Genomic DNA, 72,089 nt, shown 5'->3' with positions numbered 1-72,089 from the left:
AAGTACAGCAAGTCCACCGGCCAAAGACCTATCCCAACTGCAGAGACGGCCAATTCCTGCAGATTGGAACCCCATTCCATTTATTCCCAGTTTAAAAGACAATGCTTTCAATGTTGTTAGGGACTACGTGCATATATTCCCATCATGGGAAGATTATTGTGAAGACAAACACCATTTTCACATATTCCTATCCAACTTACGTGTAAGTGCTATTATTCATGGCTATTATTTTCCTGTTTTCTGCTGATTGAACACATCAATGATTTACATTACATTGTTGTAACTAGGCGAGGGTCAATCTAGATAGTCATGACGAGCAAAGCTTGCTTGTGCTTTTCAAGGAAGCATTGCAGCAGTATCGGTGTTACCTGAGGAAATCACACTTTAATGGCAAGTCTATAAACGAATTTCTAGTGAAGTCTCCTGTGCTAAATTTAGAAGGCATTGAATGGAAAAACCTTGTTATGCACTGATCTCGTTCCCAGGATGAGGTACTATCTATGAAATCACATGACAATTTGAACTTCTACTTTTCCACATGTGCCTTACGGATCTTTTTTGCAGGAAATCTGCTTGAAGAAGAATTCCGATTTGACAAGAATGACAGGATATCTTAAATATGTTGCCCGCTGCTTTGCTCTTGTTAGTACCTGTTGTCCTGTATCACTGTACTTGCATACATACCTAGTTCATTATGTGACAGCAGTATGCATGATAGCTTGCTTACCAATTGTTCGCTCCAAATTATCTGATCTGTATGAATGGTTACATTAGTGTAGAATATATCCAATGCCAATGTTTTTAGCTCTGCATTGTTCTTGTAAGTACATGTTGTCCTTTATCAGTGTACTTATAATGACAGGTAGTTGTTCATATACCATCACTCTGCAGCTTATTTTCCTTTGCCCTCCATTTTCTACACATCGGATCTATATTTACTCTTACCATAAGGTTGGTACTGAAGAAGTTTAGTTGTGCATTGCTCTTGGCTGTACCTTTTGCCTGTATCGCTGCACTTACATTTATAGCTACTTGGTTATGTAGCATCACTCTTCATCTTATCTTAAATATTCTCCATTTTTTTGTATATTATCACATCTATATTTACTCTTAACAAAATGTAGATTGAAGGCAATGCTTTTGAAGAAGATTATGTGGTAAACTTCTTGAATTGCCCCCCCCCCATCAGCATGGACAAGGTCTTTATAGAGCCTGTCTTCACCAATAATGTAAGTTTTCCATCTCAAGCCTTCAAACTTTGTTGTATATATTTGGTTAGGCATGACTGCAACAGCTGTTTATTTTTGGTGTTTGCATCAAATTGCTTGTTTAAAGTTTATTATATGTAGTTCATAAACAAAAGTTCATCCTTTCTCAATTTAAGTTTTCAGTTGTACAACCAAGTTCCTTCTTCATACCATGTAAATTAAACCATACAGAGCAAGTGATCTTCTTTTGCACTGCATGTATGCTTCTGTTCTTCATCTGTAATCCAGTGGTGTGGTGAACCTACCCACTACAGCACAGTGTCATATTCTGCAATGTCTTAACTATGAAAAATGTCATATCATTCTACTATTATTTAAACTGTCTCTTTATTTGCCAATCTGAAATGGTATAAATTGACAGCACACTAACCATTGATAATTATGAGTTCTTGATCTGTAATCCAGTGGTGTTGTGAACCTGCCAACTCCTTCACAATGTCATTTCCTACCATGTCTTGACCTGAACAATACCATATTATGTTAATGCAAATTTAAACTGTGTCACTTTATTCATCAGTAAGAAATGTGATGAATTGTCAGCATTGATACTTTATGTGCAAAACCTGTCATCTGTCTACTTGTTTATCTTTCAGAGTGAGGAAGATATAAGTGTTGAACAAGCGTAGTCTCATCATCTTGCTCAGCTGCTTGCGCTGCAGCTCCCCAGCAGGGCTAACCTTTCTTGAACTCTATTGAAGTGCTGTTGGTTTTGTATATTATTTTGTCGGCGTGTTTATTTGCACTGGTGGCGATCTTTGATGCCCAGTGTATGTAATCCGCTGTCTGCTTGTGCTTTATTATCATAGTGGCAAATTTTGATGCCCAGTGGATGTAATATGCCGTAATTTCTTTATTGTATAGTATAGGTTTTTTCTTATTCACGATGCTGCAGTTATTTTACTGTATACATATCCTGTCTTCGCAGTAAACCGGCCAAACCGTAAAATTACGGGACATAATCGGGCCGTCATGCAATCACGATGTAGGTTGGGCCTGAAACATGTCGATCAGCTCACGGGCCGGCAGCAGCCCGAAATGAACCCCGGCCCATGATTGTGCGAATCAAATCACGGGCTTTTAACAGGCCAAAATTGTCTGGGTCCTTGTTTGGCCCAATCAGATATCGGCTGCGAGCAGGCCGGATGCAAACCGGGCCGTAGTTAGGCCCAACTATATGACGGGCTTTTAACAGGCTGAAATTAATATAGGGCCGAAATGTTAAACGGTCCCTTAACAGGCCGAAACTAATATCAGGCCGAATTACTAAGTGGGCCTTTAGCAAGTGGGCCCAAAAGCATAGTGTCCAGTTGACGGGCCGACTCTGATATGGGCCATAATTGAGCCCAAAGCCTCTTAAAGGGTCAGACCTGATCAGGGCCGTAATTTGGCCCAGAACACGGTAGGCTTTTAATGGGACGGATCTCATATGGGCCACTATTAGGCCCGGAGCGTGGCAGGCCATTAATGGACCGGATCAAATATGGGCCGGCATTTGGCCCAAAACATGGCAGCCAGTTAATGGGTTGGCCTACTAGGGTCCTCAAAATCTTGTGGGCCTACAGCTGGGCCGGCCCATTAATGTCGGCGAAATCTCGTGGGCCTTTAGCTGGGCTGACCCATTATGACCGGCAAGAATCTTGTGGGCCTTTACCTGGGCCGGCCCATTATGGCCCGCAAAATCTTGTGGGCCTTTAGCTGGGCCAGCCCATTATGGTCCGCAAAATTTCGTGGGCCTTTAGCTGGGCCGACCCATTATGGTCCGCAAAATCTTGTGGTCCTCTAGTTGGACCTGCCCATTTAAACTTGTTAGGCCGTGCCACGTGTCGACGTATCATAGGCGCCTTCTGTCCAGTGAGTGGATGACATCTGTCCCGACGATGAGCCGACACATGTTTCCTCTAGCCAATGATGATTTTACACGTGGAAAATCCCCATTGGTCGGGGCTGTTAACGGGTTATCGGATCCAAAACCCGACCCGATAGCTTAACGGTGTTCCGTTACAGTGGATGCCACGTGTCGGTCACTCTTGACGAAAGCACTTCTGTGATGCACGATTTATCGTCATGGAAGTGGACACTTCCGTGATGATAATTTTGGTAATGTCATGGAACACTTCTACGACAGCACAGGTATGACTATCTTGATTCTGTCATAAATTTTTCATGGATGTACATGCATGACAAAAAAGCGACCTACTGTGACAAACACATATCATCACGGAAGTGTATTTTTTTGTAGTGCAATTCTTTGACATTCATCACAAGACAAGACAAACTTACGGGCATCCTTGAAGAGAGTAGGCCAATAAAAACAGGATCGCAATACCTTGTGTGCAGTTCTATCTCCAGCACGGTGTCCTCCATAAGCCTCGGAGTGACACTTGCATAGGATCTGTTCCTGTTCATGCTCAGGTACACAACGTCTAATAACACCATCTACTCCTTCTTTATAAAGATGTGGGTCATCCCAAAAGTAATGTCTCAAATCATAGAAGAACTTTTTCTTTTGCTGGTATGTGAAACTAGGTGGTGTAAATTTAGCAACGATGTAATTAGCATAATCAGCATACCATGGAGCAGTTCGAGAAGCATTTATGACATTTAATTGTTCATCGGGAAAGCTATCATCAATAGGTAGTGGGTCATCAAGAACATTTTCTAATTAACCTAGACAAGTTGTCTGCAACGGGGTTCTCAGCTCCCTTTCTATCAATAATATGCAAACCAAATTCTTGTAGCAAGAGAACCCATCTAATAAGTCTAGGTTTAGCATCTTTCTTTTCCATAAGGTATTTAATAGCAGCATGATCAGTGTGAATAGTTACTTTAGAATCAACAATATATGGTCCGAACTTATCACAAGCAAATACAATTGCTAAGAATTCTTTTTCAGTAGTAGCATAATTTCTTTGGGCATTGTCTAGAGTTTTACTAGCATATTGAATAACATTTAATTTCTTATCAACTCTTTGCCCTAGAACAGCACCTACAGCATAATCACTAGCATCACACATAATTTCAAAGGGTAAATTCCAATCAGGTGGCTACACAATAGGTGCAGAAATCAATGCTTTCTTAAGTATTTCAAATGCTTCTACACAATCATCATCAAAGACAAAAGGAATATCTTTTTGTAATAGATTAGTCAGAGGCCGAGAAATTTTTGAGAAGTCTTTAATGAACCTCCTATAAAAACCGGCGTGACCGAGGAAACTTCTTATACCTTTAATGTCCTTGGGACATGGTATTTTTTCAATAGCATCAACTTTAGCTTTGTCAACTTCAATACCTCTTTCAAAAAATTTATGCCCCAAGACAATACCTTCATTAACCATAAAGTGGCACTTCTCCCAATTCAAGACAAGATTAGTTTCTTCACATCTCTGCAAAACTCGATCAAGGTTACTTAAGCAATCATCAAAAGAGGATCCATAAACAGAGAAATCGTCCATGAAAACCTCACATATCTTTTCACAAAAGTCAGAGAATATAGCCATCATGCATCTTTAAAAGGTAGCAGGTGCATTACATAAACTAGAAGGCATACGTCTATAAGAAAAAGTACCGAAAGGGCAAGTAAAAGTGGTCTTTGATTGATCATCAGCTGATACAGGTATTTGAGAGAAGCCAGAGTAACCATCTAGAAAGCAAAAATGTGTGTGTTTGGGTAATCTTTCTAGCATTTGATCAATAAAAGGTAAGGGGTAATGATGTTTTTAGTAGCCTTATTTAATTTGCGGAAATCAATTACCATCCTATAACCTGTAATAATTCTTTGTGGAATCAATTCATCTTTATCATTAGGAACAACAATAATACCTCCCTTCTTAGGGACACAATGAACATGACTTACCCACTGATTATCAGCAACGGGATAAATTATACCTGCCTCAAGGAGCTTTAATATTTCCTTTCTTACCACTTCTTTCATCTTAGGATTCAGCCATCGTTGATGATCAATAACTGGTTTGGCATCTTCCTCCAAATTTATTTTGTGTTGACATAGAGTGGGACTAATGCCCTTAAGATCATCAAGAGTATATCCAATAGCAGCACGGTGTTTCTTCAGAATTTTCAATAATTTCTCTTCCTCCTTCTCTAAAAGGTTAGCACTAATAATAACAGGATATATTTTATTTTCATCAAGATAACCATATTTGAGAGTATCAGGTAATGGTTTAAGCTCAAACACGGGATCACCCTTGGGTGGAGGAGGATCCCCTAGGATTTCAACAGGCAAATTGTGTTTCAAAATCCATGTTTAAAGAATACTTCATCTATTTCCCTTCTTTCATTCATGAACATATCATTTCCATGGTCTAGCAAATATTGTTCTAATGGATCAGTAGGAGGCACGGCAATAGAAGTAAGACCAATAATTTCATCTTTACTAGGCAATTCTTTATCATGGGGTTGTCTACGAAATTTAGCAAAATTAAACTCATGAGACATATCCCCTAAACCAACAGAAACAATATCCTTATTGCAGTCTATCTTAGAACTAATAGTATTCAAGAAGGGTCTACCAAATATAATGGGACAAAAGCTATCTTGAGGGGAACCAAGAACAAGAAAATCAGCAGGATATTTAGCCTTCCCACACAAGACTTCAACGTCTCTAACAATCCCAATTGGTGAAATAGTATCTCTATTAGCAAGCTTAATGGTAACATCAATACCTTCTATCTCAACTGGTGCAATATCATGCATAATTTCTTTGTATAAGGAAATAAGTATTGCACTGGCACTAGCACCCATATCACACAAGCCATGATAACAATGATCTCCTATTTTAACAGAAATAACAGGCATGCCTACGACAGATCTATGTTTATCTTTAGCACCAGGTTTAGCAATTCTAGCAGTCTCATCACAGAAGTAAATAACCTGCCCATCAATATTGTCAGCCAAGATATCTTTAACCATAGCAACATTAGGTTCAACTTTAACTTGCTCAGGGGGTTTAGGTGTCTTAATATTACTTTTGTTGACCACAGTTGAAGCTTTAGCATGATTGTTTATTCTAACAGGGAAAGGTGGTTTCTCAACATAAGCAGTAGGAACAATAGGATCATTATAAATGATAGTCTTTTCTTCAACTTTAATAGGTGCAACTACTTTTACTTCAATGGGAGGATTATATTTAAACCACTTCTCCTTGGGGAGATCGACATGAGTAGCAAAGGATTCACAGAAAGAAGCTACTATCTCAGAGTCAAGTCCATATTTAGTGCTAAATTTACGAAAAACATCGGCATCCATAAAAGATTTAACACAATCAAACTTAGGTGTTATACCTGACTCCTTATCTTCGTCGAGATCCCAATCTTTAGAATTGCATGTAATTCTCTCCAATAAATTCCATTTGTATTAAATAGTCTTTATCATAAAGGAACCAGTACAAGAAGTATCGAGCATGGAGCGATTGTTGTCAGAAAGCCGAGTATTAAAATGTTGGATAATCATTTCTCTTGAGAGCTCATGATTGGGGCATGAATATAACATTGACTTAAGCCTCCCCAAGCTTGAGCGATGCTTTATCCTTCGCGAGGCCAAAATATATATATATATATATATATATATATATATATATATAATTACGATCACGATGAACAAGATGCATAGGATAAAACTTCTAATGGAATTCCAATTTCAACCGTTTGTAGTCCCATGATCCCATATCGTCACATAGCCTATACCATGTCAATGCATCTCCCTTCAAAGATAAAGGGAAGACCTTCTTTTTGATAACATCATCGGGCATACATGCAAGCTTAAATAATCCACGAACTTCATCCACATAGATTAAGTGTAAGTCGGGATGCAATGTTCCATCTCCTGCAAAAGGATTAGCTAGCAGCTTCTCTATCATACCCGAAGGAATTTCAAAGTAAACATTTTCAGTAGGTTCAGTAGGTTCAGTAGGTCGAGGAGCAACTATTTGCTCTACCGGTCGGGGTGAAGATACCCCGAACAAGCCCCTCAAAGGATTACTTTCCATAGTAACAAGTGACAGTAAATTTCAGCACACTATATAATTTTTTCCTTACCAAATTCCACCTACCAAAGGCGCTTCACTCCCCGGCAACGGCGCCAGAAAAGAGTCTTGACGACCCACAAGTATAGGGGATATATCGTAGTCCTTTCGATAAGTAAGAGTGTCGAACCCAACGAGGAGCAGAAGGAAATGATAAGCGGTTTTCAGTAAGGTATTCTCTGCAAGCACTGAAATTATCGGTAACAGATAGTTTTGTGATAAGGTAATTGGTAACGAGTAGCAAGTAATAAAAGTAAATAAGGTGTAGCAAGATGGCCCAATCCTTTTTGTAGCAAAGGACAAGCCTGGACAAACTCTTATATGATGTAAAGCGCTTCTGAGGACACATGGGAATTATTGTCAAGCTAGTTTTCATCACGATCATATGATTCGCATTCGGTACATTGATAATTTGGTATGTGGTTGGACCGGTGCTTGGGTGCTGTCCTTACTTGGACAAGCATCCCACTTATGATTAACCCCTATTGCAAGCATCCGCAACTACAACAGAAATATTAAGGTAAACCTAACTATAGCATGAAACATATGGATCCAAATCAGCCCCTTACGAAGCAACGCATAAACTAGGGTTTAAGCTTCTGTCACTCTAGCAACCCATCATCTACTTATTACTTCCCAATGCCTCCCTCTAGGCCCAAAAAATGGTGAAGTGTCATGTAGTCGACATTCACATGACACCACTAGAGGGATGACAACATACATCTCATCAAAATATCGAACGAATACCAAATTCACATGACTACTAATAGCAAGACTTCTCCCATGTCCTCAGGAACAAACGTAACTACTCACAAAGCATATTCACGTTCATAATCAGAGGGGTATTAATATGCATAATGGATCTGAACATATGATCTTCCACCAAGTAAACCAACTAGCATTAACTACAAGGAGTAATCAACACTACTAGCAACCCACAAGTACCAATCTGAGGTTTGGATACAAAGATTTGATACAAGAGATGAACTAGGGTTTGAGATGAGATGGTGCTGGTGAAGATGTTGATGGAGATTGACCCCCTCCCGATGAGAGGATCGTTGGTGATGACGATGATGATGATTTCCCCCTCCCGGAGGGAAGTTTCCCCGGCAGAACAGCTCCGCCAGAGCCCTAGATTGGTTCCGCCAAGGTTCCACCTCGTGGCGGCGGAGTCTCGCCCCGAAAGCTTGCTTCTCATTTTTTTCCTAGACGAAAGACTCCATATAGCAGAAGATGGGCATCGGAGGGCCACCAGGGGGCCCACGAGGCAGGGGGCGCGGCCAGAGGGTAGGGCGCTCCCCCCACCCTCGTGGCCAGGGTGTGGCCCCCCTCTGGAACTTCTTGCGCTCAGTATTTTTCATATATTCTGGAAAAGCTTCCGTGAAGTTTCAGGACTTTTGGAGCGGTGCAGAATAGGTATCTAATATTTGCTCCTTTTCCAGCCCAGAATCCCAGCTGCCGGCATTCTCCCTCTTCATGTAGACCTTATAAAATAAGAGAGAATATGCATAAGTATTGTGACATAATGTGTAATAACAGCCCATAATGCAATAAATATCGATATAAAAGCATGATGCAAAATGGGTGTATCAAGGGGAAGGCGGAGAAGTGGCCCATGGCCACGAGCGACACCCATGTCAGCTCCAACTTCCCCCCGGAACCGAGTTCCGCCCCGTTTCGATGGGCCAGAGCATTAGGAGGCATCGGTCGTCGCCAGAAGCCGGAGAGGGAGGGTTGCAAAGCCGTCTCCGCCGCCGCCTGAAGACGCCACCGGGGGATCCACCCGAGCCGAGCGCCGCCACCCAGCAGCGAGGCCCGACTGGGTGGGGGCAGCCCACCACCACCGCTGCCCCCCCCCACCAGAGCACCACGACAAGAGGGCCGACTGCGACCCGGTCAACCGCGACCCGCGGCGCCGGACGCAACGCCGAAGCGCTGCCGGGGGCACCGCCGCCGACGCCACCACCGGCCCGCACCACCACCATGTCACTCGTCGAACGCCACCATCGCCGGCCTGCTTCGGGGCGCCGCCGAGCCGCTGTGCCCGGCATCGAGCGCCACGCCCAGCCGTAGATCTGGCCCGCGCCAAACCCTACGAGCGGGGGATGAAGGAGCCCCGTCGCCGCCGGCGACGGCCGGGCTTTGCCCGGCCGCGCCCCTTGGCGGCGGTGAGGGCGGAGGAGGGAGGAGGAGGGGGTGCGGCGGCCGAGATCGGGAACCCTCCCCGACGCCTCGCGGGTGGCGGCGGGGGAGGGAGGGAGCGTCCGACTCGCTCGCTGCTATTTTATCCCGCAGTGCGGCGCGGCGCGCGTATCCTACAAGAATATTGCACCCAACACAATGTTGTCCATGGTGCTCCTTCACAACAAGAGGACACAGATCATCTGCTCATTCATCCAAGAGCAATGTGGATTTGGCTTGACCAGTCTACTTCCTCCACCCCGCATCCAAGCAACTCTACGTTTGGCCTGAAGTCCTGCTAGCAATGCTATGAAAATTTCGGGACCCTAGAAACGCTGCAATATTCGGGAGCGAAGATCATTGCTCTTCCTTCACTGTTCAAAATATTTGTAATAATTTTGAAATTTAGGCCTATTGGTTTAGAAAGCCGGGTGATAAGGTTGCCGCCCTGGCTTGGTGAGACTAGCTTTTTTCAATAATGCTAAACATACAAAGAGCTACACACAATTACACGCTGATTAGGATTTTTTTTCATATACTAACCAATCACAAACTTGCCCTTTTCTCTGATTTTCAGAGGGATAGGCCACCTCCTCACCTATTAACTAATCAAATTAATTTTTTTTATAAAACCTTGTAACTCGTTTGTACGTATAGCATTACTCTTTACAGCTTGTGGTCATCTTGTAAAAATTTGGCCTCACGGCCATATTCGAGTACTATATATGCATACTTGTGGGATCCTCTCCCTCGGTGATTCTAAAAAGAAGGTAATTTTCTTCGTGAGCGTCCCAAACCTGGTCCCAGGTTCAAATACTGTAGCCAGCGATAGTTCAGACTGTGTGAAAGCACACGCGCAACAAGTTGCAGACTGACAGTGCATGTTGAGCTATGCTAACCTTTTCTGAATTAAAAATTTGTAAAGGACAGAACAAGCAGTTGGCTCTCCTTTGCCAAGATAATTGGTGTGTGCTCTCTACTGTGCAATGATCAATCAGTTCCGCGGTCGATGACAGATTTGGCGAATCTACGCAAGGATTTCTTCCACCTGCACATGATTTCTTTCCTAATTAAATGCTCTCCAGATCATGGTAAGATTTCCGGTGACACTGTACTCGTCTCTTGGTCTTTTCTTTATGCTACGAGTCCATTTCATACCTGCTATATTTTCTGCACCAAGATCTCGTAGCTTATGGCTGTACATCTGACCGGTCCAAAGGAGTCCATAACAGCGGACAAATATTCATGTTCATGTTCATGTTCATGTTCATGTTCAGGTTTTATTCCGGCGACGGAAATGTCCAGGCAACAATGTCACATCTGTCGCAAAAACTAAGACAATTCAAAGCCCATATCCCAGTCAAAAGTAAGAAACAAATGAAAAAGATTCCGCGACAATAACCGTCTCAATCCCAGTCAAACGAGTGGAAAACTTGTGGAATTCCTGACGAACAACTCCAAGGTGGAACCAGTAATACTTCCAAAAGTAATGCAACATTCATGGTACAGTATGCAAAGATCCGGAGAAAGGAGACAGCTGAGCTGATCATCCATCTGCTTCTGTCACGGAAACCGTTTCCCTTCCGCAAATTTTCTCACCGCGAGAAAATGACCAGGATGGCAGCGTTTTACTCTTCCGACAGCAACGCGGACGAAAGGCACTCCTCGAAATCATTGAGTGCGTGCATGCATATGTACGCACATGAGGCAAGGGCATTTTCTTCTAGTGCCGCCTAACTTTACATACTTTTAGGTTTTAGCCTTCTGAAAACCCTTTTTTACTACCGATATATGTCACCATGTGGGGCTCCGGTTACGCGGATAACGGTGCAAACCAAATGAAGAAGACGATTCAAAGTTACATAACACGGTGACATCGACCTCATGACCTCACGCATTCCAGTTGGCATGCCGGTTTTTATCGTCGCCAATCATGTGCATGCATCTAGCAAGCAATCTATCCCCATCGCTTGCCGTAGGAATTGGTATGCATCTGGGTAAGGTAGATGTGCCTCCTTGATTAATTTTATTTCACCACCACCCTGCAATGTTGAACTAGTCAGGGAAACGCCATTATTGAGTGAGCATGCGGCAGTGCTTGATTAATCAAAGACAACCACACATATAGTACTGCCTGGAGATCACATTCATGAATGTAAGATCCGGAACCTCCAACGGCAACATCATACTTTTGTGCCCTTTAGAACAATCCACGGACTATGTTACATGCATCGAAGATCTGCGGCGGATCATAAGCATCTAGGAAAGCAATTGTCGCGATTTGCTTCGATATTTTCGGTACCTACAATTGATACCCGGGTTAGCTAGCTGAGCATGAGCTGCAGCTGCAGGCCGGCCGGTTTATAGTAGTGGTAAAGAAGACAACCTTAATTTGGAGCATCATGTATATCAGGTTTCCCCAAGGGAGAACGAAGATTACGAGACGGGTGAAAACAACAGCAACAGCATTTTCATCTGATGGATACACATATGAACATCAACCTTGACCATGGACCTCTACTTTGTCATGGTCAGGAGGCCTTTGCCGCAAGGCGATGAAACCTGAGGCAGGGCGATCGCGGTTCACAAAATGGGGCGACGGAAGGGGTGGTCCACGTCCACGAGACGGTGGTGGCACAAGTGCACCAAGTTGTTGAGGTCTTGAGGGCGCCAGCAAGTTGTCGTCTGTCAGATGTGTGTGTGTGTGTACATCGTACTCTGGCTCCACGACGCCGTTGACCTAGCGTTGTCCGGTGTGGATGCGAGGAGGCCCCGGGGCTCCGAGGGAACACACGAGTTTTCTCCGGTCAAGCCTAGCTCGTCAGGCTCAGCAGCATTTGCCTCGTCACATGGCCGGGCGTCACTACTGGTTTTTGCTCTCTCTGGGGGGCACCACCCCCCGTCCCTCGGGCTATATATGGAGGCCATTGTGTTTGTCTATGCATTGTGCAGCGACACACACACACAGAGACAGACAGAGAGACAGACATACCTTTGAGCAGATGAGCGCTTGAGCTGTTCTTGTGGGTTAGGGTCCTGTGATCAGGAGAGATGACACCGACGCCGATCGGATGGGTCGGCTTAACCAGGCCATGCATCCGTCTGGCCGGAGTTGGTGTCACCTCGCCTGAACATAGGGCTCACTATCCCTGTCAAAGCACCAGCTTCAGAGGAGAGCACTGCACAGGTGATAATGCAACTGCAGCTGAGCACCGCCTCCTCTTCCTCCTCGCGTTTCCTCTTGCAGGTCAGGTCAGCTGGAGATGCGGCCGTTCTGCCATGTCATGAGGGAAAGCGTGCTGGCAGATGTTGGAGCTCATACACAAGGTTAGTTAGCCATGTAAGAAACCCAAGAATTTGTATCTCTGAAAACATGCCATGCCCACGGTCTTGCTTGCCTGAGGGAAAGTGCCGGTCTAACGATTTGCTATCGCTTTCTACTGCAGGAGAAGGAAGGCGGCCGGGAAACTCAACACCGCTAATTTTGGCTGCTTTTACCCTTCTGTCTGTTTAAGATCACCTTTTTCAGTATCCCAGCAGCAGCATGCACGACGGAGAGCCCATCCGGACCGGGAGCTTTGCTCGTGGGCATGGCTTTGATCGCATGCCAAATCTCGTCCTCGGAGAACGGCCGTTCAAGTGCCATTCGATCAAAGTGCTCGGGGTGGATCTCCTCCCAGGAGAGGGAGAAAGCACGCTCCTCGGAAGATCCAACGATGGTCGATGAGTGGTCGAAGGCCGCCTCCGCAAGGGCAGCCGGCTCGGAGACGGTGTTGTTGTCCATGGAGCCCGGAGATCTGGTTTCTCTGGTGGCGGTGCGCGGCGCGAACACGTGGGAACGCGGAGCTCGCGCTTGAGCCAAGCAAAGCGCGACCGCTGCCTGGCAATGGAGCGATCCAGGGATGCTAGACCGAGGTTGACGGAGGCCGGAAGTCCTGCGCAGCGTCCAACCGAGCGGTGAGCTCACGTGCCACAAGGAGCTGGAGCTAGATAAATGTTATTTTTTAGGTTTATTCCGGTGATGGAGATATCTAGGCAAGAAATAAAAGAAAGATTCAAAAGTGAGAAACAAATGAGGTAAAGTAAAAAAGATTTCACAATAATAACCGTCTCGGTCTTAGTCAAACGAGCTGAAAACTTGTGGAATTCTTGACGAACAGCTCCAAGCTGCCCGTGGTTCCAAAAGTTATGCAACACGCATGGGGAAGTATGCAAGAACTAGAGAAAGGAGACAGCTGATCATCTATCTGCTTCTATCATGGAAACAAATTCTTTTACTGCGCATTTTCTCACTGCACGAAAAATGACCAGGATGATAGCATTTTGCTCCCTTGATAGCAACATTGGACGAAAGGTCCTCCTCACAATCTTTTTCTTTTTTTTGAAACGGAGGCAAAAGTTTTGCCTCTTCTGTTAACTAACTAAGAAGAAGAGAGTTGCCTACTTAATTTACAGGGGGAAATCCGTACAATCATTGAGTGCATGCATATGCACATGATGCAAGGAATGACATTTTCTTGTGTGCCCAACTTTTAGCCTTATTTTCTTTTCGAGATGAGCTTTAGCCTTCTAAAAACTCTTTTTTGTACCAATACATGTCATCATGTGGGGTTCCGATCATGGGGATAATAGTATGAACCAAATAAAGTAGACAATTCAAAGTTTTTTTTTCTCTCGACCATTCACAGTTGCATGCTGACATTTACTTATGACATCACACGTTCCTATTAACATGCTGATTTTTATCATCACCAATGATATGTGCATGCATGTAGCGATCTATCCCAATCGCTTGCGATAAGGAATTGTAGCTAGATGTGCCTCCTTGATTAGTTTTATTTTACCACCCTACAATGTTGAATTGGTCAGGGAAACGCCATTGATTTAGCATGGGGCAGGGCTCAATAATTAATCAAATAGAACCACATATGTAATACTGCCTGGAGATCACATACATGCATGTAAGATACGGAACCCCCACCAGCCACATCATACTTTTGTGTCTTTAAACAATCCACACGCTATATGTTACATGCATACAGGAAAGCAATTGTCCCGATTTGCATCGATATTTTCGGTACCTACAGTTAATACCGGGGTTAGCTAGCTAAACATGAGCTGCAGGCCGGCTGGTTTATTAGCAGTAAAGAACACAAACTTTGGACCATCATATGGAGTAGTATCAGGTTTTCCTCGGGGAGAACGAAGATTATGAGATGAGGGGGAAAGATGGGAATGTTAAAAATACTCCCTCGGACACGTCGGATCCCGCACATAAATTCTAAAGTGTTTGGTCCCGAGCACCCCTGTGCGAAGTACGAGCTCTCAGGATGGAAGCAATGCGTGTTTGGGATGGAAATTTCTATTTTTAGAGCTTGACAATTTTCACCTTTTTTTTCTTGATGCAATATGGCAATTCTCTTCAGTCAGCATGACAATTTTTATTATTTTCTTTTTTAAGGCTGGCAATTATCCATGTTGTAATCATGGCAAATCCTTAAAAACACATGGCAAATACTCTATTGCAGCATGATACTTTTCTGACAATCTTTTATACAACACGGCAATCTTTACTTTAGAAATGACAAATTCTTTTGCAACAGCATGCATCTATTTTCATGGCCATTCTGGAGCGTTCGCTGGAAGTGGGTTTTTTTAGCAAACAAAAACATTTGTCCGCTCTTATTAACTAACTGACAGGGGAACGATCGTTCGCTCGGTTTTACCCCCGGAGGGAACGAACGTCGGATGTGTATTGACGTAAAAAAGGAAAGAATTTTCGTCTGATGGACGCACATGGATCTACTTTGTCAGAGCCAGAAGGCCTTGGCTACAAGGCGATGAAATTTGGGAGGGAGTGAGATCGCAGCTCACAAAATCGGGCAACGGAAGCGCTAGTGCACCAAGTTGTTGAGGGCGCCAGCAAGTGGTCGTCTGTCCTCTTTGTGTGTACATCGTACTCTGCCTCCACGACGCCGTTGACCTGCCGCTGTCCAGTGTGGATGCACGAGTTTTCTTTGGTCAAGGCTCGTCGGACTCGGCAGCATTTGCCTCGTCACATGGCCGGGCGTCACCAGCACCAGCTAGCTAAAATTTTCTTTCTGGGAGGCACCACTCCCTGTTCCTCGGCCTTATATATGGAGGCCATTTGTGTTTGTCTATGCATCGTGCAGCGAGACACACACAGAGACAGAAAAACAGACAGACAGACAGAAATACCTTTGAGCAGCTGATGAGCGCTTGAGTTGTTGTTGCTGTTCGTGTGGGTTAGGGCCCTGTGCTCAGGAGAGATGGCACCGACGCCGATCAGATGGGTCGGCTTAACCAGGCGTCTGTTCGGAGTTGGTGTCACCTCGCCTGAACATAGGGCTCACTAGCCCTGTCAAAGTACCAGCTTCAGAGGAGAGGGGAGCACAGGTGATAATGCAACTGCAGCTGAGCACCGCCTCCTCTTCCTCTCCTCCCGTTTCCCTCCGCGTTTCCTCTTGCAGGTCGGGTCAGCTGGAGACGCGGCCGTTCCGTCATGGCATGAGACGCACGCAGCGGGCTGGCGGATGTTGGAGCTGGGCGGCAGACGGCCACACGCAGAGGCTGGCCAGCCATGCATCGATCCATGGAACGAATCCCAGAACAATTCGTCCGTGAAGCATCGCCATCAACTCGAGCTCCACTCCGCGTTTCCTCTCTCGGTTAGTGTTTTTCAGTAGATGCCTGTTGTGTATTTGTCTACTTCGCTCTTGTGGCGCTTTGTTGTAACATCTCTGATGAAAAACATTGCTTGCTCGAGGGAAGGTGCCAGTTTAATGCTGCTATCGTTTTCCCCTGCAGGAGAATGAAGGCGGCCGTGCGTGCAGCTCCCAGCTGAGCAAGACCGCCAATTTCGGCTGCTGGCGTAAGATCGCCTTATTTTTCTGATTGCAACGAGGTTGTTGGCCTGCACTCTGTTCTCTGCTGGGTGTAACCGGCTGGGTTAGCTTTAAAATAGGTTCTGACTTCTAACAAATTGTTGGCTGCAGCTTTGTTTTGTGGCGAATATTGCTTCCTTGGTTCTGCTTTGCCTTTCCCACTCTATGAACCTCGGCTGAACTATGCTGTAAGATTTCTCGATCAAAAATTCGATGGTTGGTTAGGTCCACCCCTGTTTCGTGTTCTCTGCATCGGAGCCACATTATCACTGCCGCTTTTCAGCGACATGGTGAAAGCGCTATCGCTCAAGAATGCTAAAATTAACTCAAGATACCGAGTCCAGTTTCCAACATTTGACATACTCAGACATGCATATCAAGCAGCGGCGTAGCCAGGCCCCGGGCTGCCCGGGCCATGGCTGGGGCGTGAAGAGAAAACTCATCATGTACTGTAGCAACAAGGCTGGCCCGGGGCGTAGGGATTTCCTGGCTACGGCACCACCTGCCTCCCACCCCGGGTCACCAGTATTCCGGGTTCATTCATCCCGAATTCCTGTTAAGCTCATCTTCGTGATATCTTCATTTCAAATTTGTAGCGCACGATGCGCTTGCATCACCATGTTTACCACTGATCAAGGTGGCTCAACGAGCGGCGTAACTCTCAGATCTCCATTTGAAGCATATCCGCAAATGCATAACCCCTTGGGAATTCACAGCTCCACTATTTAGTTAGCCTTTCAAATCAAACAAGAGATGGAACAGCCACCACTATCATTTTGCCTTTTTTTCTTCTTAAGAGTCCAAACTTGTCAGGCACACCGCACAAACAAATGCTCAAGTTTTCAGTACGCGTTCTAGCTGCGTCTGTCCCCGGCGCGTACCAGCAATAGCACATTATAGCAGGCTTCAGTCACCAAGACCGATACCGTATACTATTTCACTTAAATACTGATCAAATTCAGGATGAAATCGCAGTCATCCAAAACAAACCCCAACCCAAGTACGCCAAGAAGTACATTGCCACAGGGGTGTTTAGATGGATTAAACTTTTCAAATGAATACACGTACAGGCTTTGCATTGTTCTAAACAATGTGACTGGGATATATCTAGCTATTTACAGTTACAAGGTACTGGGGATCAATTCACACAGATAAGTATGACCATTAGCAGGTTATGACTTATGTGCCACTTTCGGTTTATACTCAACGCCTTGCTGAGTAACCTTCTCTGTTGGTCACCTAAACTTCTCCCAGACTATACAGTATATTAGCGGATTGGTCGTGTCTGAATTCGTTCCCCCATGTGCCATATAAAGTTTGTTAGCACCTCCGGAGTTTATATGCAGGGCTGGCCATCAAATTTCTACAGTGCAAGTGCTACCAGCAAGAGTTAGGCAAGAAGAGGCTCCACTAGAGGTCTCCGTCGAGCTTCAGGGAGGTCCATGGTATGAGCTACTATGGCTGAAAGAAGCGAGAAGACGGCTGGAACTAGCCCCAGACCGAGTCTCGTAACGGAATAGCCGTATGCCAATTCTTGGTTCTCACTGATCTTGGTGCTTCCTGCCACGCAAAAAATGAAAATCTCATTGTGTATACAAATCCATTTGTTGTGAGTAATCATTAGTGTGCCAAGATACCAATAAGTAGCATTACCTTGGTAGGACTCGAGGATATACAACGCTATGCCACATGACACTTTGTCAATAAAACTTAAAGAGCCGTATACAAAAGCACAACCATTTAGATCTTCTCCTACTAAAACACCTTCCATGCTGATACTTGTGACCTGTAATCAAAGGAAACCGAAGAGATCAGAGTGACGAAAAGTGAGCTCCCAGCCTATAACATGATTATGCATCACATACACAAATGTAGACATGTTCAATTGCAAATCTTTAAGAGGCTATGAAATGCTCACAGCAAGGCATAGACCAAATGGATATATATGTCAGAGTTGTACAAGCCCACATGGCTAACAACTACATATAACATATACTTCTAAGCCAAATACATAGGAATTTTTCACCATGAATTTGTACATGTATATTATACTAAATTGACTCTTTAAACTGAATCAAGGTTAGAAACATACTGTCATAAGTGCATTGGCCGCTCCTATCGTGATTGAAAGGGCATACATGAAGTTGTGCATACTGCTTGGTAAGAGAACAATTCCAATGCCGGACAATATCCAAATCATTGCTCCAGCTGAGAAGTAGTTTTTTAGACGCCAACCCGACCATCTAGTCTCCTATAAAAATATAGAATTCCATTGAGTTGGTTCCTCCAAAGAAATATGCTCCCCATTGAGTTGAGGAAGAAAATAAATTAATTAAACTCTAAGAAGATAGTCGGACCTGTAACATGACAGATACTACCAAGCTGCATACATAGATAATAGCAGGTACCTGAAAAACAAAATGAGCAAACACTAATTCATGGAAATTTAATTTTATGAAATGTATCAAGAAACTATCTAAATTAATCAACAGTATGAACTGGATTGTGGACCTCAATTGAAAAAGGAAAATATCAACAAGTAGTATCACTTTCAGCATTCAGATTATACTGAGAGCGAGCATTTGAGTGCCTGATTGGACTACATGTATAGTGTAACTCATGCAAAGCAAGCTTACAAAATTGTCGCACCTGCATCATAAGTTCTATTGATTTTTCTTCTTCTTCTAATTCAGGCATTTATATTGCACATGTATCACATGAGTTCAACTTGCCCATGGACATACTCAACATCAGGATGAAAAAATCATAAGAGAGACATTCCAAGAGCAAAAGGGGAAAGAAAATCTTACCAGCGCTTTGGAAGATTGGTGCATTCCCAAATCATTTATCACGTAGAAAGCAAGAAATGCCTGATCAAATATATATAAACATTATAAACGATCTGCTATCCGGTTGAAGTTCAAACTTCGAAGAATTAAGGGGGTACAATGAAATTATAGAGAAAATAAGAGTACTGCAATATAATAAGAGTACTGCAATGAAATTATAAATGATTTGCAATATTTGATATCCAATCTGTCCTTGACTGTGTAATACATATATTAAATTATATAAGAATACCTACAAGGAACTAAATATCTTTTTTTTTATGAAGAAAAGACCCCAAATTCGAGCAGAAGAAAACTAGAATTTGGGTGGTGCAATTTTACATCCATTCCCTCACCCCGCTGAGCTAGGCTCAGTTCCTATAACATACGAAGGTACACTAATATACTAGTAATATATATATTGAGCATTTTCTATCTTTAGTATGTCGGTATATTTTAATGTTATCTTCCATAAATTGAAACAAACATAATCATAAGATAGTTACAGCACAGAAAAAGATAGTGAAAACCAATCAAGGGATACATGTGATGCGTAACACCGCATGTACGACTGAACTGATAAATATTTCATACAAAAACATCTAAAGAAAATGCTGTTTAATAATTAATGTGTGAAAAAATTGTAGTTTTTCCAAGAAATTTAGCCATGTTTCCCCATGCCATGGTACACCATTGACAGCGCGGTCTACTCCGAGTAATATACCATAATCCACAAGAGATGTCCTTTACCATACATGGCATTCATCAAATAATAATCTAAGGCTTGAAAAAGATCAAGTAAAGTACAAGGCAGTAAACTAAATGGAATGAACAAAGTTGTTTGGTCTCATAATCACGTAGCTTAAGATTACTAGATACCTGCGAAACATTGGTTACCAATCTAGTGCACATGTAGACTAGAGCAACTTGGTAGTACAATACTTTCTTGAACCAGTGGGCCCATGAAATTCTGGAGAGGCTCTTATCCTGAGAAGGTTGATTTAACCTACAGAATTCAAAGTTAGAAACAAACTGAAAATAAAATAGAAGGAAAACATACTGAAAGTTAAGAACATTTTCAAAAGAACATGGCATTAAAACTTTGTAATCCAGATGTCCAAACAAGGTTTCCATCTTACCCTGGCTCTTTTGTTCCAATCAAGAACGCGACAACAAAACAACATCCGATGGAAATGGCCGTATAAGCAATCCAACGATACTGAGCAAAAGGATTTGAGAAATTTAAGATAAAACAAGAACTCAGATAAATGATAGTATATATTACTTAACACAAGAAAGTACCTGAACTAATACACTCACTGACCGCATTAGAGTAAATATCAACAAAGCAATGCCATACAAGCTAAGATTTGCGACCTGGAATAAGCGTGAAAAATGAACATGTCAGGGACAGTTATTCAGATACCTAGACACAGTAAAATCAAGGCAGAGTAAGGTGTACCATCGTGAAGGCATTGCGGCAGCTCACTAGTGCAACCCGACTTGTTGGGTTTGACGTCATGCAGTTCACCATTGACCTTGGAAATATATAAAAGATATACACAAATGATATGCTGAAATCACAAGAAAAGCATGAATGTAAGTAATGAAAGGAAGGAGCATTACATGTGAGCGACTTGGGTAACTGCCCAACCAACATTAAAAATAGAGGCAAATATGCTGTATCCAACAGTCTCCAGAGTTGACGAATTAGTCCCCGTGAGTTTGCAAGGCAAACAGCTACCAAAAACAGATGAGAAGGAAATTGCTACTAGAATAGATCCTCCTGCATGCCACAGTTTGAAATGTCCAAAACGATCAATCTGAAACAAAAATGATTCATTTATGTATCTACTTCGGAGCAATACACGGTAAATACAGAGAAACCCTAGAAGTGAATGCCGAAAGAGAAGCAATCAAACATATATTATATGATATCAGAAACTTATAACAGTGCAGTAATATAAATCCTGTTCATTTTGCCACATACCAGCTCACCAACAAAGATTGTTGTGAAGCCATCCGCCAACTGACCGGAAAGCATGACAATAGCAGCATCACTGCAGAGTTGAATAAAAGGTGAATTGCCTAAAAGAATTCTGAAGCAACAAGTAATCATTTCAAGCTTTTTCAACATCTCAGGCAGAATATTTCTCGAAGCATGAAGTGTCTAAATGGTCCATTTTCAAATAGCATCACAGATGCTTCATATATGACAAATGTTTCCTACAACCGGGTGTAGTTAAACCCACGTGCATTTCATTCATTCTAGGTAATATCTATCATACCGGAGCGTATGCACGCAGTATGTAATACTATATAAGAATACTTGGATAGTCTATATATATACTACTTTTTGGGTAGGATGTTCCATATTTTTAGCATGCTCCTTTTTACATACAATTTGTATGTATTCCACAAATATAGTAAAAACTATGGACTCACTTCCAGTTTTTCATGTAGCTCACTCTGGAATACCTTAGATATAGTATATGAACATACTAAAAATGATAAAGTAGTATATATACTAACACATGGTAGTATATGAGATGTGGGTGTAACTACACCTGGTTTCTAGGATGTATTTATACATAAAGATCAAGGGATAATAGAAAATGCAATATATATTATCACACCTAAAACATAATGAAGTTTAATATGAACTTATATCTGATGCATTTATTTGCGTAAAGATTTATAACAAAAACTTTAAGGACTGCAGGAATGCCTTCATTCAATATGATTTCGCAACATCTGAAAGAACATAATATAATGATTTAGAGTACAAATGGAGAAGAAAAAAATTATAATCCTACTACATACCTTGGACTAAGGCCGACGTCCGTCAAGAATACCAACAAATATGTAAACCAACAAGATGATGTGATATCATTTAGCATATGCCCAGAGCCATAGGAAAAGATTGGCACCCTTCCTAATGGCTCATCCCATTCTAATTCACTTGATGGCTCAGTACCAATCATTTTAACCATTACTTGACGTTGGCAAAACTATGAAGTATCACCTACATTACAAAGGAACACACATTTACATTTAATCCACTGTGTAAATAACATGGTATGAGTCCCTACTTTCAAGAAAAAGAATGGTACTGCAAGTTTTTTTAAAGTATTATGGCAAGTGGTGATAATGTCAGCATTCTTTACATGATGCAAAAAAACATAAACACAAGGTCTGTCTGTGGTACTTAGTGCAAGGTCTAAAGCTATATCAAACGAGTATGGACTAATTTCTTTTACTGTGATGTTATTCAGCAGTAAATGCAAGGTATCGACCGTATTACAAGTTTCAGCAATAAATGCAAGGTATTGACCGTATTACAAGTGTCAACTGGGAAGGCATTCATATTTTCTGGACTCCAGAAGATAGTAACATTTGATTGGTCTCAAGTTAGAAGAGATCAGTGAAATTTCCAGGTAATGCAATGATACAAAAAGAAGGTCCCTCCCATGTTCATTTTCTGCTTTCTTTCTACTCCCCACTTTCCTCTCTGCCTTTCCCTCCTACCTGATCCTAATGCATATGCACAAAAGGAGCGAATTCCAACATGTGCATTACAAAGGAACACACATTTAACTCACTGTGTAAATAACGTGGTATCACTCCCTGCTTTCAACAAAAGGAATTGTACTGCAAGTTTTTTTAAAGTATTATGGCAAGTGGTGATAATGTCAGCATTCTTTACATGATGCCAAAAAGCATAAACATAAGGTCTGTCTGTGGTACTTAGTGCAAGGTCTAAAGCTATATCAAACGAGTATGGACTAATTTCTTTTACTGTGATGTTATTCAGCAGTAAATGCAAGGTATCGACCGTATTACAAGTTTCAGCAATAAATGCAAGGTATTGACCGTATTACAAGTGTCAACTGGGAAGGCATTCATATTTTCTGGACTCCAGAAGATAGTAACATTTGATTGGTCTCAAGTTAGAAGAGATCAGTGAAATTTCCAGGTAATGCAATGATACAAAAAGAAGGTCCCTCCCATGTTCATTTTCTGCTTTCTTTCTACTCCCCACTTTCCTCTCTGCCTTTCCCTCCTACCTGATCCTAATGCATATGCACAAAAGGAGCGAATTCCAACATGTGCATTACAAAGGAACACACATTTAACTCACTGTGTAAATAACGTGGTATCACTCCCTGCTTTCAACAAAAGGAATTGTACTGCAAGCTTTTTTAAAGTTTTATGGCAAGTGGTGATAATGTCAGCATTCTTTACATGATGCCAAAAAGCATAAACATAAGGTCTGTCTGTGGTACTTATTGCAAGGTCTCAAGCTATATCAAACGAGTATGGACTAACTATTACTGTAATGTTATTGAGCAATAAATGCAAGGTATTGACCGTATTACAAGTGTCAAATGGGAAGGCATTCATATTTTCTGGACTCCAGAAGATAGTAACATTTGATTGGTCTCAAGTTAGAAGAAATCAGTGAAATTTCCAGGTAATGCAATGATACAAAATGGGCTCTCCCACTCGACAAAGTGAGGTTCATTTTCTGCTTTCTTTCTACTACTCCCCCATTTCCTCTCTACCTTTCCCTCCTACCTGATCCCAATGCATATGCACAAAGGGAGCAAATTCCAACATGTGCACCGCGACTGTGAGCGGTGACACCGAGCAGTAAATGAACTGAACCCACGAAAACACCAGATTTCTGAACTTGATATATACAGTACAGACTAACGAAATCAACAAAACTGCACAAAGCCGCCTTAGGCAAGATATTGTAGTTATCCAGCTGGCTCTGAAATGGCCAATCCGCCGTGTTTGCTCGAGACGCCCCCAAATCCGGAAATCCCATCCCACGGCGGTCAACGAGAAGCCCCGACGGGCAGCAAGCAACCCACCCACACAGACCCAAACCAGGCAAGAAAACCCCCGGAGCCGATCAAACAGGGGCCAGCAGAGAAGCTCTCACCAGCAGCCGCAGCGTGGCGATCGCCGCCCGTCCGCCCGCGCGTCCGGCCGGACCTGCGCAAGCACGCGTCCCGAAGAGCGTCGGGGCCGCCGGGGCAGACTATTTTCAATGACTATATTTGGGGAAAATGAGGAAGCGACGGACGGGTATTGGGTACGGGCGACGTCGCGTGGACGGCAGGCGGAGATGCGGGGGGACGCGACAGAGACGGGCGGACTCGGTGCTGCCGGAGGAGGACAGGCCACTACTGGGACGGGACGAGACGGGGCCGACGAGAAGAGAGCCGAGCCGACGGGAAAAGAAAGCAGGGGGGCGGGGGAGAGACGACTATTGGTTGGGGCTGGGCCGCCGCTATCCGAGAAAAACGGAGAGGCACGGGCCGGTGGGCCCGCCGAGGCGGTTAGGATATTCTTTCCGGAACTGGTGCGCGCCGCGCGTCCGCTCGTCCGCGGGCCGAGGAGGGAGAGGAGTGTCCCGGTACGGCGAGATTCATGCCATATTTGCCTCCCTGGTGTGGTACCGTGCGGCCTGGGCGGACCGTGTGAACGGGTCTTGTTTGTTGGTCAGTGGCCGATTACCAAAGCGTTGTCGTTGTCCATGTTCCTTCGGGAAGAAGTACTTGTTCGATTTGCAATGCAATCCGGTGAGATTGTCAAAGAAGACGGAGCACCTGCTTGGCTGGAGTGGCGTTGCAGACAGCTCAGCCGGCGAGCTGTGCTTATAAAGAACAGCCGGTGAGCGTGTAGTTTAGGCTTTAGGAGGAATCATCGGGTACACTAGGCCTATATTTGCGTTCTACGGATGTCTAAGGCCTCCTTTGGTTCATAGCATAGGAATTTTATAGGAATAGGCAAATTATATGAATTGAGATGACATGCATCTCAATTTCTTTAGAGAAAAAAATGTCATTTGATGCATAGGATGGGAATTTTCCATTGAATTTAGGCTAATGTTTTTTCCCTTCAAAATGTGAAGGATTGATTCCTATCCTACATAGAAATAGGAATCCATTCCTACAAATCAAGGGGCTTCAAAAGAATTTTTCCTTTACAAATACTATCCTATAGAATTTTTATAAAATTTCTATAAACCAAAGGAGGCCTAAGATTGCGCATGAGAGAGACCCTGCAATTGTTTTGTACTACTACTACTGTAATCAATTGCTCAGCCCCTCTACGCTGACTTTTGGAGCTCCGCTGACATTAGGAGGAGGAGCTCTAATCAACAGTTTCCAAGGCCAGGTTCTTCTGCAGCATGATTGCCTTGCGCGTATCATAGATAAATATGATGAATGGGAAATATCATAAGATAATACTTCAAGGTTAACGGGCCCCAACATAAGAACATGTAGAAATGTCAGAAAAGAAGCAAGATACGAATTGTACAAAGATTTAGATAGCTCACATTTATATCTCAAAGAATTATTATTTTTGCAAGGTATATCTCAAAGAATCCTACATACTTAAAAAGTTCACCCCCACTATTTGATTTATGTTAACATATAGCATAGACACATCAGCATCCATTTACATCTAGCCACGTCACGCCTAATGCAGTCCCACTTAGGACCATCTCCTCATACCTGAACAAATATTTTCATCATCATTTGTTTTCTGAAATGATTGTTTACAAGTAATTAGTTTTCACACCGTGGGACACAAACCACCCATCTCTTCTACTCTCGCCTCCCCATCTTCTCCGCCCCTATCCCTTCCTCTTATCTCTGGGATAAATAAATTCCCTTCCTAAACTCTTCTTCCTTCCCCTTTCTACGGTAGCCCATGAGTGTGGGCATCCATCTCCACATGAGGCACTCCTCCGGCACAATTCATCCGTCCTGCATTGCTCACTGCCTCCGGCGCAACCGCTGGTCTAGATCACCTCTGCCGCTTACCAGGATTCCCCCTTGCCGGTGGGATGCGTGCGTCGTCAAGCCAGTGCCGGATCCATCTCCCTGTGAGGCGCTCCCCCGACACAATATGCCCGCCCTGCGCGTTCGCTGCCTCCGGCACAACGGCAGTCCAGATCACCTCTGCCTAATCGTCAGGGGGCTCAGTCAACGGCGTCCTCCACCACGGCCTCGCCCTGCAACATGTCTCCATCAAGGACATCGCCCTCGACCAAAACTGCGTCCAGGGGCACCACCAGTGCTGGTACATCGTCAACCTCGATCATTGATTGGTTCATTGATTCATTGATGACTATCGATTTTTTTTTCTTTGGTCAAACAGACGGAGGTCGTGTATCTACTATCTAGGGGATGTTGAGCCACCGCACCTACCATAGTGGTAGCCATCTTTTGGCAAGCTGAGCTCCTGCATGTTAGTAGAAAATATTGCCCCTGTGCGCCCGTGATGGGTTTGCAGCAAGGGCAGCGACATGTTCTATAATATCTTCTTCAGGATTTATTCAGTATTCAGCATTTCCTTCTTACAAAAAATGTCACATTAAGCGTACAAAACCGATTGAAATCAACCCTCCCGTGCCTTCTGCTCCAGTCGTAACTGACTGACTGATCGAGCCAGAAAGGATCCCATCGCGGCGCTTTTTGTCTCCATCGCTACCTTGGTGCGTGCTACACGAGTTTCTCATCTGCCCCACTTACTAATTATGGCTTTTAACAAACACAAGTGCACGTAGGAATCCAAGTAAATAGCAACGACTGCTATTAATTTGTTACAAATCTTTTCCCTTTGCCTCTCTCCAACCTTGATCTGAAATAGTTCTCCACAACAATTAAATCCCCCTGCTGAAACTGCTAACGGGTCCATCGTTTCAGCTTCAGGTTCATTCATCTCTTTAAACTGACCACAAGAAGGGGGATCCATCAAGGCTAGGGACGCATGTACATCACCTATGACCACCAATTCATAGTTTGTATATAGTGTGATCATCACTTGATGCCCCCGCCTGCTCAAAGTCGTTATCTCTGCCACCAACTTGCACTCTGGAATAGTTGTCCGCTCCCAATTTTTCATCTTCCCGTGCTTCTTCTTATCACTGATCTTATGGCTTTTAATTTTTCAGGTTATGTCTTACTTGAAAGGTGCCTGAGGTTTTATGGGCAAGGACCATCACTGGTTGTATCTTGTTATTCACGCTCATCTCTTAATTTTCTTATACATTGAATGAGCACACACATCTTTTAGTCTTCTTTTATGTTAATTGTGTTGTTTGCATGAAACCCCCATCTTCGAATTTAAGTAGTTACATTGGATAAACTTTGCAACTTCTGTTTGGAGTAGATAGCATAATACTTCCTCCTTTTCGGTTTATAGGGCTTTGACATGTCCATTTTGCATCATATTTTCTTACTGTTATTTATGATGTTTTTATCCATAATAATGCTTTTTTGAGTAATTCTAATGTCTTTTATCTCATAATATCCAAGGTATACACAAAGAGGGAGAATTCCGGCAGCTGGAAATCTGGACCTGAAAAAGCTACGTCAAACCACCTGTTCTGCACAACTCCGAACAAGCTGAAACTTCACGGAGATTTTTTATCAAATATATGAAGAATATTGGAGAAAATAACTATCAGAGGGGGCCCACCAGGTGGGCACAACCCACCTAGGCATGCCAGGGAGCCCAGGCGCACCCTGGTGGGTTGTGCTCACCCAGGCCCACCTCTGGTGCCCATCTTCTGGTATATAGGTCGTTTTGACCTAGAAAAAAAATAAGGGGAGGACTTTCGGGATGGAGCGCCACCGTCTCGAGCCGGAACTTGGGCAGGAGCACTTTTGCCCTCCGGCAGAGCGATTCCGCCGGGGGAACTTCCCTTCCGGAGGGGGAAATCATCGTCATCATCATCACCAACAACTCTCCCATCTTGGGGAGGGCAATATTCATCAACATCTTCAACAACACCATCTTATCTCAAACCCTAGTTCATCTCTTGTGTTCAATCTGTTACGGGAACTATAGGTTGGTGCTTGTGGGTAACTAGTAGTGTTGATTACATCTTGTAGTTGATTACTATATGCTTTATTTGGTGGAAGATTATATGTTCAGATCCAATATGCTATTTAATACTCCTCTAATCTTGAGCATGATAATTATTTGTGAGTAGTTACTTTTGTTCGTGAGGTCACAAGAGAAATCATGTTACAAGTAATCATGTGAACTTGATATGTGTTCGATATTTTGATAGTATGTATGTTGTGATTCCCTTAGTGGTGTCACTTGTTACTATGGAAAACAATATGATTTCCCACAAGTATATGGGATCAATTGTAGCTCTTTTCGATAAGTAAGAGTGTCGAACCCAACGAGGAGCAGAAGGAAATGACAAGTGGTTTTCAGTAAGGTAATGTCTGCAAGTGCTGAAATTGTAAGTAACAGAGTAGTTTGATAGCAAGATAATTTGTAACAAGCAAGTAATGATAGTAGTAACAAAAGTGCAGCAAGGTAGCCCAATACTTTTGGGGCAAAGGACAGGCCAAATGGTTTCTTATAATAAGCAAAGCGTTCTTGAGGGTACACGAGAATTTCATCTAGTCACTTTCATTATGTTGATTCAATTCGTGTTCGCTACTTTGATAATTTGATATGTGGGTGGACCAGTGCTTAAGTGCTGTTCTTACTTGAACGAACCTCCTACTTATGATTAACCCCTCGCAAGCATCCGCAACTATGAGAAAAATACTAAGAATAAGTTCTAACCATAGCATTAAACTTTTGGATCCAATCGGTCCCTTGCGGAGTAGCGCATAAACTAGGGTTTAAGCTTATGTCACTCTCGCAACCCATCATCTAATAACTACTCTACAGTGCATTCGCTTAGGCTCAAATATGATGAAGTGTCATGTAGTCGATGTTCACATGACACCAGTAAAGAAATCACAACATACATACTATCAAAATATCGTACACATATATGATTCCCTTACAATATGATTCCCTTACTGGTGTCACTTATTACTATGGAAGGCAAGTGATCCCATATACTTGTTACTATGGAAGACAAGTAATTATAGTTGCAGATGCTTGCGAAAGGGTTAATCATAAATAGGAGGTTTGTTCAAGTAAGAACAACACCTAAGCACTGGTCCACCCACATATCAAATTATCAAAGTACCGGACACAAATCGAACCAACATAATGAAATCGACTAGATGAAAATCCCGTGTATCCTCAAAAACACTTTGCTTATCATAAGGGACCGTTTTGGCCTGTCATTTGCCTCAAAAGGATTGGGCTACGTTGTTGCACTCTTGTTACTACTAGCGTTACTTGCTCGTTACAAATTACCTTGCTATCAAACTACTCTGCTACCTATAATTTCAGCACTTGCAGACATTATCTTGCTGAAAACCAATTGTCATTTCCTTCTGATCCTCGTTGGGTTCGACACTCTTACTTATTGAAAAGAGTTACAATTGATCCCTATACTTGTGGGTCATCAAGGCTATTTTCTGGCGCCGTAGCCGGGGAGGGAAGCGCCTTTGGTAAGTGGAATTTAGTAAGGAAACATTTATATAGTGTGCTGAAATTTATTATCGCTTGTTACTATGGAAAACAATCCTTTGAGGGGTTTGTTCGGGGTATCTTCGCCTCAACCGGAAACACAATTAGCTACCCCTCAACCTACTGCACCTACTGAAAATATTGAATATGAAATTTCTTCGGGCATGATAGAACAAACTGCTAGCTAATCCTTATGCATGGTTATACCCTATGTCCATCATGGATCAAAGCATTTTTTAAAAGTTGAAGACCATATATTAAATAAACCAGTCCTTATAAGAGCTTATTACATGAATAATAGTGCAGTCTTCGTTCTGCATCCACTGAGGCGTATTGAACAAAGCTCATTTTCCTATAGGCCACTGTCTCACCGGAGCAACCTTATTGCAACCTAAAAGATTGTAGAAGTAGCGGTCAGGAAGTCATCGATGTAAGCCAAAAGACGCCGACAAACGCGAACTGGATATATCATCATCCCGGAGAAGCCGACACCAAGAAAGGGTAGAAGATAATCCTTACCCCGACTAGAATGAGAAGAGAGACAAATCTCAGAAGTTCCCCGATGGACTCGTATTTGGCTGAGCTTCATTGAATAGAGATAAGGCTGAAGAACAAATAACACATTATAACGCTATCGCTCCATGTGACATCGCGAGCAAACACTAATCATGCAAGATCGAGTGTGCGGCGATCACAGTATCCTCTGACTTGTCAACATCACGCCAAGAAGGGACATCAACATAAGAAAAACTGAGGAACGATTATTACAATCGACGCTTCGCCACTGCCCCGACTTCATCAACGATGAAGAACTCTTAGACCCTTTGGCATCCAACATACCTCATTAAAACCTATTTTCGGCGGGAGACGAAGTTTCCATGGACCGCCAGGCATGCGTCTACTTGTCATTAGGCATTTTCTATTGAAAAAAAAGGGGGGAAAGTTGTGGCCTAAACCATGGATGGAATAGCACTACCTCTCATTGGACGCTCCAGATCTCCCCAGCGCGGATCAAGCGGCTGAAACAATCGCGATGAGGTGTCGCGGAAGAAAACTGATTAATCTCCTTTTCCAACCCCGTCAGCCAGTCTCGTCCCTTGATCTCATCCCCTCCCTTCCCTGCCCTGCCCGCCGCGGCGTCATCTCTCCGTTCTCCACTCGCCGTGCCGTCGCCGGTCTTTCCCCCGTACCTCCCGTGCGCCACCGCCCCATCCCTCCTGAATCCAGACTAGGCCCGACTGAACTCGCGTGCGAACGAGCCGGACGTCTCTTGCTCCGCCTACGCGCGCGATGGCCAACCCGATGTACGGCTCCGGGCCGCTTCGATCCAGGTACGCCCCGTCCGATCCCCGATATCATGTCGCCCAATTCGCGCCCTCTGCTGTTCGAATCGATCTATTTGTCCTCGGAGCCCGTGACGAATTTGGGGTTCCTTCGGAAATCGCAGGAACGCGTCGAGCTCGGACGAGATCCAGCTGCGGATCGACCCGGTGCATGGCGATCTTGACGAGGAGATCGACGGGTTGCACTCGAGGGTTCGCATGTTGAAAGGCGTAAGACTTCCATCTCCTTGCCTCCTTTGTTCTAAGCCGGTTCATGAATTCTGTTAGGTATGCTCAGTTTAGGTCTTAATTGCAATTTTGACCTTCGAAACTTATGTTGTGTGCGCGGTTAAGCATGAATGGCAAATGTTTTATGTGATTTTATGTGACGTTCTAAGACATACTTCGTGGTTCCCAATTTATTTATTTTACCGTAATTCCATCCATGATTTAGTTCTTGGTGGTTGTGCGGCCTGTACGAGTTCGTTTAAGATAGTTTTATGTCTTTAAACCAAGATGAACTCGGAGTATATGTCAATTAGATTAGAACCATCTCAGGTTAACACGGGAGATTGATTGTATGAGTCGACACCATATGTAAGTAGTTTATTTATTTAGCGAGTACCAAATATTGTTTATATATCAGTCTCACAGCAAGAAATTTCATAGTTGGTCTGATGTTAATGGATTTGGGTTGTATGGAAATGCAATGTATAACCTGGTTTAATTAAGTTCATACCCACTTTAAGTCTCTTGCCCAATCATCATGGGCCCAGTACATCTTAAGACACTGCCTTCATATGTGTCATACCTTTCTTTGCGGCATTCCATCTGTCTTATTATGGGTGTGTTTTGTTGATGGCTTGATGCCGACACTAGCCTTACCAAATGTTAGCTTGCCAATTTTTTGGCCAGGGAATTCCTCACCCTCATTTGGCCAACTATTTGCCCAAAATCTGTGAGATGAAGGGGTGCACCCATTGGCAACCAAAATTTAATAGGTAGCCAATTTTTTGGCAGGGCTAGTGTGGGCAGCAAACTAAACAGACCCATATATACTCCTTTGTTTCTCATCGTCACTTCCCTAGTCCATTATTAGTGTTTATGGTTAACTTCTTGTGGGATGCTCATTGACCCATACCTTCTCTGATATACTGCCACGTGCATGCAGTGTTTCCTGTTAACCTTCGCATAGAATTAACTCCATTGGTTTTCTGGTTTTAGGCCTATAAACAGTCTTATGAGTTGGTGTGAATTTGCCGATGGCTGGTTGACATCATAACTGATACTTTTGTTCCTGTAAAATTAATCTTGCAACCATTGAGATGATATTATGTCTAGGTTTTTAATTCATACAATTTCAACTTTTAACAAGCAATGGATTTAGTACTTTGATAGAGAACTGCCATGTTCTGATCAATTATTTGTTCTAGTTAAGCTGTTGATGCTGGCTTTTTCTTCACATTTCAAAAACTTATTTGTTGTTTGACGTGGTCACTTTTCCAGGTCGCCCAAGAGATAAACTCCGAGGCCAAATTCCAGAATGATTTCCTCAACCAACTGGTATTGTTGCTGTTCTATCATGATTCTTTTGTGGTATCCTTGGTTATTTATGTTTTTTCCTGAATGGTTATAACATGTTTATTGTTTTCCATGTGCACTTGTGCTTTCCTACCATTTATATACCATTTTTAGATGTACGTCTATGTGTGCTAGAGAATACTCCGTTGAGTCAATTACCGTGTATATATGACCTAGAAGATCCATTTGATCTACACTACTACTCCCTCCGTTCCTAAATATAAGTCTTTCTAGACATTTCAAATGGATTACAACATACGGATGAATGTAGACATATTTTAGAGTGTAGATTCACTCATTTTGCTCCGTATGTAGTCACTTGTTAGAATTTCTAGAAAGACTTATATTTAGGAACGGAGGGAGTACTAAATACAGTTTATATATTGATTTTGTTGCTTTGAAATGAAGTATTTTTAAAAATAGTTTTTTGTTTAAAATGTCTATAAGCCTGCAATTGAACATACAAAGTTCAAATTGGTGTATATATTGTTTGAATGGACTATCTATACTGTTTTAATGGTTAATATTACCTTCTGCAAAAGCTGGATACAATTACTTTATGGACTATTTGTATTGTTTTATGTGAGTAATATCACCTTTGCAAAAAAAAATCTTTTTCTTTTCTTTCTTAAACAATGGTTATTCTTGGTTGTGCACTGATTTTTTGGTACCCTCTGTTTATGAACAGCAACTGACCCTTACGAAAGCTCAGGCTGGAGTGAAGAATAACATGCGAAGGATGAACAAAAGCATCATCCAGCAGGGCTCCAATCATATTGTCCATGTTGTCCTATTTGCTCTGTTATGTTTCTTTGTTGTCTATCTTTTGTCAAAGTTCTCTAGAAGATAGTTATTCTGTCAGGTGAAGCCAAATCGAATCAACTGAAATGTACCATGTGTTGTATTTAGTCTGAAAAAAAGTGTGTCGCGAGTAACGAAATGGAATGGAAAATGGGACTGGACTGTTTACATGGTATATTTGACTTGAGAACAAGTTGTGTATCCAGCTTCCTGTCATGAAAGAGAGACCATTTCACAACTTCTGGGCTTGTAAGATATATTTCATGCATGAACTAGAGTGTTTTTGGCTTGATGAACTTCTGCGAATCACCACGGCATCCGGTATCATAATTTGATCTTCAAACGGGTCAAAAAAAATTTGATCTTAAAAAAAAAGGAGATTGACTAATGACGTCACAACTCAGAATAAGACGCTGGGGCGGTCGAGAGGAGCAAGTTGGAAGATAAGAACACGGGCACCGACTGACGTACGTGTGCCGCCACGCGCACCGCCGTTTGGACTTTGAGGAGGGACATGCGTCCTCCCCTTCCTCCTGCATGGCTGCCACCTCGCAATGCTCCCCATCGCCTATATTTGACGACGCCTCCGGTGCAGGACCGACTACCGAGCAAGGTTTCCATACGTACCATGGCTGCCCGGCTCGTCGTCCTCCTTCTAGCGCTCGTCCACGCCGGCGTGTCCGCCGAAGACGTCATCCGGCAGGTGACGGACGGCGGCCACGGCGCTGGACGCCCCGGTCTGCTCCCGGAGGCGCAGTTCGCGGCGTTCGTGCGGCGACACGGCAAGCAGTACTCGGGCCCCGAGGAGTACGCGCGCCGGCTGCGCGTGTTCGCGGCCAACGTGGCCCGCGCAGCCGCCCACCAGGCGCTCGACCCGGGCGCGCGCCACGGCGTCACGCCCTTCTCCGACCTCACCCGGGAGGAGTTCGAGGCGCGCCTCACCGGCCTCGCCGGCGCCGGCGACGTCCTGCGCAGCGTGCGGAGGATGCCCGCCGCGGCGCCGGCCACGGAGGAGGAGGTCGCCGCGCTGCCCGCCAGCTTCGACTGGCGCGACAAGGGCGCCGTCACCGATGTGAAGATGCAGGGCGTGTGCGGCTCGTGCTGGGCGTTCAGCACAACCGGCGTCGTGGAGGGCGCCAACTTCGTCGCCACGGGGAAGCTCCTCAACCTCAGCGAGCAGCAGCTGGTCGACTGCGACCACACGGTGCGACATCATCAACTCAATTCAATCGCCCGCCTGATTTCATCTTCTTCCTAGCTAAACAACTCGTGGAAATGTGCAGTGCGACGCGGTGGCGAAGACCGAGTGCAACAGCGGCTGCTCCGGCGGACTGATGACGAACGCTTACAAGTACCTGATGAGCTCCGGCGGGCTGATGGAGCAGGCGGCGTACCCCTACACGGGAGCGCAGGGGACGTGCCGGTTCGACAGGAGCAAGGTGGCAGTCCGCGTGGCCAACTTCACCGCCGTGCCGCTCGACGAGGACCAGATGCGGGCGGCGCTCGTCCGCGGCGGGCCCCTGGCGGTGGGCCTGAACGCGGCGTTCATGCAGACGTACGTCGGCGGCGTGTCCTGCCCGCTCATCTGCCCGCGGGCGCTGGTGAACCACGGCGTGCTCCTCGTCGGCTACGGCGCGCGCGGCTTCTCGGCGCTGCGGCTCGGGTACCGGCCCTACTGGCTCATCAAGAACTCGTGGGGGCAGCAGTGGGGGGAGGGCGGGTACTACAAGCTCTGCCGCGGCCGCAACGTCTGCGGCGTCGACAGCATGGTCTCCGCCGTCGCCGTCGCCCCGTGATCGGCAAACGACGACGACGACCGGCGTAGTACGTGTTCATGTAGTTGTTCGTTAGCCTAACGGTATATTAGTAGGGCTTAATCAGTGGACACTGCACTCAATAATGCCACTTCAAAGTTCAAACATACTAGAAGCGCTTGTATACGTTCTCTCTTGGATGCCGTGGAGGTCTCAAGTCTCAACCCTGATGGCTTTACCGGCTTATTGGCCATTTGTGGCCGCTGAGATCTACCGTCAAGACAGTGAATGTCCAAATTCAAGATCTTGCATGTCCAAATTACAAGAAGATAACAAATTTTAAGTCCACTGACATACTCATACAGGTCGGTTCAAAATATTTATGCTGAGTATAACCAGAACAAAGATCACTAGCATTCGCAACTTCAAAGAATAATTTGATGGATCATGTTGGATGCTACACTAGCAAACAAAAAATTTACTAAGCTTCTCAATGGATAGGTGTTCAGAAACGTATACCCACCTCATATTGTACAGTTGTGCCGGACATACGTATACCACGCGCATGCAAAAAAAAGAAAAAAAAAGAAAAAAGAAACTACCAGTTGCACGATCTACGCCCGCCCGCCGTTCCAAGTGGCCGATCCCGCTGTTCCAAGTGGCCGATCGCTTCGCCGCATCTCACCGGCGTTGGACCCAAGTGGCCGATCGCTTCGCCGCATCTCACCGTCGTTGTCCAACGCCGCGGACGTGACGTGAAGGGCGCAACGTCGTCCGTCGCCTTTCACCGTCGTTGTCCGACGCCGCGGACGTGAAGGGCCCGACGTCTGACACCGTCTCCGCACCACTGTGCCCCCACCCCCCACCCCCCACGGATCATGCCAAGCATCCGGCCGGTTGCTCGTTGTGCACGTCGCCGCCTGAAGGCCGTCGTCGAACGCCGGCGACGTCTACAGCGTGGGCCAAGGTTTGTCATCTAAACCTAGCGGGGAAGGGGGCGGGTATGATGGATAGAAGTGAGGGCTAGTTCGTGCATGTACTGATTTAGGGTTTAGGGTTCATCAAAACCTCCTGCCGCAACGCCTCCTCTACGGACTAGTGCATGATTTAGAGAACTAGCGTTGCTTTGGGCATAATATAGTGTAGTAAACCTAACACACGATGTTTTGCAGTTCCGTGAGTTGGGCGTGTTGACATGGATGAAGAATCCGCTTTCGGGAGGGATGAGAATGATACTGATAAGGTGACTAAGACTAATAATGTAATTTAAACGAAGATGATGACAGCAGCGACAATGATTCCGTCTCGTCATAAGATATCTTACCTCCGGAGGATTTTGATAATAATGAACATGGCGCAAATAATGAAAACATAAGTGGCATATATTTTGATTTTATTTTTGAATTTGCAAAGTATGGCACGGCTAAGTATATATCTTTGTGTATAAATTTGCAGGAAGATGTGGATGTTGACAATGTGCAAAATAATTTCCAGGAATCATTTGCAGATAACTTGAGCCAGGTATGTTGATAGATGTTGTACATTGATCAATAGTATGAATTAAATGATAGGGATTGACATATATATTTTCAAATGAATGTTGTAGGAGGAGTCAGATGGTCGTAGCGGTGATCACGATGAGGGAGAGATCGACATTGAGGAGGCTCAAAGGCAGCAGAAGATGCTGGAGACACATTGGAAGGTCATGGCTATGACCTTTCGGTCGCAAGGGGATGCATACATATTCTACAACAATTATGCCAAAGAGCACGGGTTTAGCATCAGGAAACAGAAGGTGAAACGACGTGCTTCAGGAATGATACGGTACCGGCGGTTTCTTTGCTTCAGGGTAGGGAGAAGGCAGAGCAAGTTCATAACCATGGAGGGCCGCAAGCGCAGGCTTAGACCGGAGACTCGTTGCGACTGCGGTGCACATATGGTGGTGAAGCTGGACAGAGAACGTGGCATTTGGTTCATCGCATCATTCGTGGATGATCACAACCACGCGATGGCTCAGCCCGACGAGGTTTGTTTTTTGTGGTCACACAGACGGATTGGAGATGGCAAGAGGGCGATGGAAGCGGCCGGGATAAGAAAGCATATAATAATGGACAACTTCATCAGCAGATACGGTTCGTACGATAAGTGCGGGCTTATCAGGATGGACATTTACAATCTTTGTTGCAGAGAAAAAATGAAGCTTATTGCAAAGGGTGACGCTGAGACGACAATTGGCATTATGAGGAGCAGGAAGGAGAAGGACCCTGAGTTTTTTTTGAGTATGTGTGTGACAAGGAAGGGCGACTGAAGAGTATGTTCTGGTGCGATGCACAGTCGCGGAGGGACTATCAGGACTACGGAGATGTGGTCGTGTTTGATAGCACGTATAAGATGAACAGGTATGGTATGCCGTTCGTCCCCTTTGTCGGAGTTAACAACCACCATTGCACCACAGTGTTTGGTTGTGCCATCATTGCTGACGAGACGGAAGGGACATACGTGTGGCTGCTGCAGACATTTATGATGGCAAACTGTCAGGTGAAGCCAAAGTCAATAATCACACACGGTGACGCTGCAATGATCCGGGCTATTCAGACGGTCCTTTCAAATGTTTTCCATCGTCTTTGCTCCTGGCATATCGAGAAAAATATGCAGTGGCACCTGCATTACAAGTCACTGGATGAGTTCAGATCGCTCCTATACTATGCCACCTCTCAAGCGAACTTTGAGCAGAGATGGACCGCTTTCTATGATAAGTGGAAGACGGATAGAACTAAAGAGTGGCTTGACATGATGCATGCTACCTCTTGAGCACTACGTTGGATTTCCCCGAAGAGGAGAGGATGATGCAGCAAAGTAGCGTAAGTATTTCCCTCAGTTTTTGAGAACCAAGGTATCAATCCAGTAGGAGGCTACGCGCGAGTCCCTCGTACCTACACAAAAACAATAGCTCAACGCAACCAACGCACTTAGGGGTTGTCAATCCCTTCATGGCCACTTACGAAAGTGAGATCTGATAGAGATGATAAATAATATTTTTGGTATTTTAATATAGAGATGCAAAATGAAAAGTAAAAGGCAAAGTAAAAGCAAAGCAATAATAAAGTGATGGAGATTGATATGATGAGAAAGAGACCCGGGGGCCATAGGTTTCACTAGTGGCTTCTCTCAAGAGCATAAGTATTCTACGGTGGGTGAACAAATTACTGTTGAGCAATTGACAGAATTGAGCATAGTTATGAGAATATCTAGGTATGATCATGTATATAGGCATCACGTCCGAGACAAGTAGACTGACTCCTGCCTGCATCTACTACTATTACTCCACTCATCGACCGCTATCTAGCATGCATCTAGAGTATTAAGTTAAAAACAGAGTAACACCTTAAGCAAGATGACATGATGTAGAGGGATAGTTTCATGCAATATGATAAAAACCCCATCTTGTTATCCTTGATGGCAACAATACAATACGTGCCTTGCTACCCCTTCTATCACTAGGAAAGGACACCGCAAGATCGAACCCAAAGCTAAGCACTTGTCCCATGGCAAGAACAACCAATCTAGTAGGCCAACCAAACTGATAATTCAAAGAGACTTGCAAAGATAACCAATCATACATAAAAGAATTCAGAGAAGATCCAAATATTATTCATAGATAGACTGGATCATAAACCCACAATTCATCGGTCTCAACAAACACACCGCAAAAAGAAGATTACATCGAAAAGATCTCCACGAGAGAGGGGGAGAACATTGTATTGAGATCCAAAAAGAGATAAGAAGCCATCTAGCTACTAACTATGGACCCGTAGGTCTGAAGTAAACTACTCACACTTCATCGGAGGGGCTTGGATGATGATATAGAAGCCCTCCGTGGTCGATGCCCCCTCCGACGGAGCTCCGAAACATGCCCCAAGATGGGATCTCGTGTATACAGAAAGTTGCGGCGGTGGAATTAGGTTTTTGGGTCCGTCCCCGATCGTTTGGGGGTACGTAGGTATATATAGGAGGAAGGAGTACGTCGGTGGAGCTTCGAGGGGCCCACGAGGCAGGGGGCGCGCCTCTACCCTCGTGACCGCCTCGTGGCTTTCTTGACGGAGGGTCCAAGTCTCCTGGGTCTTATCTGATGAGAAAATCACGTTCCCGAAGGTTTCATTCCGTTTGGACTCCGTTTGATATTCTGTTTCTCCGAAACACCGAAATAGGCAAAAAGCAGCAATTCTGGGCTGGGCCTCCGGTTAATAGGTTAGTCCCAAAAATAATATAAAAGTGGAAAATAAAGCCCAATATGGTCCAAAACAGTAGATAATATAGCATGGAGCAATCAAAAATTATAGATACGTTGGAGACGTATCAAGTATCCCCAAACTTAATTCCTGCTCGTCCTCGAGTAGGTAAATGATAAAAAGAGAATTTTTGATGCGGAGTGCTACTTGGCATAATTTTAATGTAATTCTTCTTAGTTCTGGTATGAATATTCAGATCTGAAAGATTCAAGACAAAAGTTCATATTGACATAAAAATGATAATACTTCAAGTATACTAACTAAGCAATTATGTCTTCTCAAAATAACATGGCTAAAGAAAGTCCATCCCAACAAAATCATATAGTTTAGTCATGTTTCATTTTCGTCACACAAGAATGCTATCATCATGCACTACCCCGATGACAAGCCAAGCAATTGTTTCATACTTTAGTAATCTCAAACCTATAAACTTTCACGCAATATATGAGCGCGAGCCATTGACATAGCACCATGGGTGGAATAGAATATAATGAAGGGGGTTATGTGGAGAAGACAGAAAAGGAGAAAGTCTCATATCAACGAGGCTAATCAATGGGCTATGGAGATGCCCACCGATTGATGTTAATGCAAGGAGTAGGGATTGCCATGCAACGGGTGCACTAGAGCTATAAATGTATGAAAGCTCAACAAAAGAAACTAGTGGGTGTGCATCCAACTTGCTTGCTCACGAAGATCTAGGTCACTTGAGGAGGCCCATTGTTGGAATATACAAGCCAAGTTCTATAATGAAAAATTCCCACTAGTATATGAAAGTGATAACATGAGAGACTCTCTACTATGAAGATCATGGTGCTACTTTGAAGCACAAGTGTGGTAAAAGGATAGTAACGTTGTCCCTTCTCTCTTTTTCTCTCATTTTTTGGGCCTTCTTTTTTTATGGCCTTTCTCTTTTTTTGGGACTTCTTTTTTTATGGCCTTTCTCTTTTATTATTATTTATTCCTCACTTGGGACAATGCTCTAATAATGATGATCATCACACTTCTATTTATTTACAACTCGATACTAGAACAAGGATGACTCTATATGAATGCCTCCGGCGGTGTATCGGGATATGCAATGAACCAAGAGTGACATGTATGAAAGAATTATGAACGGTGGCTTTGCCACAAATACTATGTCGACTACATGATCATGCTAAGCAATATGACAATGATGAATGTGTCATGATGAACGGAATGATGGAAAGTTGCATGGCAATATATCTCGGAATGGCTATGGAAATGCCATAATAGGTAGGTATGGTGGCTGTTTTGAGGAAGATATAAGGAGGTTTATGTGTGAAAGAGCATATCATATCACGGGGTTTGGATGCACCGGCGAAGTTTGCGCCAACTCTCAATGTGAGGAAGGGCAATGCACGGTACCGAAGAGGCTAGCAAGGATGGAAGGGTGAGAGTGCGTATAATCCATGGACTCAACATTAGTCATAAAAAACTCACATACTTATTGCAGAAATCTACAAGTCATCAAAAACCTCGGTACTACGTGCATGCTCCTAGGGGGATAGATTGGTAGGAAAAGACCATCGCTCGTCCTCGACCGCCACTCATAAGGAAGACAATCAGATAACACCTCATGTTTCAAATTTGTTGCATAACGTTTACCATACGTGCATGCTAGGGGACTTGCAAACTTCAACACAAGTATTTCTCAATTTCACAACTACTCAACTAGCATGACTTTGATATTATTACCTCCATATCCCAAAACAATCATCAAGCATCAAACTTTTCTTAGTATTCAACACACCCATAAGAAAGTTTTATTATTAATCTTGCATACCAAGCATATTAGGATTTTAAGCAAATTACCATGCTATTAAGACTCTCAAAATAATCTAAGTGAAGCATGAGAGATCAATAGTTTCTATAAAACAAATCCACCACCGTGCTCTAAAAGATATAAGTGAAGCACTAGAGCAAAACTATAAAGCTCAAAAGATATGAGTGAAGCACATAGAGTATTCTATAAAATTCCAAATTATGTATGGCTCTCTCAAAAGGTGTGTACAGCAAGTATGATTGTGGTAGACTAACAAGAAAATACTCAAATCATAAAATACGCTCCAAGCAAAACACATATCATGTGGTGAATAAATATATAGCTCCAAGTAAAGTTACCGATAGAAGTAGACGAAAGAGGGGATGCCTTCTGGGGCATCCCCAAGCTTTGGCTTTTAGGTGTCCTTAGATTATCTTGGGGGTTCCATGGGCATCCCCAAGCTTAGGCTCTTGCCACTCCTTGTTCCATAATTCATCAAATCTTGACCCAAAACTTGAAAACTTCACAACACAAAACTTAAAGTAGAAAATCTCGTGAGCTCCGTTAGCGAAAGAAAACAAAAGACCACTTCAAGGTACTGTAATGAACTCATTCTTTATTTATATGGGTGTTATACCTACTGTATTCCAACTTATCTATGGTTCATAAACTATTTTACTAGCCATAGATTCATCAAAATAAGCAAACAATACACGAAAAACAGAATCTGTCAAAAACAGAGCAGTCTGTAGTAATCTGTAGCTAGCGCAATATATGGAACCCAAAAAATTCTAAAATAAATTTCTGGACGTGAGTAATTTATCTATTAATCATCTTCAAAAAGAATTAACTAAATAGCACTTTTCAAATAAAAATGACAGCAGTTCTCGTGAGCGCTAAAGTTTCTGTTTTTACAGCAAGTTCAACAAGACTTTCCCCAAGTCTTCCCAACGGTTCTACTTGGCACAAACACTAATTAAACACAAAAAACACAACCAAAACAGAGGCTAAATAATTTATTTATTACTAAACAGGAGTAAAAATAAAATTGGGTTGCCTCCCAACAAGCGCTATCGTTTAACGCCCCTAGCTAGGCGTAACAAGCAAGAATAGATCTAGGTATTGCCATATTTGGTAGGCAATTATTCAATGAGGCATCTATCTCCCTTAGGAATTTCTTTCTTTCTAGTGATTATCAAACTCTTAGGCACAAGATCGAAAAATTCATTTGTAGCAATTGATTCCTTAATGATAGCAAAAAGATTGGGATGAATACTTATAGATTTAAGATCCGCAGTTTCCTTACTAGATGATTCACCCTTATTTTTAGGAACATACATAAACTTGGCAATTTTAGTAGGAGGACTTGGAGTATTCTTTACGGAAGAAAAAGTGGCTCCCAAGTTCGTAATGATACCCTCAAGTTTATCGATTCTAGTGGAATCTAGATTTATTTCCTCATTAACTATGGGTTCCTTTTCCTTAATATTTTTCAAAGTCATTCCTACCTTAGATCCATATTGGGTAATTTGACTGTGGATCTTTTTATCTAGATTTTCAATTAATCCAATGGTAGCAACTTAATTTTCAATAATTTCAAGTCTTTGCATAACATGCTCCAAAGTTAACATAGTTCCGTTAACCAAAAGAGGTGGTGAGCCAAATAAATTTAACATAGCATTATAAGAATCAAAAGTATGGCTACCCAAGAAATTCCCTCCGGTAATGGTACCAAGGATATATATATATATACCAAGGACTAGCACCTACATAAAAATTGTGGAGAAGAACTGAAGTAGATTGCTTCCTGGTAGATCTATTTTGAGCATTGCAAATTCTATACCAAGCATCTTTTAGATTTTCTCCCTCCCTTTGTTTAAAATTTAGAACTTCATTCTCGGGAGAAAATGGAGAAGATAAAGAGACTAGCCATAACGACAAGCAAGCAAACTAACACAGAAGCAAACAAAAAGAAAGCGGGCAAAAAGAGGCAAATAGAGAAAGAGAGGGAGGATAGAGAGAGAGAGGGCGAATAAAACGGCAAGGATGAAGTGGGGGAGAGGAAAACGAGAGGCAAATGGCAAATAATGTAATGCGGGAGATAGGGATTGTGATGGGTACTTGGTATGTTGACTTTTGCGTAGACCTCCCCAGCAACGGCGCCAGAAATTCTTCTTGCTACCTCTTGAGCACTGCGTTGGATTTCCCCGAAGAGGAGAGGATGATGCAGCAAAGTAGCGTAAGTATTTCCCTCAGTTTTTGAGAACCAAGGTATCAATCCAGTAGGAGGCTACGCGCGAGTCCCTCGTACCTACACAAAAACAATAGCTCAACGCAACCAACGCGCTTAGGGGTTGTCAATCCCTTCACGATCACTTACGACAGTGAGATCTGATAGAGATGATAAATAATATTTTTGGTATAGAGATGCAAAGTGAAAAGTAAAAGGCAAAGTAAAAGCAAAACAATAATAAAGTGATGGAGATTGATATAATGAGAAAGAGACCCGGGGGCCATAGGTTTCACTAGTGACTTCTCTCAAGAGTATACCTGGCCATGGGCAGCCCGGCCCGACCCGGCCTGAAAAAGCCCGACCCGGACCGGCCCGACCTTGTCCATGGGCCGGGCTCGGGCCTAGGTTTTGAGCCCGAAGCCCGGGCTGGGCCGGGCCCGGGCCCATCGATTTCACCATTTAAGGAAGAGGCCCGGCCCATGGCCCGAGGCCCGACGGGCTTTTAGTGTGATGGGCCGGGCTCGGGCCCAATTTTTAGGCCCGATGGCCGGGCCGGGCCGGGCTCGGGCCTGGGTTTTTTATGTCGGGCTTTGGTTGGCCTGGCCCGAAGCCCGGCCCGGCCCGAGGAATGGCCAGGTATACTCAAGAGCATAAGTATTCTACGGTGGGTGAACAAATTACTGTTGAGCAATTGACAGAATTGAGCATAGTTATGAGAATATCTAGGTATGATCATGTATATAGGCATCACGTCCGAGACAAGTAGACCGACTCCTGCCTGCATCTACTACTATTACTCCACTCATCGACCGCTATCCAGCATGCATCTAGAGTATTAAGTTAAAAACAGAGTAACGCCTTAAGCAAGATGACATGATGTAGAGGGATAGTTTCATGCAATATGATAAAAACCCCATCTTGTTATCCTCGATGGCAACAATACAATATGTGCCTTGCTGCCCCATCTGTCACTGGGAAAGGACACCGCAAGATCAAACCCAAAGCTAAGCACTTCTCCCATGGCAAGAACAACCAATCTAGTAGGCCAAACCAAACTGATAATTCGAAGAGACTTGCAAAGATAACCAATCATACATAAAAAAATTCAGAGAAGATTCAAATATTATTCATAGATAGACTGGATCATAAACCCACAATTCATCGGTCTCAACAAACACACCGCAAAAAGAAGATTACATCGAATAGATCTCCACGAGAGAGGGGGAGAACATTGTATTGAGATCCAAAAAGAGAGAAGAAGCCATCTAGCTACTAACTATGGACCCGTAGGTCTGAAGTAAACTACTCACATTTCATCGGAGGGGCTTGGATGATGATGTAGAAGCCCTCCGTGATCGATGCCCCCTCCGACGGAGCTCCGGAACAGGCCCCAAGATGGGATCTCGTGGATACAGAAAGTTGCGGCGGTGGAATTAGGTTTTTGGCTCCGTCCCCGATCGTTTGGGGGTACGTACGTATATATAGGAGGAAGGATTACGTCGGTGGAGCTTCGAGGGGCCCACGAAGCAGGGGCGCCCTCCACCCTTGTGACCGCCTCGTGGCTTTCTTGACGGAGGGTCCAAGTCTCCTGGGTCTTATCTGATGAGAAAATCACGTTCCCGAAGGTTTCATTCCGTTTGGACTCCGTTTGATATTATGTTTCTCCGAAACACTGAAATAGGAAAAAAACAGCAATTCTGGGCCGGGCCTTCGGTTAATAGGTTAGTCCCAAAAATAATATAAAAGTGGAAAATAAAGGCCAATATGGTCCAAAACAGTAGATAATATAGCATGGAGCAATCAAAAATTATAGATACGTTGGAGACGTATCAATGCACAGGAAGAGGAAACTTTGGGCAGCTTCATATCTTTCCGATGGTTTTTTTTCTTGGTATGCGAAGTAACCAGAGGAGTGAAAGCATCAACTCCTGCCTTGACCTTCACCTGGACTACGGTATGACAATTGTTGATTTGGTGGTGCATTATGAGAACAGTATAGTTTGCCTACATGAGAACGAGGTGTATGATGACTGCGAGACACACCAGAAGGAACCACCGTCGGTTACTGAATAAGGCCCTTGAGGAGCATGCCGCCAAAGTATTCACACCTGTTAATTTCTACATCCTGCAAGATGATTTGCATAAGATGGGTCAGCTGGAGATATTTGAGATGCTCGTGGGAATTGGGCGTCATACATTCATGGTGACATGGAAGGATAACTACAAGTTCAGATACAATGTTGTTTATGAACCAGGTAACTCAGAAGAAACTATTACATGCAGTTGTCTTAGGATGGTTCGGAAAGGGCTACCATGCAAACACATTATGTCTGTTCTCCATCATCTGAACTTAACTGAAATACCAAAGTGTTGTGTCCTGCATCGGTTGTCCAAACATGCGAGAGATGGGTTGCCTGTGCAGTGGAAGAGTGATATGTTTGGATGGGGTTGGTCAGGGCCATTGGAGAGAGAACGGTATAGTGCAATAACCATTAAAACCGCAGAAGCTTCTCATGTTGCAGCAAATGATCCCTTCTTGTACGACGAGTCGATGAAGTGTCTGGAAAACATAATAGCGCAGAAAAAGATTTCAGAGGAGGAACTTATAGGAAGTAGAAGGTATGCTATGCTTAAGAAGGAGGCAAGTCAGGCGCAACAAGTTGAGCTTGGTATTGGTGATCCTCAGAAAGTTTCGACGAAGGGTGCACCTAAGAAGGGGCGATCAAAGGGGGGCCCCGACGTTACAAAGAATGGTAGGCCAAAAGATTTTACAGAGAAGAAAAGTGGTCCTTTGTGTAGTCTGTGTGGTCTCCCAGGTCATAACAAGGCTACATGTAGTCGGAACGAGAAGTGAGTTGCAACCTTCTTATTTTTGTTATGTTGCCAATTTGATTCCACCAACTATATTTTCTCACCCATGTTGTTTATATTTTGTTCAGGAATTGGGCGTAGAGAAGCAGCTTGGTAGGTTGGAAGAATAAAAGTGGTCGCCCGAGTCTTGTCTGAATAACCAATGTTGTTTTTATTCATACGTGCATGCCAGAAAACTTGATAAGTGATTTGTTTATGTTTTCTCAAAATATTTATGTAATAAATTTGTATTTTGTACTGTCCCATGTGAAATAGTCCACAGTTACAAAATTCTGTTTATTTTGTTTGCTGTCGTTTCATGATGATGATGCCATTGTATGTGTTATACTACCTGGGCTGACCGACGTGGTGAAAAAATGCACCCGACCATGTTATTGTCTCATGCCATGTTTTTGTCGTGTTATTATCTCATGCATGTTTTTGACATACACGCCGCCACAAACCCGCGCACGCACAGAAGATCCCACCCACCGAATCAGCTGCGCTCCCCGCGCCCAGCGACCGGATCAGCCTCGCTCCCCGCGCCCAACGACTCTGACCCGCATGATGCTAGCCCCACCGCATCCTCCTCGATCTCCCCGCCCCCATGCACGCCTCCAACACGTCTCCCGCAATGTGTACTGTCCATTCAGCGCCGACACAAAATTTTTGCCCCACCGCGATATGGACCGGCGGCGACTCGGGACACATGTGGGTCCAACAGGGCTGTGACATTTCAGAGGCGTTCAACGGCTAGCGCACGCCCGGCTATTTAAGCCGCTCCTCACTCGTCCCCGCTTCCGAGGTGGTACTAAATGATAACCCACAAGTATATGAGATCGCAACAGTTTTCGAGGGTAGAGTATTCAACCCAAATTTATTGATTCGACACAATGGGAGTCAAAGAATATTCCCAAGTATTAGTAGCTGAGTTGTCAATTCAACCACACCTGGAAACTTAATATCTGCAGCAAGGTATTTAGTAGCAAAGTAATATGATAGTAGTGGTAACGATAGCAAAAGTAACGGTAGCAAAAGTAATATTTTTGGTGTTTTATAGTGATGATAACAATAGCAACGGAAAAAACAAATAAGCAAAGAACAATATATGGAAAACTCGTAGGCAATGGATTGGTGATAGAGAATTATGCCGGATGCGATCGATCATGTAACAGTCATAACCTAGGGTGACACAAAACTAGCTCCATCTCATCAATGTAATATATGCATGTATTCCGAATATAGTCATACGTGCTTATGGAAAAGAACTTGCATGACATCTTTTGTCCTACCCTCCCGTGACAGCGGGGTCCTATTGGAAACAAAGGGATATTAAGGCCCCCTTTTAATACAGTACCGGACCAAAGCATTAACACATAGTGAATACATGAACTCCTCAAACTACGGTCATCACCGGGATTGGTCCCGACTATTGTCACTTCGGGGTTGCCGGATCATAACACATAATAGGTGACTATAGACTTGAAAGATAGGATCAAGAACACTCATATATTGATGAAAACATAATAGGTTCAGATCTGAAATCATGGCACTCGGGCCCTAGTGACAAGCATTAAGCATAGCAAAGTCATAGCAACATCAATCTCAGAACATAGTGGATACTAGGGATCACACTAACAAAACTAACTCGATTACATGATAAATCTCATCCAACCCATCACCGTCCAGCAAGTCTACGATGGAATTACTCACGCACGGTGGTGAGCATCATGAAATTGGTGATGGAGGAGGGTTGATTATGACGATGGCGACGGATTCCCCTCTCCGGAGACCTGAACGGACTCCAGATCAGCCCTCCCGAGAGAGTTTAGGGCTTGGCGACGGCTCCATATCGTAAAACGCGATGAATCCTTCTCTCTAATTTTTTTCTCCCCGAACACGAATATATGGAGTTGGAGTTGAGGTCGGTGGAGCGTCAGGGGGCCCACGAGGTAGGGGGCGCGCCCAGGGGGGTAGGGCGCGCCCCCACCCTCGTGGACAGGTGGAGGCCCCCCTGACATGGATCTTCCTTCCAGTATTTTTTATATACTCCAAAATAATTCTCCGTTGATTTTCAGGTCATTCCGAGAACTTTTATTTCTGCACAAAAATAACACCATGGCAATTCTGTTGAAAGCAGCGTCAGCCAGACTAGTTCCATTCAAATCATGCAAGTTAGAGTCCAAAACAAGGGAAAAAGTGTTTGGAAAAGTAGATACGACGGAGACGTATCAACTCCCCCAAGCTTAAACATTTTCTTGTCCTCAAGCAATTCAGTTGATAAACTGAAAGTGATAAAGAAAAACTTTTACAAACTTTGTTTGCTCTTGTTATTGTAAATATGTAAAGCCATCATTCAAGTTCAACAAGGATTATGAACTAACCATATTCACAATAACACTTAGGTCTCATGTTTACTCATATCAATGACATAATCAACTAGCAAGCAATAATAATAAATCTCAGATGACAACACTTTCTCAAAACAATCGTGATATGATATAATAAGATGGTATCTCGCTAGCCCTTTCTGAGACCGCAAAACATAAATGCAGAGCATCTTTAAAGATCAAGGACTGACTAGACATTGTAATTCATGGTAAAAGAGATCTAGTCAAGTCATACTCAATGTAAATTAACAGTAATGAATGCGAATGATAGCGGTGCTCTCCAACTGGTGCTTTTTAATAAGAGGATGATGACTCAACATAAAAGTAAATAGATAGGCCCTTCGCAGAGGGAAGCAGAGATTTGTAGAGGTGCCAGAGCTCGGTTTTGAAATAGATATGAATAATATTTTGAGCGGTATACTTTCATTGTCAACCTAACAACCGAGAGATCTCGATATCTTCCATGCTACACACATCATAGGCGGTTCCCAAACAGAATGGTAAAGTTTATACTCCCCCTCCACCAACAAGCATCAATCCATGGCTTGCTCGAAACAACGAGTGCCTCCAACTAACAAGAGTCATCCCGGGGGAGTTTTGTTTGCAGTTATTTTGATTTGATTTGCATAAAGCATGGGACTGAGCATCCCAGTGACCAGCCACTTTCTCATGAGTGAGGAGCGGAGTCCACTCCTCTTGAGAATAACCCGCCTAGCATGGAAGATACAGACAACCCTAGTTGATACATGAGCTATTCGAGCATACAAAACAGAATTTTTATTTGAAGGTTTAGAGTCTGGCACATACAAATTTACTTGGAACGGCAGGTATATACCGTAGATAGGTAGGTATGGTGGACTCATATGGAACAACTTTGAGGGTTTATGGAATTGGATGCACAAGCAGTATTCCCGCTTAGTACAAGTGAAGGCTAGAAAAAGACTGGGAAGCGACCAGCTAGAGAGCGACAACAGTCATGAACATGCATTAAAATTAATCAACACCGAATGCAAGCATGAGTAGGATATAATGCACCATGAACATAAATATTGTAGAGGCTATGTTGATTTTGTTTCAACTACATGCGTGAACATGTGCCAAGTCAAGCCACTCGAATCATTCAAAATAGGATACCACCCTATCATACCACATCACAACCATTTTAATAGCATGTTGGCACGCAAGGTAAACCGTTATAAGTTCCTACCTAATTAAGCATGGCATAAGCAACTACAATCTCTAATTATCATTGCAAACATGTTTATTCATAATAGGCTGAATCAGGAACGATGAACTAATCATATTTACAAAAATAATAGAGGTCGAGTTCATACCAGCTTTTCTCATCTCAATAAGTTCATCATATAATCATCATTATTGCCTTTTACTTGCACGACCGAATAGTGTGGATAATAATAATAGTGCACGTGCATTGGACTAAGCTAGAATCTGCAAGCATTCAATTCAAGAGAGAAGACAAGGTAATATGGGTCTTTGTTAGATCGACAATAATGCATATAAGAGCCACTCAACATTTTCATTATGGTCTTCTCCTCTCGACCCCCAAAGAACAAGAAAAGAAATAAAACTATTTACACAGGAAATCTCCCAACAAGCAAAAGAAGAACGAGAAATCTTTTTGGGTTTTCTTTTTAATTATTACTACTACAGGCATTAAAAGTAAACTAGCTAAAAGCTACAACTGAATTTTTTAATTAAAGTTTATCAAACACACAAGAAGAAAGTATAAAAAGGAAAATAAACTAGCATGGATGATACAGTGAAAAAGTATGAGCACCGACAACTAGTATGAGTGTGTGAACATGAATGTAATGTCGGTGAGAAATACGTACTCCCCCAAGCTTGGGCCTTTGGCCTAAGTTGGTCTATGGCCACGGCTGGCCTGGCGGATATCCAAAGTTATAGCTGGGGTCGTACTGAGAAGGATTCCCCTGGTGCCACTGGTTGGCAATCTCCTCCGGATTCCACTGATAAACAGACTGCCGGTGAGGATCAACTTGTGGTTCCGGCTCTAGCTCTGTAGCTGATGTGGGGTTTTGGTAGGCGTAAATGGCCTCTGGCGGAACAAGGTACTTGTCTGCAGATAAATCAAACAAGGAAGGAGCAGGCAAAGTAATAGTCTCAGGGTGATTTTTATCAAATATCAGCTTGTACTTAAGCATCTTTTCCTTATTCTTGACGATAAAATCATGTGCTACCATACTCTTATAGTCTAGAAAAATAGGAGGCAGCAACTTCTCTTCCTTCTCATAATGCCTAATAGGTATGTTAAAGTGCACAGCGAGGCGCGAGGCAAAGATACCTCCAAGGACGGGGCCTTTAGTACGGTTAAGATTTAACCGCTTTGCAACAATAGCGCCCATACGAAATGTGTCATTATGGAACAAGGCATGGCACAAAATAACAATATCAGGGGCACTAAGGAGGCCACAGTTTCCGCGACAAATTAAGCATCTACTAGCAAATATTGCAAAGTAACGTAAAACAGGAAAATGCATGCTAGTGATTCTTGCATCGGAAACTTTCCTCGTTTCCCCTGCAACAATTGTATCAATAAACCCTTCCACATCGTCATGATGCGATTCCTCTACACTGCCCTCAAAAGGGATCAAACAAATCCGACAAAAGTCACGAAGTGGCATCTCCTTATGCTCACCATATAAATAAAATTCCACCAAAGGTGGTGAGCTCCTAGCATGAAAATGAAAGTTTTGCACAAATATATTGGTGAGTAAGAGATACTGTTCGCGTTGGTCGTGGAGGAAGGCGGTGAGGCCTGCATTCTCAGCCAACTTATAGAAATTATCATAAATCACGGCTGCTCTCAAGAAATCATCACAAGGCCATTCACACGGCCGAACCTCCGCGGTGTGAGGGAGATTATATTTGGGCCTCTTATCCTCCTCACTTTGCTTATCCTTCGAGCTTCGGCTTGATGAGCCCCTCAAAAATCTCTTCATCTTTTTCTGAAAATAACTAAAATTTTAGTAACTTCAAAATAAAGATGAACCAAACTCAACAATATTGATAGCAACTACTCCTACAAATGCCTAGAGGCAATATCATGCATCAAAATTAATTTTGACCACATAAAATTGACATGCAAGCTCAAGAACAGGGTCACCTAAGCAGCAAAAATATGCAATGAATAAAGCTCTAGAACAAAAACTAATTGGACCATTGGAGGAGTCACATACCAAAGAACAATCCCCCACATCAATTTTGTGAATGGATCTTTGAGCAAGGAGATCGAAAATGGCAGCAAGATGAGCTTGGACTCGGGTTTGAGCTGGCTAGTGATGTTTGTGGAAGGAAGAAGGAGTGTGTGGTAGCTGGAATAAGTGGAGGGAAGCCACCGTGGGCCCACGAGGCAGGGGGCGCGCCCAGGGGGTGGGCGCGCCCTGGACCCTCGTGGCCAGGTGCTTGCTCCCCCTGCTGTGTTCTCAGTGCCAGATATTTTTAAATATTTCAGAAAAAATCATATTTAAATTTCAGGGCATTTGGAGAACTTTTATTTTGGGGTATTTTTTATTGCATGGATAATTTAAAAAACAAATAGAAATTACTATTTTTGCTTTATTTAATATAAATAACAGAAATTAAAAAGAGGGTACAGAGAGTTGTGTTATCTAAATTCATCCATCTCATGCTCATCAAAAGGAATCCACTAACAAGGTTGATCAGCTCTTGTTAACAAACGCATTCCGAATAACATGGAACCGGATAATTTTCGAATAACACTAGGTTACCTCAACGGGGATATGCATGTCCCAACAATAAGAATATCATATTTCTTCTTGACAGTAGGAAGAGGAAATTCAAAATCTCCAATAGTAATAGTTGAAAATTTTCCAATAGAATTGATACTGTGGACTTGAGGTTGTTTCCTCGGAAAGTGTACCATATGCTCATTACCATTAACATGAAAAGTGACATTGCCTTTGGTGCAATCAATAACATCCCCTGCAGTATTCAAAAAGGGTCTTCCAAGAATAATAGACATACTATCGTCCTCGGGAATATCAAGAATAACAAAGTCTGTTAAAATAGTAATGTTTGCAACCACAACAGGCACATCCTCACAAATACCGACAGGTATAGCAGTTGATTTGCCAGCCCTTTGCAAATATATTTCAGTAGGTGTCAACTTATTTAAATCAAGTCTACGATATAAAGAGAGAGGCATAACACTAACACCGGCTCCAAGATCACATAAAGCAGTTTTAACATAGTTTCTTTTAATAGAGCATGGTATAGTTGGTACCCCTGGATCTCCAAGTTTCTTTGGTATTCCACCCTTAAAAGTATAATTAGCAAGCATGGTGGAAATTTCAGCTTCCGATATCTTTCTTTTATTAGTAACAATATCTTTCATGTACTTAGCATAAGGATTCATTTTAAGCATATCAGTCAAACGCATACGCAAAAAGATCGGTCTAATCATTTCGGCAAAGCGCTCAAAATCCTCATCATCCTTTTTCTTGAATGGTTTAGGAGGAAAAGGCATGGGTTTCTGAACCCATGGTTCTCTTTCTTTATCGTGCTTCCTAGCAACAAAGTCTCTCTTATCATAACGTTGATTCTTTGATTGTGGGTTATCAAGATCAACAGCAGGTTCAATCTCTACTCCATTGTCATTGCTAGGTTGAGCATCAACATGAACATCATTATTAACATTATCACTAGGTTCATGCTCATTACCAGATTGTGTTTCAGCATCAGAAATATAAATATCATTGGGATTCTCAGGTGTGTCAATAACAGGTTCACTAGAAGCATGCAAAGTCCTATCATTTTTCTTTTTCTTCCTCTTAGAAGGACTAGGTGCATCAATATTATTTCTCTGAGAATCTTGCTCAATTCTCTTAGGATGGCCTTCATGATACAAAGGTTCCTGAGTCATTTTACTAGCTCTAGTCATAACTCTAACAGCATTATCATTTTTCTTACTATTTAATTCATTGAGCAAATCATTCTGAGCTTTAAGTACTTGTTCTACTTGAGTGGTAACCATAGAAGCATGTTTACTAATAAGTTTTAGTTCACCTTTAACATTAGCCATATAATCACTCAAGTGTTCAATCATATAAGCATTATGTTTCAATTGTCTACCAACATAAGCATTAAAATCTTCTTGCTTAACCATAAAGTTATCAAACTCATCTAAGCATTGGCTAGCAAACTTAGTAGGAGGGATTTCAGCTTTATCATATCTATAGAGAGAATTTACCTTTACTACCTGTGTCGGGTTATCAAGACCGTGTGTTTCTTCAATAGGTAATGAATTAAGACCATGTATTTCTTCAACAGGAGATAAATTCTTAACATCTTCAGCTTTTATACTTTTTTCTTTCATAGATTTCTTTGCCTCTTGCATGTCTTCAGGACTGAGAAATAGAATACCCCTTTTCTTCGGAGTTGGCTTAGGAGTTGGTTCAGGAAGTGTCCAATTATTTTCATTAGTCAACATATTATTCAATAGAATTTTAGCTTGATCAACAGTTCTTTCCCTGAAAACACAACCAACACAACTATCTAGGTAATCTCTGGAAGCATTGGTTAGTCCATTATAAAAGATATCAAGTATTTCCTTTTTCTTAAGAGGATGATCAGGCAAAGCATTAAGTAATTGGAGAAGCCTCCCCCAATCTTGTGGGAGACTCTCTTCTTCAATTTGCACAAAATTATATATTCCCCTTAAAGCAGCTTGTTTCTTATGAGCGGGGGAATATTTAGCAGAGAAGTAATAAATCATATCCTAGGGACTACGCACACAACCAGGATCAAGAGAATTAAACTATATCTTAGCATCACCCTTTAATGAGAACGAAAATAATTTAAGGATATAATAGTAGCGAGTTTTCTCATCATTAGTGAACAGGGTGGCTATATCATTTAATTTAGTAAGATGTGCCACAACAGTTTCAGATTTATAGCCATAGAAATGATCAGATTTAACCAAAGTAATTATCTCAGGGTCGACAGAGAATTCATAATCCTTATCAGTAACAAAGATAGGTGAAGTAGCATAAGCAGGATCATATTTCATTCTAGCATTCAAAGTTTTTTGTTTAAGCTTAGCTAATAGTTTCTTAAGATCACTTCTATCATTGCAGGCAAGAAAGTCTCTAGTAGTCTCTTCATCCATAACATAATCTTCAGGAACAACAGGTAATTCATATCTAGGGGAGAATCTTCATCATCACTTTCATCAAAATTATCAGTTTCAATAATTTCATTCTCTCTAGCCCTAGCAAGTTGTTCATCAAGAAATTCACCAAGTGGCACAGTAGTATCAAGCATAGAAGTAGTTTTATCATAAGTATCATGCATAGCCGAAGTGGCATCATCAATAACATGTGACATATCAGAATTAATAGCGGAAGCAGGTCTAGGTGTCGCAAGCTTACTCAAAACAGAAGGTGAATCAAGTGCAGAGCTAGATGGCAGTTCCTTACCTCCCCTCGTAGTTGAGGGATAAATCTTGGTTCTTGAATCTTCCAAGTTCTTCATAATGATAAGCAGATATAAATCCCAAGTAACTCAAAGAATAGAGCTATACTCCCCGGCAACGGCGCCAGAAAATAGTCTTGATAACCCACAAGTATAGGAGATCGCAACAGTTTTCGAGGGTAGAGTATTCAACCCAAATTTATTGATTCGACATAAGGGGAGCCAAAGAATATTCTCAAGTATTAGCAGCTGAGTTGTCAATTCAACCACACCTGGAAACTTAATATCTGTAGCAAGGTACTTAGTAGCAAAGTAATATGATAGTAGTGGTAACGGTAGCAAAAGTAACGGTAGAAAAAGTAATATTTTTGGTGTTTTATAGTGATGACAATAGCAACGGAAAATCAAATAAGCGAAGAACAATATATGGAAAGCTCGTAGGTGGATCGGTGATAGAGAATTATGCCGGATGCGATCGATCATGTAACAGTCATAACCTAGGCAATGGATCGATGAATCCTTCTCTCTGATTTTTTTCTGCCCAAACATGAATATATGGAGTTGGAGTTGAGGTCGGTGGAGCGTCAGGGGGCCCACGAGGCAGGGGGCGTGCCCAGGGGTAGGGCGCGCCCCCACCCTTGTGGACAGGTGGAGGCCCCCCTGGCATGGATCTTCTTTCCAGTATTTTTTATATATTCCAAAATAATTCTCCGTTGATTTTCAGGTCATTCCGAGAACTTTTATTTCTGCACAGAAATAACACCATGACAATTCTGCTGAAAACAGCGTCAGTCCGGGTTAGTTTCATTCAAATCATGCAAGTTAGAGTCCAAAACAAGGGCAAAAGTGTTGGAAAAGCAGATATGACGGAGACGTACACTACAAAAAAAGACACATCCGTGACATTTTGGGCCGAACAATTTTTTTTCTGTCATACTTATGACACTTCTATGACAATAATTGTAACAAAACCCGGTATCATCATAGATGTGGTGGGGTCCTACTTCTATGACAAAAAATCATGACAGAAAATGGGCTTTTCGTCCTGGGCGGGCCGGAGACGCAGCTGCATGATATTCTTTGGGTCGTCCATGACGGAAAAAACCGTGGTAGAAGCGAGGGCGAGGAAAATATCGGGGTGTTCCCGGTTACGGTGGGTGGTCGGGGCCGAGCGATGCGCGTTTCTCTCGTACATGCACGCGCGTGGGTGCGAGGCGTTGGGCTCTAACTGAAGCCGAGCGATTGCACTGCAGGCTACGCGTTACTGAACCCGAGCGATCGATCGATGGCTGTTAACTGAACCCGATCGAGCGATTCCTTCGCTACTGCTGCTAACTGAAGCCGATCGATGCTGCCTCTGGATGAACAGTGAGCATGTTGGGGGATTTGGATGAACAGTTCTCGGTGGGGTGGATGAACAGGACCCCGTGGTGTTGCCTCTGGATGAATAGGACCCCGATCGATCGAGCCGGTTGGGGCTGGATGAACAGGACCCCGTGGAGGGCAGGATGAACAGGACCACCCCGTGGAGGGCAAGATGAACAATAGACGGTGGAGGGCTGGATGAACGGTAGCCCATGGAGGGGTGGTTGAACAGGAGCCCGTGGAGAGGGCTGGTTGAACAATAGCCGGTGGAGTAGCGCGCGGTGGAGGCTGGATGAACAGGAGCCCGTGGATGAACAGTCGCAGATGGAGGCTGGAGGAGGTCGACGGTGGATGAACAGTAGCCCGTGGAGGCTGGAGGGGGTTGACGGTGGAGATGAACAATATCCCGTGGAGTCCCGTTTTACGGTACGCCACACCCCTCCCGATGAACAGGACCCCCGTTTCGACCGTAGCGCTCCAACACAAGTCCGTATTTTCTCTGTTTAGCGGTACGCCACACCCCCTCGATCAACAGGACCCCTGTTTCGACCGTAGGAGGTCCGTTTTCTCCGTTTTGCGGTACGCCAGACCCCTCCCGATGAACAGGATCCCGTTTCGAATGTGGCCGGTCAAACACAAGGCCGTTTCCTCCGTTCTGCGGTACGCCAGGCCTCGTTTCCATCGGCTGTTCCGTCCAAGCCCTCCCGATAAACACGACGACGCATTCCGTTCCGACCCAGCCGGTTGGCTCCCCATGAACACGACAACGACGTTATTTCTCCGTTCCGACCCATACATGTACACGAGCTGGTCGTACGTATGCGCGAGTAGGCGTTCGAGACCCTGCACGTATGTACGTACGTGGCCGTATTTTCTTTCTTGCACACTGGCCGCTGTACGTACATGTACATGCTACGTGCGCGCCTCTACTACGACACATGCGCGCCTCTACATCGACCAGTATGTACGTACACGTTCGCGACCAGAATGACAAGGCCGAAATCACTGTTTTAACCTTATCAGCAATCTTTGTCACAAAGTGAATTCGATATGAAAGTATTTCACGATCTGACATTTTTAGCAACGTTATAACCCGTGACGTTTTTTCTCCACATAAAAATGCCGAGATAGCTCGCATTTCAGCTCCACATTTAAACGTCGAGCTATCTCGGTTTTTTGCTCCACATGGAAACGCCAAAGTAGATGGCGTTGCTGCCCAGACCGAAACGCCGTGACCTTTGGCGTTTCTAGCTGAAACTCTGCCTTGCTACGACCTCATTTTGTTTAGTGGATTTTCGACTAGGCCACAGTCTACAGGAGAGGTGAGTCGAGCTGTGCTCACATGTGATGTGAGTGAGCATCAGGCGTGCAGGCATGGTGCAGAGCGACGGACTCGGTAGTGCCAAAATAACTCCAACTCATCACACCGCCTAGCTAGCTAGCTGACTGGCTCATGTGATGCTAATTCCATTTGTTTACGTGCTGTAGGATGCAGGAGTAGTAGACTAGTGGTACGGATGCACAACTTTGTATTATAGCATTACAAATAATGGCTCGAATTATTAACTCAGAATAGCTTCGATAGCAATGCTGCGTACTAGTAGTACTACGCGGATTGCGCAAGATACAACTTGGACGGAATCCCAACTTGGACGAGTATGGATACATACTCAGAGACACGCTAGTGCGTGCGAACGGACAGCTGCGCCATCGGATGAAATATAAAAGGAGGACGAAATAATGCTCCAGAGAGGCCTGGGAGAGAAAGGGTCAAGTTTTTTGAAGGAAGAGAGAAAGGGTCAATTAATTGAGTGTATTTTATGCAAAGTCGTTTTCTGGAGGCACGAGCGAGCTCAGGTGCCACCGATGGAAGCAACAGCCCGTACGTTTTTTTTGAGCTAACAGTCCGTACGGTTGGGGAGGAGTAGTACGTGATAATCATGCATGCGTGAGACGGAGAGGACGAGGCGACATGGAAAAAGGAAGACGAACTTCACACAAAAAAGTGCCCATTTTTTATTAACTGGTAATTAAATTTCAAGAACGAAATTTTTACAAGGAGAGGAGGATGTAACACCCATGTGTTACTAGGAATAATTAAAATACATTGCTTGCCATTTAGAATTTAATTTTGCTCAATTATGATTTTTTAAGAGCTCGGGCATGCTAATGTAGTACTCTTTGTTTGATTAATATCTTAAGCCCCGTGCATGCAAATCAAACAAAAAAAGCCTACACATGAGCCAGCCAGCTAGCTAGCTAGGCGGTCTGATGCCGCGTTCGTCTGTTAGTTGGAGTTATTTTGGCACGACCGAGTCCGTCGCTCTGCACCATGCATGCACGTCTGATGCTCAATCACATCACATGGGAGCACAGCTCGACTCACCTCTCCTGTAGACTGTGGCCTAGTCGAAAATCCACCAAGCAAAACGAGGTCGTACCAAGGCAGAGTTTCAGCTAGAAACGCCAAAGGTCATGGCGTTTCGGTCTGGGCACTAACGCCAGCTATTTTGGCGTTTCCATGTGGAGCATAAACACGAGACAGCTCGGCGTTTGAATGTGGAGCTGAAACGTGATCTATCTCGGCGTTTTTATATGGAGAAGAAACGCCACGGCTGTGGCGTTGCTAAAAGAGTCAGATCGTGAAATACTTTCATATCGAGTTCACTTTGTGACAAAGATTGCTGACAAGGTCAGAATAGTGATTTTGACTAGGTGGGTACCGACTGTCAGATACTTCCTTGCGTGCGAAGATGTAGCTGGTGGGTCCCAGCAGTTAGGGGGGCGAATCGTTTTTTTTGCCCAGACGCATTTTCTTACGTGCGAAGATGTAGCTGGTGGGTCCCAGCAGTTATGGGGAAACGTTTTTTCACGAAATACGATGACCCGTCTGGTGGGTCCCTGCTGTCAGGTGGAGGAATAATTATTTTGCGCGTAATAAGGAGGCACTTCCTTACTGTGACCGTGGACCCACCTGTCAGTCTCTCCACGTACAGTCTACGTCCGATGGAAGCCGTTCCTTGACCACGTTGACCATGCCGCGCCGAGAGCATCAGGACGGTGGACGACGGCGAGGCCTAGGAAGAGAACGACGCGGAGCCGGGGAAGACGCGGCAGTGGATGCCCACGCGTAGAGGAGTACGAGGATTCACTGGTTTGCTGCGGTGTGAGGCTGCCATCGTCGCAAAATAACAAGGGGTGTGGGTTAGTAGAGGGATGGCATGGCCGGCGGTGGGAATAGCAGGGGCGATGAGGCTTCCGGGGCAGCACAGTCGGCCACGGGAGGCAGGAGCACGCGGCACGACCGGCGCTGCTTTGGGCGGCTGGAGCAACTAGACCAGAGGTTGAAGAAGCACTACGGCCGTTGGATGGACATCGTATGGTCACTGGAGCTAGAATCGTTCATATTGACTAAGTTGACAAAGCACTCCGTCCCTGTCAACTTAGTAGGCTCACAAGTCAGCCTCCCATCAAGGTGGGTCCCAACTAGCAGGGGGAGTATTCATTTTTTTGTGCGTAATAAGGAGGCACCTCCGGTGGGTCCGAGCTGACAGAGGGGGGAACGTTTTTTTCGCGAAATACGTTGGCCCGTCCGATGGGTCCCAACAGTCAGGGAGGAACGTTTTTTCGCCAAATACGGTGGCCCGTCTGGTGGGTCCCCGCTGTTAGGTGGAGGAATAATTATTTTCCGCGTAATAAGGAGGCACTTCCTTGCGGCTGCCGTGGACCCAACTGTCAGCCTCTCCACGTACAGTGCTCTTTCGATGGAAGTTGTTCCTTGACCATGTTGACCACGCCGCGCCGAGAGCACCAGGGCAGTGGACGATGGCGAGGCCTAGGAAGGGGACGACGCAGAGCCGTGGAAGACGCGACAATGGATGCCCACGCGGAGAGGAGTACGAGGGTTCACTGGTTTGGCTGCGGTGTGAGGCTGCCGTCGTCGCAGAATAATAGGGGGTGTGGGTGAGTGGAGGGATGCCCTGGCTAGCGGTGGGAGTAGTAGGGGCGGTGAGGTCTGTGCGGCAGCACAGCGGGCCATGAAAGGCAGGAGCAGGCGGCACGACCGGCGCTGCTTTAGGCGGCTGGAGCAAGAAGACCAGAGGTTGAAAAAGCACGACGGCTGTTGGATGGACATATATGGTCACTGTAGCTAGAATCTTTTATATTGACTAAGTTGACAAAGCCCTTGGTACGCGTCAACTTAGTAGGCCCACAGGTCAGCTTCCGAAACGGTGCGCCCTAGTTGTCAGGGGAGGTATCATTTTTTGGGCGGGTGAAGATAGAATATCCAAGATTGAAGAAGAAGCACGGTATCCGTTGGATGGACATCCAACGGCCACTGCTGCTAGAAGCGTGTGTTGACTATAAGTTGACAAAGCCTTGCATACGCGTCAACTCTTTTTTAGGGACGCGTCAACTTAGCAAGGCCACAAATGTGTGGCAGAGAACTTATAGCCCATTTGAGATTTGTAGAATGTGCAGCCAATTTTTGAATTCTAATGAAATTTACTACAGCCCATTTACAATTTGTTAAAAGTACAACCCATTTCAACCAACCGTTCAAAACAGAATCCAATAAAATTTCTTATATTTTGATGGGATCCGAAATATTTTTATCCCGAAATTTCTAGTCAGATTAAATACAATTTCAATATAAATTTATATTACGTAAAAATCCAACGAAATATTGCGCTCACAACCATTAATGAAATTAAATTTTTCAATATCCAAAAATAATATTTTATAAAGTAATTACGTGTTTGGTGCATTTTTTATAGTTACTGCCCAGTTTTTCTAATTACATCCCATTTATTATTTCTTAAAACCCATTTTCTTGTTAAGCCTAATGCATCCCTTCTAGGAAAGATTTGCAGCCCAGCGGGGCGGAGAATAACAACTTGACCTTGCCTGGATATTCCTAAAAAAAGTATAGCTGGGCCAGCCATTTTCAGCTTGAAAAAAATTAATATCTGGGCTGGATATCTGGCCTGGACTAGACGGACCACAGTCGGCCCAGTTAATAGCTGCAGCGATGTTTTCGTTGTTGTTCAGAGGAGAAAATTAATATCTGGGCTAAACATCGCTCAAGAAAAACTCTGTAGTGCTCACACCTCAAAAACACAAATACTGCTCGAGCTGCTTGGTCTCAACTGTCGGCCGCTTCCTATGCAATTCTCTCGTTTATTGACTACATAGGTTGACAATGGTGTGGGACCTTGATGTCAGGAAACCAGGAGGAAGCAAAAAATATATTGTTTTATATACTAATGAGGAGGCACTTGCATACGTGCGGCTATGGCCCTGGTGGGTCCCCCACTGTCATCCTCTCCAAGTAAAGTCATCTCCTCATCCTCATGTCCGTTGACCATGTTGACAACACGAGACGGCGGCGCCACACGAGCGCAACAACTCAAAGGACGACGGAGAGGGCCTCGCGGGGCCTGCAGATGACCTGATACAGTGCCCGCTGCTCATTCGAAAAGCCAGGATCATAGGGCCACATGTCCGCGCCGGCATTGTCGTTCGCTTGTTCACCGGTGCTTGTTGAGGAGATGGAGGTTGCAGCACAGGTCCTCCTGCGCTGGTAGCTCTTACGCCATTAGGGCGTCGAAGTGCGGCCGCACCTGCTCTATGGTGAACATGACATGAACCGGTTTGGACAATGGCGCCGGCTCCTAGTCGGAAGCTATGTCCATCGTCTGATTGTCGTCGCTCAGCTCGGCGAGGTAGCTGATAACCCATAAGTATAGGGGATCACAACAGCTTTAGAGGGTAGAGTATTCAACCCAAATTTATTGATTCGACACAAGGGGAGCCAAAAAATATTCTCAAGTATTAGCAGTTGAGTTGTCAATTCAACCACACCTGGAAACTTAATATCTGCAACAAAGTGTTTAGTAGCATAGTAATATGATAGTGGTGGTAGCGGCAACAAAAGTAAAGACAGCAAAAGTAATGTTTTTGGTATTTTGTAGTGATTGTAATGGTAGCAGCGGGAAAGTAAATAAGCGAGAACCAGTATATGGAAAACTCGTAGGCACCGAATCAGTGATGGATAATTATGCCGGATGCGGTTCATCATGTAACAGTCATAACATAGGGTGACACAGAACTAGCTCCAATTCATCAATGTAATGTAGGCATGTATTCCGTATATAGTCATACGTGCTTATGGAAAAGAACTTGCATGCCATCTTTTGTCCCACCCTCCCGTGGCAGCGGGGTCATATTGAAAACTAAGGGATATTAAGGCCTCCTTTTAATAGAGAACCGGAACAAAGCATTAGCACATAGTGAATACATGAACTCCTCAAACTATGGTCATCACCGGGAGTGGTCCCGATTATTTTCACTTCGGGGTTGCCGGATCATAACACATAGTAGGTGACTATAGACTTGCAAGATAGGATCAAGAACTCACATATATTCATGAAAACATAATAGGTTCAGATCTGAAATCATGGCACTCGGGCCCTAGTGACAAGCATTAAGCATAGCAAAGTCATAGCAACTCAATCTCAGAACATAATGGATACTAGGGATCAAACCCTAACAAAACTAACTCGATTACATGATAAATCTCATCCAACCCATCACCGTCCAGCAAGCCTATGATGGAATTACGCACGCACGGCAGTGAGCATCATGAAATTGGTGATGGAGGATGGTTGATGATGACGACAGCGACGAATCCCCCTCTCCGGAGCCCCGAACGGACTCCAGATCAGCCCTCCTGAGAGGTTTTAGGGCTTGGCGGCAGCTCCGTGTCGTAAAACGCGATGATTTCTTCTCTCTGATTTTTTTCTCTCCGAAAGCAAATATATAGAGTTGGAGTTGGCGTCGGAGGGCATCCAGGGGGCCCACGAGGTAGGGGCGCGCCCTAGGGGGGGGGCGCCCCCACCCTCATGAGAAGGGTGTGGGCCCCTGGTCTTCATATTTGGCGAAGATTTTTTATTATTTTTTCTAAGATGTTCCGTGGAGTTTCAGGTCATTCCGAGAATATTTGTTTTCTACACATAAAACAACACCATGACAATTCTGCTGAAAACAGCGTCAGTCCGGGTTAGTTCCATTCAAATCATACAAGTTAGAGTCCAAAACAAGGGCAAAAGTGTTTGGAAAAGTAGATACGATGGAGACATATCAACTCCCCCAAGCTTAAACCCTTACTTGTCCTCAAGGAATTCAGTTGACAAACTAAAAGAAAGAAAAACTTTTACAAACTCTGTTTGCTCTTGTTGTTGTAACTATGTCAAGCCAGCATTCAAGTTTTCAGCATAGATCATAACTAACCACATTTGCAATAATTCTCAAGTCTCATAATTACTCATATCAATAGCATAATCAACTAGCAAGCCATAATAATAAATCTCGGATGACAACACTTTCTCGAAATAATCATAATATGATATAACAAGATGGTATCTCGATAGCCCTTTCTGAGACCGCAAAACATAAATGCAGAGCACCTTTAAAGATCAAGGACTGACTAGACATTGTAATTCATGGTAAAAGAGATCCAATCATAGTCACACCCAATATAAATTAATAATGATGAATGCAAATGACGGCTGTGCTCTCCAGCTAGTGCTTTTTAATAAGAGGGTGATGACTCAACATAAAAGTAAATGGATAGGCCCTTCGCAGAGGGAAGCAGGGATTTGTAGAGGTGCCAGTGCTCGGTTTTGAAATAGTGATAAATTGTATTTTGAGCGGTATACTTTCATTGTCAACGTAACAACTAAGAGATGACGATATCTTCCATGCTAAATACATTATAGGCGGTTCCCAAACAGAATGGTAAAGTTTATATCTCCCCTCCACCAACAAGCATCAATCCATGGTTTGCTCGAAACAACGAGTGCCTCCAACATACATCAGGTTCCAGGGGGAGTTTTGTTTGCAATTAATTTTGATTTAGTTTGCATAAAGCATGGGACTGGGCATCCCGGTGACCAGCCATTTTCTCGTGAGTGAGGAGCGGAGTCCACTCCTCTTGAGAATAACCCGCCTAACACGGAAGATAAGGACAACCTTGGTTGATACATGAGCTATTCGAGCATACAAAACAGAATGATTATTTGAAGGTTTAGAGTTTGGCACATACAAATTTACTTGGAACGGCAGGTAGATACCGCATATAGGAAGGTATAGTGGACTCATCTGGAATAACATTGGGGTTTAAGGGATTGGATGCACAAGCAGTATTCCCGCTTAGTACAGGTGAAGGCTAGCAAAAGACTGGGAAGCGACCAACTAGAGAGCGACAACAGCCATGTACATGCATTAAAATTAATAAACATTGGATGCAAGCATGAGTAGGATATAATCCACCATAAACATAAATATCGTGAAGGCTATGTTGATTTATTTTCAACTACATGCGTGAACATGTGCCAAGTCAAGTCACTTAAATCATTCAAAGGAGGACACCACCCATCATACCGCATCATAACCATTCAATAGCATGTTGGCACACAAGGTAAATCATTATAACTCATAGCTAATCAAGCATGGCACAAACAACTATGATCTCTAATTGTCATTGCAAACATGTTTATTCATAAAAAGCTGAATCAAGAACGAAGGACTCATCATATTTACAAAAACAAAAGAGGTCGAGTTCATACCAACTTTTCTCATCTCAGCCAGTCCATTATATATCATCATAATTGCCTTTCACTTGCACGACCGAACGGTGTGAATAATAATAGGAGTGTACGTGCATTGGACTAAGCTGGAATCTGCGAGCATTCAATAAACAGGAGAAGACAAGGCAATATGGGCTCTAGGTTAAATCAACAATAATGCATATAAGAGCCACTTCAACAATTTAATCATGGTCTTCTTCTACTGACCCCCAAAGAAAAAAAAGAAATAAAACTATTTACACGGGAAAGCTCCCAACAAGCAAAAGAAGAACGGGAAATATTTTTGGATTTTCTTTTTAATTAATACTACTACAGCAGAAAAATAACTACTACTATTTTTTTGTTTTTTTCTTAAGGTTTAACAAACACACAAGAAGAAAGTAGGAAAAAGAAAATAAACTAGCATGGATATTACAGTGAAAGAGTATGAGCACCGACATTTAGCAATGAGTGTGTGTGAACATAAATGTAATGTCGGTGAGAAATACGTACTCCCCCAAGCTTAGGCTTTTGGCCTAAGTTGGTCTATGGCCACGGCTGGCCTGGCGGATATCCATAATAATAGTTGTTGGGGTCGTACTGTGATGAGGAAGAATAGTTGGGATCATACTGATGTGCAGCGGTTATTACCTGCTGAGCTGCAGCGTGGAGTCGAGCTGCCTCCGCTCTCCGCTCTCCTCTCGTACTCTTCTGCCTCCTCTCTGGTAATAACATATCTTCTTTTTGTCTGTGAATCAAAGAAGGTAGGAGCAGGGAGAGTAATACGGAAAACACATCGTTTATCAAAAATTAAACGATATAAGAGAGGTGATTCAGGCCTCTCGACAAACTGGTGCGAAGCCATAGTCATAATCTAAATATGTAGGAGGCAACTCCGTATCACCCTCACGAATGTCCATCTCAAGAAAATGAGCTAAGCGGGTTGCATAAATTCCTCCAAAGAAATCTCCATTATGTATATTATGATTCAACCTATGAGCTACAATGGCTCCCATATGATAAGATTGGTCTCCTAACACAGCACTCCTAAGAATGCTAAGATCAGGGACACACATGTGAAATGCTTCATCCTTAGCATTTATGCATCTACCGATGAAGAGAGCAAAATAATGTATAGCAGGAAAGTGAATGCTCCCTATGGTAGCCGGCGTTATATCTCGAGATTCCCCCACAGTTATACTAGCAAGAAAGTTTCTAAATTCAGATTTATGGGGATCCCTAACACTACCCCATGATAGAAGTTTGCAAGCAGAAGTGAAATCCTCTAAGTCCATGGTATAAGATTTGTCATAGAGATCAAACATGACCGAAGGAGAATTATGCGAAGATGAATACTCAAACCTCCTCACAAAGGAACTTGTGAGATCATGATACTGGGGGCATTTGTTAGCCTCAAAATCCTCAAGACCGGCATTGCGCAAATATGCTTTGAATTCTTCTTTAATTCCCGCATGGTCCATAAAATTTTCCGACGGCCATTCACAAGGCCGTACTGGAGCGTCTCTTGGTGGATCCTCGTCAGCATCGCGCATAGCAATCCTGGGTCCTTGCTTCTTAGAGGAACCATCTTGGAGCATCTTCCTAAGCATATTTTTTTCTCAAGGAACAATCTCCCCAAGCAGTTTTGCGAGAGGTGCTTTGAGCAAGGAGATCGAAAATCACAGCAAAAGTGGCTGGAACTCGTGCTTGAGTTGGTTTTTCGGGTTTGTGTGAGACAGAGGAAGAAGATGGGTGCAAGGATAAGTGGAGGAGGGCCAGCATGGGCCCACGAGGCAGGGGGCGCGCCCAAGAGGGGGAGGGGGGCGCCCACCACCCTCGTGGCAGCTCCTCCCGCGGTAATTTTTGCACAGCAAATCCTCAAATATTCCCGAAAAAATCATATTAAATTGGCATGTCATTCTGAGGACTTTTATTTTCGGGATATTTTTATATTGCATGGATAAGTCAGGAAACAGACAGAAAAATACTATTTTTACTTTGTTTAATATAAATAACAAAAAGTAAAAGTGGGGTACAGAGGGTTGTGCTTCTAGTTTCATCCATCTCATGCTCATCTAAAAGAATCCACTAATAAGGTTGATCAAGTCTTGTTAACAAAATCATTCCGATAATCATGAAACCGGAGAAATTTCGGATAACACTAAGTTATCTCAATGGGGATATGCATGTAACGCCCTCGATGCGGCTATAGCTCCCACGTGTCGAGGCACGACTTAGAGGCATAACCGCATTGAAAGCAATGTCGCAAGTTAGGCAATCTTCACAACATCCCATGTAATATAGATAATAAAAGGGGAGATACATAGTTGGCTTACACTCACCACGTCAATCAAAAGTACATAAATAGCATTACAACATTCAAACACTCATGGCCCGACTACGGCGCCAAAATAAAAGATAAACCCAACATGCGACACGGTCCCGATCGCCCCAACTAGGCACCACTACTGATTATCAGGGAAAGACACGTAGTATCGGCGTGAGTCCTCGTCGAACTCCCACTTGAGCTCAAGTGCGTCGTCTGGAACGGAATCATCAGGCCCTGCATCTGGTTTGGAAGTAATCTGTGAGCCACAGGGACTCAGCAATCTCGCACCCTCGCGATCAAGACTATTCAAGCTTATAGGTAAGGCAAGGTAAAGTATGTGGAGCTGCAGCAAGCAACTAGCTTATATGGTGGCTAACCTGTTCGCAAAAGAGAGCGAGAAGAGGAGGCAAGGCATGAACGAGTAACTAGAGGGCAGCCTACGGCAAGCATTACTCCAATACCGTGTTCACTTCCCGGACTCCTCCGAGAAGAGACCATCACGGTAACTCACACAGTTGATTCATTTTAATTAAGTTAAGGTTCAAGTTATCTACAACCGGACATTAACAAATTCCCATCTGCCCATAACCGCGGGCACGACTTTCAAAAGTTCAAATCCCTGCAGGGGAGTCCCAACTTAGCCCATGACAAGCTCTCACGGTCAACGAAGGAATAGACCTCCTCCTGAGACATTCCGATCAGACTCGGTATCCCGGTTCTACAAGACACTTCGACAAGTTAAAACAAACCCAGCAACACCGCCCGAATGTGCCGACAAATCCCGATAGGAGCTGCACATATCTCGTTCTCAGGGCACACTCAGATGAGCTCTCCATACAACTAAAACCAAACCTCGAGTTTCCCCGAGGGGGCGCTGCACAGGACTCTAGTTCGGACCAACACTCAGAGGAGCACTGGCCCGGGGGGGGGGGGTTTAAAATAAGATGACCCTCGGGCTCCGGAAACCCAAGGGAAAAAGATGCTAGGTGGCAAATGGTAAAACCAAGATTGGGCATTGCTGGAAAGGCTTTAATCAAGGCGAACTATCAAGGGGTTCCCATTATAACCCAACCGCGTAAGGAACGCAAAATCCGGGAACATAACACCGATATGACGGAAAACTAAGGCGGCAAGAGTGGAACAAAACACTAGGCGAGAGGCCGAGCCTTCCACCCTTTACCAAGTATATAGATGCATTAAGATAACAAGGCAATATAATGATATCCCAAAAAGTAAAATAATGTTCCAACAAGGAACGGCCTCCAATCTTCACCTGCAACTAGCAACGCTATAAGAGGGGCTGAGCAAAGCGGTGACATAGCCAATCAACAGTTTGCTAGGCCATGGTGGTTAGAGGTTTGACATGGCAATTTGGGAGGCATGATAAGCAAATGGTAGGCATCGTAGCATAGGCATAGCAAAAGAGCGAGCATCTAGCAAAGCAAAGATAGTAGTGATTTCGAGGGTATGATCATCTTGCCTGCAAAGTTGTCAGAGTTGACTGGATCCTCGAAAGAAAACTCAACGGGCTCCTCGTTAGAGAACTCGTCTCCCGGCTCTACCCAAACAAGACAATCAAGCAAACGGAACACAATCAACCACGTGCAAACTCAAACAACATGATGCATAGATGGTATGCTATGCGGGATGCGATATGTGATGCATATGCAAGATTTGGCAAGGAATGAATGAACCTGGCCTCAACTTGGAAATCCAAGTGTGCCACTGGAAAGGTGAGATGAAATCGCTTGAAAATGATATAAAGATCACCGGAATCGGAGTTACGGTTTGGAAATGGCAAGCAATTCAAATATGACCATGTTCTGCGATTTACAGCAAGTAGCCATCTAAATGCAACAAGATGAACATGCTACAACACCCAAACATGACAACAAAATATATGGCAGGGATCCACTCATGATGCTTAACAAAAGATGAACACTGAGCTACGGCCAATTCATCCATTAACAGGTTCAAACAAGCATGGCAAAAATGCATTGGCAAACAGATTTTAGACTTAGTGAAATTGACACTTGTCTGAAATTTCAGATCAGATAGCACAGTTTGGAGCATGAAAACTATATGCTACAGGACATTAACATGGCAAAGTAAAGCATGGAATGGAGCTACTCAACGAGATTAACAAAAGTTCCTTAGAGATCTTGAGCCAAAAGGGATCAGAAAATACATTTGCAAGTATGTGAACATGGCAAAAACATAATCAGATCACAGACTTAGTGAAAAACTGGAGCATGCAAAACAGATATCAAGTAGGCATGTTTACGAGCTCGATGCACTCACTACAGAGCAAGTCATGACAATCTAAGCATACCCCCATCAAGAATACACATTATACAAGCTAGACATGGCAAGAACAATAACATAGCTTGCACAGATCAACTACAACATCCTCGACAAAATCGCTAACAAGTAGACAATCTGCCCAGATTCACGAAATAGCAAAAGTAGAGCTCGATTGACTCAAGCTAGGGTGCTCCATAATTTCAAACAAAGACATGGATGGATAGAGCACTACAAGATTAACAAAACATCCTTACTGATCATCCTCAAAATAGGCACGGATCACTAGGAAACAACATGAACATATGGCATATTGAGATAAACAGTTCAAGGACTTAGTGGAAATGCTAAGTCCCTGAAATCAGCATTAACGAATGCACCACTTTGCAAGCTTGTGCTAGTCACCACACACATCACAAAAATACATGGGTTGCACCTCTGGATAGATGGCAAAACATATAACAAAACACATGTAGAGCTCAGGGGCATATCATGCACACATTAATCATGGTAAAAAGACAAATATCTAATTGGAGCAGCAGATCTGACAATTATCTCAAATAGCACTCTTCTAATAGCATTTCGTGCATCAAGATGAACTAAAATGAAAATGATGTGCTCTCTGAGGCGAACGTTTTGATATGCTATATGCCCAAAATGGAGCTACGGATGCGGAGATACGACATGATGAAATATGCAAAAAAATTAGGGTTCCAGGGCAAAAGGTCAACCCGATCCAAATCTGGATCTGGAGGGCACTGTAGCGGCGCGAGGTTCGAGGTTGGTCGGAACTTCGCCGGAGTCGAAGCAGGGGAGGCCGGAGCTCGGGGAGGCGGCGAGGTGGCCGCGGTGGAGCTCGGCTCCGCCGGCGAGGGGCGCGCGGCGATGCGGCGGGCCGGAGGCGGTGGCCGGTGACGAGGATCCACGGCGGCGTGGTGGGGTAGCGCGGCGAGTCGGCGACCGGAGCGGCGCGGTCCAGCGATGGCGGTGCGGTGGCCCGGGCGGCCGGAGATGGAGGAGAAGGGCGGCGCGGGAGCCGGTGGAGGCGGGATCGGGCGGCGGGCGGCTCGGGCCTCGGGGGCTCTCCCCGGGCCGGAGCGGGCGCAGATGGCGGCGCGCCACGTGGCAGGCGGCAGTTGGCGGCGGCGGGATGTCCGGCGCGCGGAGAGAAGCGCATCTAGGGTTTCGGGGGAAGAAGAAGGAGAATTTCGGAGGGGGTTCTTTATATAGAGGTAGAGGGAGCTAGGAGTGTCCAAATGAGGTGCGGTTTTCGGCCACGCGATCGTGATGGAACGCTCTAGATGATGGAGAGGGTTTTGGTGGGTTTTGGGCCAAAATGGAGGGGTGTTGGGCTGCAACACACACGAGGCCTTTTCGGTCCCTCGGTTAACCATTGGAGCATCAAACGAAGTCCAAATGGTACGAAACTTGACAGGCGGTCTACGGGTAGTGAACCAAGGCCGCTTGGCAAGTCTCGGTCCAATCCGGAAATGTTTAATCCCCACACACGAAAGAAAGGTAGAAATGACCACCGAAGAAGAACGGAGCGCCGGAATGCAAAACGGACAACGGGGAAAATGCTCGGATGCATGAGACGAACACGTATGCAAATGCAATGCACATGATGACATGATATGAGATGCATGACCACGACAAAAACACACGGAGACAAAAACCCGAACCCAAGAAAATAAAATAACTTAACACCGGAAACGGCAAGAGTTGGATTACATATTAGGTAAATTACATCCGGGGTGTTACAACACTCCACCACTACGAGAGGATCTCGTCCCGAGATCTAGGACTGAAAGAACGCTGGGTACTCAAAATGGAGGTGATCCTCGCGTTCCCAGGTAGCTTCACGGTCGGAATGGTGTGACCACTTGACTTTGAGTAATTTGATTGACTTGTTGCGAGTCTTGCGTTCAGTCTCTTCAAGAATAGCAACGGGGTGCTCACGATAAGAGAGATCTTCTTGAAGCTCAATGTCCTCGAAGTTGACGGTGCGGTCAGGAGTCTTGAAGCACTTTCGGAGCTGAGAGACATGGAACATGTCATGAACATTTGCAAAGTTTGAAGGAAGCTCGAGTTGATAGGCGAGATCGCCTCTCTTGCTGACGATCTTGAAAGGTCCCACGTATCTACGGGCAAGCTTCCCTTTGATACCAAAGCGGCGAGTACCTTTCATAGGAGAGACGCGGAGATAAACATGATCTCCGATCTCGAAAGCCAAATCACGGTGCTTACTATCATAGTAGCTCTTCTGGCGGGATTGGGCTGCTTTGAGGTTATCTCGAATGACTTTGCACATTTCCTCTATCTCTGTGATTAAGTCATTTCCCAAAAGCT

General features: G+C 43.9%; 3 protein-coding genes and 1 long non-coding RNA gene across 4 annotated transcripts; 3 read left to right on the top strand and 1 right to left on the bottom strand.

Annotated features, from left to right (window-relative positions):
* The first annotated feature begins 15,670 nt into the window (after positions 1-15,670).
* On the top strand, positions 15,671-16,615 carry LOC125536525. The gene is made up of 2 exons (XR_007295072.1): positions 15,671-16,175; positions 16,315-16,615. It is a non-coding gene; the product is annotated as an uncharacterized LOC125536525 (long non-coding RNA).
* Positions 16,616-17,404: 789 nt separating this feature from the next.
* On the bottom strand, positions 17,405-24,499 carry LOC125536524 (major facilitator superfamily domain-containing protein 12-like). The gene is made up of 13 exons (XM_048699759.1): positions 24,171-24,499; positions 22,043-22,244; positions 21,210-21,279; positions 20,846-21,042; positions 20,682-20,757; positions 20,522-20,596; positions 20,359-20,438; positions 20,099-20,225; positions 19,202-19,261; positions 18,749-18,799; positions 18,484-18,642; positions 18,045-18,177; positions 17,405-17,951 (listed from the first exon to the last, which is right to left on the bottom strand). Exons 2-13 carry the CDS (start codon positions 22,210-22,212, stop codon positions 17,782-17,784), a joined length of 1,368 nt encoding a protein of 455 aa, XP_048555716.1. The 5' UTR covers positions 22,213-22,244; positions 24,171-24,499; the 3' UTR covers positions 17,405-17,781.
* A 6,204-nt stretch (positions 24,500-30,703) lies between these two features.
* LOC125536523 (bet1-like protein At4g14600) lies at positions 30,704-33,517 on the top strand. The gene is made up of 4 exons (XM_048699758.1): positions 30,704-30,969; positions 31,086-31,191; positions 32,467-32,523; positions 33,230-33,517. Exons 1-4 carry the CDS (start codon positions 30,929-30,931, stop codon positions 33,389-33,391), a joined length of 366 nt encoding a protein of 121 aa, XP_048555715.1. The 5' UTR covers positions 30,704-30,928; the 3' UTR covers positions 33,392-33,517.
* A 431-nt stretch (positions 33,518-33,948) lies between these two features.
* LOC125536522 (probable cysteine protease RD19D) lies at positions 33,949-35,444 on the top strand. The gene is made up of 2 exons (XM_048699757.1): positions 33,949-34,546; positions 34,626-35,444. Exons 1-2 carry the CDS (start codon positions 33,971-33,973, stop codon positions 35,136-35,138), a joined length of 1,089 nt encoding a protein of 362 aa, XP_048555714.1. The 5' UTR covers positions 33,949-33,970; the 3' UTR covers positions 35,139-35,444.
* The last annotated feature ends 36,645 nt before the right edge of the window (positions 35,445-72,089 follow it).

This window comes from Triticum urartu, chromosome 2 (assembly GCF_003073215.2).
Source record: "Triticum urartu cultivar G1812 chromosome 2, Tu2.1, whole genome shotgun sequence".
Taxonomy (NCBI): domain Eukaryota; kingdom Viridiplantae; phylum Streptophyta; class Magnoliopsida; order Poales; family Poaceae; genus Triticum; species Triticum urartu.
This window is presented reverse-complemented; position numbering and strand designations above follow the sequence as displayed.

Excerpts from the sequence above, each read along its gene's own strand:
- LOC125536524 (XM_048699759.1), bottom strand. The coding sequence starts at position 22,212 with ATGGTTAAAATGATTGGTACTGAGCCATCAAGTGAATTAGAATGGGAT. Across the intron at positions 19,262-20,098 it reads TGGTAACCAATGTTTCGCAG|GCATTTCTTGCTTTCTACGT; the intron begins GTATCTAGTAAT and ends ATATTTGATCAG. Across the intron at positions 18,643-18,748 it reads TAGTATCTGTCATGTTACAG|GAGACTAGATGGTCGGGTTG; the intron begins GTCCGACTATCT and ends ATATTTTTATAG.
- LOC125536523 (XM_048699758.1), top strand. The coding sequence starts at position 30,929 with ATGGCCAACCCGATGTACGGCTCCGGGCCGCTTCGATCCAG. Across the intron at positions 30,970-31,085 it reads TCCGGGCCGCTTCGATCCAG|GAACGCGTCGAGCTCGGACG; the intron begins GTACGCCCCGTC and ends CGGAAATCGCAG. Across the intron at positions 32,524-33,229 it reads ATGATTTCCTCAACCAACTG|CAACTGACCCTTACGAAAGC; the intron begins GTATTGTTGCTG and ends GTTTATGAACAG.
- LOC125536522 (XM_048699757.1), top strand. The coding sequence starts at position 33,971 with ATGGCTGCCCGGCTCGTCGTCCTCCTTCTAGCGCTCGTCCACGCCGGC. Across the intron at positions 34,547-34,625 it reads TGGTCGACTGCGACCACACG|TGCGACGCGGTGGCGAAGAC; the intron begins GTGCGACATCAT and ends GGAAATGTGCAG.